At 41.5% G+C, this 72,089-nt stretch overlaps 1 protein-coding gene across 1 annotated transcript; it reads left to right on the top strand.

Moving 5' to 3' along the window:
• The first annotated feature begins 27,538 nt into the window (after nucleotides 1-27,538).
• On the top strand, nucleotides 27,539-58,565 carry TIMD4 (T cell immunoglobulin and mucin domain containing 4). Its single transcript, XM_060146500.1, has 9 exons — nucleotides 27,539-27,623; nucleotides 29,692-30,030; nucleotides 32,213-32,515; nucleotides 34,064-34,147; nucleotides 35,450-35,530; nucleotides 53,467-53,513; nucleotides 54,980-55,073; nucleotides 56,466-56,505; nucleotides 57,445-58,565. The coding sequence occupies exons 1-9, from the start codon at nucleotides 27,566-27,568 to the stop codon at nucleotides 57,515-57,517; spliced, it is 1,119 nt and encodes a 372-aa protein (XP_060002483.1). The 5' UTR covers nucleotides 27,539-27,565; the 3' UTR covers nucleotides 57,518-58,565.
• The last annotated feature ends 13,524 nt before the right edge of the window (nucleotides 58,566-72,089 follow it).

The following is a 72,089-nucleotide window of genomic DNA, read 5'->3' as shown; positions in this document are numbered from 1 at the left end:
GTTCAGTCTTGGAAGTTTATACCTTTCTAAGTGTTTTTCCATTTCTTCCACATTGTCCATTTTATTGGCATAGAGTTGCTTGTAGTAGACTCTTATGATGCTTTGTATTTCTGCCGTGTCTGTTGTAACTTCTCCTTTTTCATTTCTGATTTTATTGATTTGAGTCCTCTCCCTCTTTTTCTTGATGAGTCTGGCTAAAGGTTTATCAATTTTGCTTATCTTCCCAAAGAGCCAGCTTTTAGTTTTATTGATCTTTTTATTGTTTTCTTTGTTTCTATTTCATTTATTTCTGCTCTGATTTTTATGATTTCTTTCCTTCTACTAACTTTGGGTTTTGTTTGTTCTCCTTTCTCTAGTTCCTTAGGTGTAAGGTTAGATTGTTTATTGGGGATTTTCCTTGTTTCTTGAGGTAGGGTTGTATTGCTATAAATTTCCCTCATAGAACTGTTTTTGCTGCATCCCATAGGTTTTGGATCGTCGTGTTTTCATTGTCATTTGTCTCTAGGTATTTTTTGATTTCTTCTTTGATTTCTTCAGTGATCTCTTGGTTATTTAGTAACGTATTGTTTGGCCTCCATGTGTTTGTGTTTTTACGTTTTTTTCCCCTGCAATTGATTTCTAATCTCATAGTGTTGTTGTCAGAAAAGATGCTTGATATGATTTTAATTTTCTTAAATTTACTGAGGCTTGATTTGTGACCCAAGATGTGATCTATCCTGGAGAATGTTCCGTGTGCACTTGAGAAGAAAGTGTAATCTGCTGTTTCTGGATGAAATGTCCTATACATATCAATTAAATCTATCTGGTCTATTGTGTCATTTAAAGCTTGTGTTTCGTTATTAATTTTCTGTCTGGATGATCTGTCCATTGGTGTAACTTATGTGTTAAAGTTCCCCACTATTACTGTGTTACTGTCGATTTTTTATTTTAGAGCTGTTAGGAGTTGCCTTATGTATTGAGGTGCTCCTATGTTGGATGCATATAGATTTGTAATTGTTATATCTTCTTCTTGGATTGATCCCTTAATCATTATGTAGTGTCCTTCCTTGTCTCTTGAAACATTCTTTATTTTAAATTCTATTTTATCTGATATGAGTATTGCTACTCCAGCCTTCTTTTGATTTCCATTTGCATGGAAGATCTTTTTCCATTCCCTCACTTTCAATTTGTATGTGTCCCTAGGTCTGAAGTGGGTCTCTTGTACACAGCATATATATGGGTCTTGTTTTTGTATCCATTCAGCAAGCCTGTGTCTTTTTGTTGAAGCATTTAATCCATTCATGTTTAAGGTAATTATCGATATGTATGTTCCTATGATGATTTTCTTAATTTTTATGGGTTTGCTTTGTAGATCTTTTTCTTCTCTTGTGTTTCCCACTTAGAGAAGTTCCTTTAGCATTTATTGTAGAGCTGGTTTGGTGATGCTGAATTCTCTTAGCTTTTGCTTGTCTATAAAGCTTTTGTTTTCTCTGGTGAAACTGAATGAGGTCCATGCCAGGTAGAGTAATCTTGGTTGTAGGTTCTTCCCTTTCATCACTTTAAATATGTCATGCTACCCCCTTCTTGCTTGCAGAGTTTATGTTGAGAAATCAGCTGTTAATCTTATGGGAGTTCCCTTGTATGTTATTTGCCATTTTTCCCTTGTGGCTTTCAATAATTTTTCTTTGTCTTTATTTTTGTCAGTTTGATTACTATGTGTCTCAGTATAGTTCTCCTTGGGTTTATCCTGCCTAGAACTCTCTGTGCTTCCTGGACTTGGGTGGCTATTTCCTTTCCCATGTTAGGGATATTTTCAACTATAATCTCTTGAAATATTTTCTCTGGTCCTTTCTCTCTCTCTTCTCCTTCTGGGACCCCTATAATGTGAATATTCTTGCGTTTAATGTTTTCCCAGAGGTCTCTTAGGCTATCTTCATTTCTTTTCATTCTTTTTTCTTTATTCTGTTCCACAGCAGTGAATTCCGCCATTCTGTCTTCCACATCACTTATCCGTTCTTCTGCATCAGTTATTCTGCTATTGATTCATTCTAGTGTAGTTTTCATTTCAGTTATTGTATTGTTCATCTCTGTTTGTTCTTTAATCCTTCTAGGTCTTTGTTAAACATCTCTTGCATCTTCGTGATCTTTGCCTCCACTCGTTTTCCCAGGTCCTGGATCATCTTCACTATCATTATTCTGAATTCTTTTTCTGGAAGGTTGCTTATCTCCACTTCATTTAGTTGTTTTTCTGGGGTTTTATCTTGTTCCTTCATCTGGTACAAAGTCCTCTGCCTTTTTATTTTGTCCATCTGTCTGTGAATGTGTTTTTCCTTCCACAGGCTACAAAATTGTGTAAGCCTCCCATTTTATATTTGTTTTCCAATTCTTTGTTTTTCTTTTTTTATTTTAATAAATTTATTTATTTTATTTATTTTATTTTTGGCTGTGTTGGGTCTCGGTTGCTGGCTGTGGGCTTTCTCTAGTTGCGGCCAGCGTGGGATACTCTCCGTTGCGGTGCACGGGTTTCTCATTGCAGTGGCTTCTCTTGTTGTGGAGCACAGGGTCTAGGCATGCAGGCTTCAGTAGTTGTGACTCGTGGGCTCTAGAACACAGGCTCAGTAGATGTGGCGCACAGGCTTAGTTGTTCCACGGCATGTGGGATCTTCCCGGACCAGGGCTCGAACTTGTTTCCCCTGCATTGGCAGGTGGACTCTTAACCACTGTGCCACCAGGAGAGCCCTCTTTCTATTTTCTTTTTCTTGCCTTCTGTGGCTTACTTGAACATTTTTTAGAATTGATTTATCTATAGTGTTTTTTTCTTTCTTTCTCTTTTTAACATCTTTATTGGAGTATAATTGCTTTACAATGTTGTGTTAGTTTCTACAGTATAACAAAGTGAATCAGCTATATGTGACTATATATCCCCATATGCCCTCCCTCTTGTGTCTCCCTCCTACCCTCCCTATGCCACCCCTCTAGGTGGTCACAAAGCACTGACCTGATTTCCCTGTGCTATGTGGCTGCTTCCCATTAGCTATCTATTTTACATTTGGTAGTGTATATATGTCCATGCCACTCTCATTTCATCTCAGCTTGCCATGTCCTCACATCCATTCTCCCTCCCCATGTCCTCACATCCATTCTCTACCTCTACATCTTTAGTGCTGTCCTGCCCTTAGGTTCATGAGAACCACTTTTTTTGTTTTTTAGATTCCATATATATGTGTTAACATATGGTATTTGTTTTTCTCTTTCTGACTTACTTCACTCTGTATGACAGACTCTAGGTCCATCCACCTCACTACAAATAACTCAATTTCGTCTCTTTGTATGGTTGAGTAATATTTCATTGTATATATGTGCCACATCTTCTTTATCCATTCATCTGTCGATGAACATTGTGGTACATGACTCTTTCTGAATTATGGTTTTCTCAGGGAATATGCCTAGTAGTGGGATTGCTGAGTCATATGGTAATTCTAGTTTTAGTTTTTTCAGGAACCTCCATAGTGTTCTCCATAGTGACTTTATTAATTTACATTCCCACCAAGAGTGCAAGGGGGTTCCCTTTTCTCCACACCTTCTCCAGCATTTATTGTTTGTAGATTTTTTGATGATGGCCATTCTGACTGCTGTGAGGTGATATCTCATTGTAGTTTTGATTTGCATTTCTCTAATGATTAGTGATGTTGAGCATCCTTTCATGTGTTTGTTGGCAATCTGTATATCTTCTTTGGAGAAATGCCTGCTTATGTCTTTTGCCCATTTTTGGATTGGGTTTCTTGTTTTTTTGATATTGAGCTGCATGAGCTGCTTTTATATTTTGGAGATTAATCCTTTGTGAGTTGCTTCATTTGCAAATATTTTCTCCCATTCTGAGGGCTGTCTTTTTGCCTTGTTTATGGTTTTGTTTGCTGTGCAAAAGCTTTGAAGTTTCATTAGGTCCCATTTGCTTATTTTTGTTTTTATTTCCATTTCTATAGTAGGTGGGTCAAAAAGTATCTTGTTGGGATTTATGTCATAGAATGTTGTGCCTCTGTTTTCCTCTAAGAGTTTTATAGTGTCTGGCCTTACATTTAGGTCTGTAATCCATTTTGAGTTTATTTTTGTGTATGGTGTTAGGAAGTTTCTAATTTTAATGTTTTACTTGAACCTGTCCAGTTTTCCCAGCACCACTTATTGAAGAGGCTATCTTTTCTCCGTTGTATATTCTTGCCCCCTTTATCAAAGATAAGGTGACCATATGTGCATTGGTGTCTCTCTGGGCTTTCTATTCTGTTCCATTGACCTATATTTTTGTTTTTGTGCCAGTACCATACTGTCTTGATTACTGTAGCTTTGTAGCTTTGTAGTATAGTCTGAAGTCCAGGAGACTGATTCCTCCAACTTCGTTTTTCTTTCTCAAGATTGCTTTGGCTATTCGGCGTCATTTGTGTTTCCATACAAACAAATTTTTTTTCTAGTTTCGTACAAAATACCATTTATAATTTGATAGGGATTGCATTGAATCTGTAGATTGCTTTGGGTAGTATAGTCATTTTCACACTATTGATTCTTCCAATCCAAGAAAATGGTATATCTCTCCATCTGTTGGTATCATCTTTAATTTCTTTCATCAGTGTCTTATAGTTTTCTGCATACAGGTCTTTTGTCTCCCTCGGTAAGTTTATTCCTAGGTATTTTATTCTTTTTGTTGAAGTGGTAAATGGGAATGTTTCCTTAATTTCTCTTTCAGATTTTTCATCATTAGTGTATAGGAATGCCAGAGATTTCTGTGCATTAATTTTGTATCCTGCTACTTTACCAAATTCATTGATTAGCTCTAGTGGTTTTCTGGTAGCATCTTTAGGATTCTCTATCTATAGTATCATGTCATCTGCAAAGAGTGGCAGTTTTACTTCTTCTTTTCTGATTTGGATTCCTTTTATTTCTTTTCTTCTCTGATTGCTGTGGCTACAACTTCCAAAACTATGTTGATTAATAGTGTTGAAAGTGAACAACCTTGTTGCCTTATTGCCCACTTGTTGAAAGTGAACAACCTTGTCTTTTTCCTGATCTTAGAGAAAATGCTTTCAGTTTTTCACAGTTGAGTATGTTGTTTGCTGTAGGTGTGTCATATATGGTCTTTATTATGTTGAGGTAAATTCCCTCTATGCCTACTTTCTGGAGAGTTTTTATTGTAAATGGGTGTTGAATTTTTCAAAAGCTTTCTCTGCATCTATTGAGATGATCATATGATTTTCATCCTTCAGTTTTTTTATATGGTGTATCACATTGATTGATTTGCATATATTGAAGAATCATTGCATTCCTGGGATAAACCCCAGTTGATCATGGTGTATGATCCTTTTAATGTGCTGTTGAATTCTGTTTGCTAGTATTTTGTTGAGGATTTTTGTATCTGTGTTCATCAGTGATATTGGCCTGTAGTTTTTTTCTTTTGTGACATCATTTTGTGGTTTTAGTATCAGGGTAATGGTGGCCTTGTAGAATGAGTTTGGGAGTGTTCCTACCTCTGCTGTGTTTTGGTAGATTTTGAGAAGGATGGGTGTTAGCTCTTCTCTAAATGTTTGATGGAATTCACCTGTGAAGCCATCTGGTCCTGGGCTTTTGTTTTGGAAGATTTTTAATCACAGATTCAATTTCAGTGCTTGTGATTGTTCTGTTTATATTTTCTATTTCTTCCTGGTTCAGTCTTGGAAGGTTGTGCTTTTCTAAGAATGTGTCCAATTCTTCCAGGTTATCCATTTTATTTGCACATAGTTACTTGTAGTAATCTCTCATGATCCTTTGTATTTCTGCAGTGTCAGTTGTTACTTCTTTTTCGTTTCTAATTCTGTTGATTTGAGTCTTCTCCCTTTTTTTCTTGATGAGTCTGGCTAATGGTTTATTAATTTTTTTATCTTCTCAAAGAACCAGCCTTTAGTTTTATTGACCTTTGCTATTGTTTCCCACATTTCTTTTGTCACTTATTTCTGATCTGATCTTTTTGATTTCTTTCCTTCCACTAACTTTGGGGGTTTTTTGGTTCTTCTTTCTCTAATTACCTTTGGTGTAAGGCTAGGTTGTTTGAGACTTTCTTGTTTCTTGAGGTAGGAATGTATTGCTATAAACTTCCTTCTTAGAACTGCTTTTGCTGCATCCCATAGGTTTTTGGTCATCGTGTTTCATTGTCATTTGTTTCTAGATATTTTTTGATTTCCTCTTTGATTTCTTCAGGGATCTCTTGGTTATTTATTAGTGTATTGTTTAGCCTCCATGTTTTTGTATTTTTTACATTTTTTTCCTGTAATTGATATCTAGTCTCATAGTGTTTGTTCTGAAAAGATACTTGATATGATTTTAATTATCTTAAATTTACCAAGGCTCGATTTGTGACCCAAGATATGATCTATCCTAGAGAATGTTCCATGAGCACTTGAGAAGAAAGTGTATTCTGTTGTTTTGGATGGAATATCCTATAAACATCAGTTAAGTCTTTCTTGTCTAGTGTGTCATTTAAAGCTTGTGTTTCCTTATTTATTTTCATTTTGGATGATCCGTCCATTGGTGAAAGTGGAGCATTAAAGTCCCCTACTATTATGGTGGTACTGTTGATTTCCCCTTATATGGCAGTTAGCTTTTGCCTTATGTACTTTGTTGCTTTATGTTGGGTCCATAAATATATACAATTGTTATATCTTCTTCTTGGATTGATCCCTTGATTATTATGTAGTGTCCGTCTTTATCTCTTGTAATTGTGTTTATTTTCAAGTGTATTTTGTCTGATATGAGAATTGCTACTCCAGGTTTCTTTTGATTTCCATTTGCATGGAATATCTTTTTTCAACCCCTCACTTTCAGTCTGTATGTGTCCATAGGTCTGAAGTAGGTCTCTTGTAGACAGCATATATACTGGTCTTGCTTTGGGATCCATTCAGCCAGTCTATGTCTTTTGGTTGGAAATTTTAATCCATTTATATTTAAGGTAATTATTGAAATGTATGTTCCTATTACCACTTTCCTAAATGTTTTTTTGTGTGTGTTACTGTAGGTCTTTTCCTTGTCTTGTGTTTCCTGCCTAGAGAAGTTCCTTTAGCATTTGTTTTAAAGCTGGTTTTGTGGTGCTGAATTCTCTTAGCTTTTGCTTGTGTGTAAAGGTTTTAATTTCTCCATTGAATCTGAATGAGATCCTTGCTGGGTACAGTAATCTTGGTTGTAGGTTTTCCCTTTCATCACTTTAAATATGTCCTGCCACTCCCTTCTGGCTTGCAGAGTTTCTGCTGAAAGATCAACTGTTAACCTTATGGGGAGTCCCTTGCATGTTATTTGTTGTTTTTCCCTTGCTGCTTTTAATATTTTTTCTTTGTATTTAATTTTTGATAGTTTGACTGATATGTCTCTTGTCATGTTGCTCCTTGGGTTTATCCTGCCTGGGACTCTATGTGCTTCCTGGACTTGCCTGACTATTTCTTTCCCATGTTAGGGAAATTTCAACTGTAATCTGTTCAAATATTTCCTCAGACAATTTCTTTTTCTCTTCTTCTTCTGGGACCCATATAATTCAAATGTTGATGTGTTTAATGTTGTCCCAGAAGTCTCTGAGACTGTCCTCAATTCTTTTCATTCTTTTTTCTTTATTCTGCTGTGTGGTAGTTATTTCCACTCTTTTATCTTCCAGGTCACTTATCTGTCCTTCTGCTTCAGTTATTCTGCTATTGATTTCTTCTAGAGAATTTTTAATTTCATTTATTGTGTTGTTCATCATTGTTTGTTTGCTCTTTATTTCTTCTAGGTCCTTGTTAAACCTTTCTTGTATTTCTCCATTCCATTTCCAAGATTTTGGTTCATCTTTACTACTCTACTACTCTGAATTCTTTTTCAGGTAGACTGCCTATTTCCTCTTCATTTGTTTGATCTGGCGGGTTTTTACCTTTCCCCCTTCATCTCTTGCATAATTCTCTGTCTTCTCATTCCATTTAACTTGATGTGTTTGGTGTCTCCTTTAAGCAGGCTGTAAGTTCCTAGTTCCCATTGTTTTTGGTGTCTGCCCCCAGTGGTTGAGGTTGGTTCAGTGGCTTCTGTAGGCTTCCTGGGCAAGGGGACTGGTGCCTGTGTTCTGGTGGGTGGGGCTGAATCTTGTCTTTCTGGTGGGCAGGGCTACATCCGGTGGTGTCTTTTGGGGTGTCTGTGAACTTAGTAAGATTTTAGGCAGCCTCTCTGCTAATGAGTGGTGTTTTGTTCCTGTCTTGCTAGTTGTTTAGCATGGAGCATCCAGCACTGGAGCTTGCTGGCCGTTGGGTGGAGCTGGGTCTTAGCGTTTAGATGGAGATCTCTGGGAGAGCTCTCACTGATTGATATTACATGGCGCCAGAAGGTGTCTGGTGAACCAATGTTCTGAACTCAGCTCTCCCACCTCGGAGGCTCAGGCTGGAGCACCAAGACCCTGTCAGCCACACAGCTCAGAAGGAAAGGGAGAAAAAAGAAGGAAAAAAATGAGTTAGAAAAAAACCTTTTTTGTTTATTAAAAAAAAGTAAGAAAGAGAGCAACCAAACCAATAAACAAATCCAGCAATGGTAACACACGCTAAAAACCAAACTATGAGAAACACGAAAATCAGAAAGAAATCACTCACAGAGAGCAAATCCCAAGTCTACTGTTGCTCCCAAAGTCCACTGCATCGATATTGGGATGATTTGTTGTCTATTCAGGTATTCCTCTGATGCAGGGTACATCAAGTTGATTGTGGAGATTTAATCCACTGCTTCTGAGGCTGCTAGGAGAGATTTCCCTTTCTCATCTTTGTTCACATGGCTCCTGAGGTTCAGCTTTGGTTTTGGCCCGCCTCTGCATGTAGGTCTCCCACAGACGTGTGTTCCCCACCTAGACAAGAAGGGGTTAAAGCAGCGGCTGATTCAGGCACTCTTGCTCACTCAGGCCATGGGGAGGGAGGGGTACAGTAGTGATAATTCTCTACAGTGTTTCTGAGTGTGTCTCTTTGTATAGCGTTTTAGTGGTTTCTCTATGTATTGCATTATGCGTGCATAACTTATCTCAGTCTACTTGTGTCATTATTTTACCAGTTTGAAGTGTACAAACTTGAACTTCCTTAACCTTCTTCTATTTCTAATATGATTGTCTGAAATATTTCCTCTATGTAAATTAAGAACAACAGCAGATAGTGTTATAAATTTTGTTCAACCTTAAACATGATTTGTAAAACAACAGAAGAAGTGAAGCCTGTTGTATTCACCAATATTTTTGCTTATCATCTTTCCTTTCTCTGATATTCTAAAATTCCTTCATTTATTACTTCCTTTTGTTTAGACAACTTTGTAAGTTATCCTTTTAGGGTAGGTCTCCTAGCAACAGATTCTCTTTCATCTGAGACTGTCTTTATTTTCCCCCTTGGTCCTGGAAGTATTTTTGGCAGACACAGAATTCATGTTTGACAGTTGTTTTCTTTTATCACTTCAAAATATTGTATCACTTTTTTGGGCCTCCATGCTGTCAGATGAGAAATTCTGTCACTAAAATTGGTGTTTCTCCATAAATAAACATCATACCTCTCTAGCTGCTTTCAAGATTTTTTCTTTGTAATTTCAGAAATTTGACTATGATTTTTCTTGGTGTGGAATTATTTTTTAATTTCCCTTGTTTGAGGCTTTCTCAGATTCTTAGAGAATTATTTTTCAATCTATTTTCTCTCTGTTACTCAGATTGGGTAAATTAATCTGTCATCAAGTTCTCTCCTTCTCTCCTCTATTATCTCCACCTAATATTGAGCCCATCCATCTAGTTTTTATTTCAGTTATTTTATTTGTCATATTTTTCAGTCCCCTGATTGCCATTTGGCTCATTTTTGTAATTTCCATTTCTTTGCTCTTAGTTCTAGACATTTTTAGGGACAAGGATACTTTTTAAAATGATGGCCATTTACTTATTAAGTATTTCAGTATACATCTCTAAAATATAAAATAAACTTTGTGTGTAATTACCATTATTGCACCTAAGATATTAGTGGTAACTCTTTAAAATCAGTGCATATTTCTTTAATAATTTCTCTCAAGTATCTGTTTATAATTGAGTGATTCAAATCAATATTCAAATAAGACCCTTAGGTTACATTTTGTTGTTTTGTCTTTTAAGTTTCTTGTCATCTAGAACAGTGACTTCTCCCTTTTTTCATGCCTCTGACCTGTTGAAAACCTAGATGGCTTGTTCTGTGAGATGTCCCACATTGTGAGCTTTTCAGATTGTTTCATTCCCTATAAACTGGAAGTTAGAGCCAAATGCTTGATTAGATCCAATTTCAATATTTTTGTTAAAAAATGGGAAGGCAAATTGTGTTATTTTGAGGGGCATTTGAAGAAAATGGTAACTTTAACATTACCGTGGAAGACTATGTATGTAAATAGTACAAATAATTATTCTGTTTATTAAAGTAAAAAATATACTTTATAAGTTGTGTTCTTAAAGTGCTATTTCTCATAGCTAAAAATTTGGAGGGGTTACCTAACTATCCAGTAAAGGAGGCTTATTTAAATGAATTATGACATATCCTTACAGTGTACAGCCAATCCTGAAGACATTAAAAAATATGCATAAAAGAGGGCTTAAATTAAAATTTGAGACTATGGAACATGTTCATGGTGCAGTAAATGATAAAAGCTGGTCACCAGGGCATATATATGCTCTGTGTGATTATGACTGGCAGGATCTACAGCACAACACTATCAGTTAGTGGTGGGATCATAAGCTACTTGTCCTGTTCTCCTTTGCAGGAAATAAAGGAAAGAGAGATACCTAATGATCACGCATTGCTTTGTAATAATGCTAATATTAAATTAATGCAAATTATCTTTAAAAAGCATCCCAGAAATAGAATGGTGTAAAGAGGGTGTAAAACCCTGTGGCTTCCTGCAGGTTCCTCAGCTCCTTCATACCACCTTCTTCAAAGATGGAACGCCTCGATGGGTTCAGTGTGTTTTTATATTAGAAGCCCAGAAACCTGGGAAAGGAGGCAAAAGGCAAATTAGATACAACATGTAAAACAGCGTGTATCTGCTTCTTTTCAACCCAGAGATTCAGGGAGCCCTCAGCACATGAATGCCCACCCCGTGACTGAGACACACTGGACGGTCACCCTAGGCACACTCCAGACTGTGTCATGCGGGTACCCCTCCCCCATGCCATGGTAAGGGGCATCAGAGGCCAGCCAGGCCACAGCTGTGAAAGAGGATGTGACTTCCAGCACCTTGTTATTTCCCCTTTGGGCTTCTTGTCCTTATGTAGCCACCCCACCTTTCCCACTTCTTATTTCCAAAGGACTTCCTTCTCCCAGACCTCTCACCATTCCCGCATTGGCTCTTACTGTATTTTTATTGGGAGCGTTTGTTTGAGGTGAGGTGGTGACCCGGTGTCCAGGCTCTAACCTGCCAGTAAAGTCTAGCTCTATCACCTGTTGGCATGTGTCTTTAGGCAAGGAATGAACAATTCTCAGACTTAGTTTCTCCAAAGTATCATTAGAAACGCAAAGTGTGGACTTGAAGGTTTTTCAAATATTTAATATAGCTGTTTTGCTAGGTTTCCAATGGCAGGATTTGGGGCTGAAGCTGAGGAAGTTTTTTCCTACTCTCCTTTCTTCCCTCTATTTTCCAACTATGTATTTAGCAGAGAACAGTATTAAAGTAATTTATAGGATATATGTTTTCCCTTGAACTGTTATGTAAAGTTTAACCCAGCTAAAAGAAATCAAAGGAACAGATAGCAATTCTTTTTTCTCTTTGCTTATACACACTCCGCCGTTTATCAAAGGGAAATTGTCATTAGCTGAATGCATTCCAACATTGTTTCTTTGTACTTTGTTTAGTTTTAATAGAAGTGCCGTTAAGAAAAATTCCTTTATTTCTATAGAGGTTTACATTTCATAATATATTTTCACATACTTTATTGGATAGTGTTTTTTCTTGAGTTCTGCTGTGTGCTTTATTGAGGTGTAATTTACATACAATAAGATTCACTCATCTTAGGCATATATCATATTGGCAGCTGCATACAATTACGTAAACACAACCACATTCAAGACGCAGACACTTCCATCACACCAGTGAGTTCCCCTGTACCTCTGTGCAGGCAATACCTGTCCCCTCCCCATACTTCCAGCCTCAACTGATCAATTACTGATCTACTGATCTGCTGTTTCTGCTGTCTGTCACATGGTTTTTCTTTTTTTTCAGTCTAGATTTTTCACCGGGCATAATATTTTTGAGATTCATGTTGCACGTATTGGTAGTTTATTCTTTTTTATTTTATTGCTGATTAGCACTTTAGAATTTTAGAATATATGAATATTTCAGTTTTTGGCTACTGAGAATAATGCTGTGGGCATTTATGTATAAGTCTTTGTGTGGACGTGTTTTCATTTCTCTTGGGTAAATACCTAAGAGTGGAATTGCTGAGCCACACAGCAAACGTATGTTTAACTTATTACTAACTGTTTGTGGGAGGATGTTTTGATATCACAAAAACTCTGTGCCAGAGGAAGACAGCTCTTCCTACTTTACAGGTAAGGAAACTGAGGCATGAACAAAGTTTGGTGATTTACTCTGACTTTTCTATTAGGCTTGTGACATGCTGAGACTGGGCCATGTGTCTCCAGTACTCACTTGTCTTTGGTTTGTTTTCTGTTTTCTTTCATTTTGAATCTTTTGCTTTAATACAAGAATATAAGCTAATTGTTACACAAAATTTTAAAATATAGATTATGAAGGGAAAAGGAACGAAAAATCGCCTGTTCCCTCTGCTCAGAGGAGGACATTGTTAACATCTTTTATATCACTTCAGGCTTGTGTCTGTGTATGTGTGTGTTTCTTCTTAGAAAATGGGTTAAGACTGTGCATAATCATTTGTATCTCGATTGTCACACTCAATCATGAGTCATTTTCCTCACTTCTGTCATGGAGATCATTTTACATCAATAAGGATACACCTGTAACAGTCCTGTAAATGGTTGCTGAATCTTTATATGGATGATTCAGTCTAACTCTTCATTTCAATGGCATGTTCCACTCAGGTTATTTTCAGTTTTGTGTTATTACTAGCAATAGTCTTGCATTTGTTTTCAATAATTTATTTGTATCTCCACCTATTTCTAAACCGTATTTTTGCATTTTGAGATGGTCATTTGATTTAAGATTTACTGTTCTTCAAAAGCATAACTTTGGTGTTTTTCCAAGTTACACTGGAGATGTTGGTAAGGGGATTGGACCTGCTGTATCGGTGGAGGCATGGAGCTCATCTAAGTGAAAAAATATACCTGTTATTCAAGATACTCCAGTGATGGGTTTTGTACTTTGTCACAAATATTTTTTTATTTGAATATGAAGAAAAAAAAAGTCTTACCTCACAAAAGAGGAACTTTGAGTAAAATTTTGGCAGGAAAGGGTCTGAAAGAACAAGCTTTCTTCAACAATGCAACTCCAGAGGTTTCACTTCTCCATCTTCCTCTTCTCTTCTCAAGCTAGAAAACTCTTAAAATACATAGACCCTGTTGAAAAGCGCTTCAGTATTAGAGTGGGGGTAGAGCTGATGAAAGGGAAGGAGCCAGTTCAGTAACCAGCCTCAATGACAGCAATAAAAATAATCCAGTTCTCTCCCCAAGCATCCATTCTCAAATTGTCTCTGTGCAGTCACATGTACTAAACTCATTCCTCTTGAGTTTCCCATAAAGAATAACTCTTCTCAAAGGGAACCCTCTGGCTCTGTTGGTGGGAATGTAAATTGATACAGCCACTATGGAGAACAGTATGGAGGTTCCTTAAAAAACTAAAAATAGAATTACCATATGATCCAGCAATCCCACTACTGGGCATATACCCAGAGAAAACCATAATTCAAAAAGACACATGTTGGGACTTCCCTGGTGGCCCAGGGGTTAAGGATCCACCTACCAATGCAGGGGACATGGTTTCAAGCCCTAGTCTGGGAAGATCCCACATGCCGCGGAGCAACTAAGCCTGTGTGCCACAACTACTGAGCCTGCGTGCCACAACTACTGAAGCCCATGCACCTAGAGCCCGTGCTCCGCAACAAGAGAAACCACTGCAACGAGAAGCCCATGCACCACAACGAAGACCCAACACAGCCAAAAATAAAAAAAGACACATGCACCCCAATGTTCATTGCAGCACTACAATAGCCAGGTCGTGGAAGCAACCTAAATGCCCATCGACAGATGAATGGATAAAGAAGATGTGGTACATATATACAATGGAATATTACTCAGCCATAAAAAGGAACGAAATTGGGTCATTTGTTGAGACATGGATGGATCTAGAGACTGTCATACAGAGTGAAGTAAGTCAGAAACAGAAAAGCAGATATCATATATTAACACATATATGTGGAACCTAGAAAAATGGTACAGAGAAACCAGTTTGCAGGGCAGAAATTGAGACACAGATGTAGAGAACAAACATATGGACACCAAAGGGGGAAAGTGGTGGGGGGGTGGGGGTGGGGGGGGTGATGAATTGGGTGATTGGGATTGACATGTATACACTGATGTGTATAAAATTGATGACTAGTGAGAACTGCTGTATAAAAAAATAAATAAAATTCAAAAATTAAAAAAAAGAAAGAATAACTCTTCTCAAAGTCTCTTTGCCAGAAAAAACAATAGAATAGGAAAGTCAATTGAGGAGATTAATTTGCACTTAAAATTATTTTTTCACTCCCAAGTTTCATTTTCTGAAAGGAATATTTTCAGAGTTTTCTTTTTTGCTCTACAGTTTCAGTTGTTCAGTTCTTGTATTATGCAACTCTTCTTGAAAAGCGTTGTTGCCCCAGTAACTCCTTGATACACAATGACTGACCTGGGTTTTTCTAACAGAAAGGTATTTTCTTTCTTCAAGGGATGAAGTTCGAACCCATCAGGATTATTTCTATTTGAGGAATGAACTAATCAACTTCCCTCAATTAATCCACTACATTTCCCTATTTCTTTGACCTTTCTTGTGTCACTCTTCCTGATATAGAAGAAGAAATAGCCTTATTCCTACAAAGGCATACTTTTCATGTGTGTTCTTTTTCCCCTTTGTGTTTCATAAATTAAAAAAAAAGTAATCCATGTTAATTGCATGCAAAATAGAAAGTAGCTAAGATGCCAACAGCAATTCCTATCTCAGCAATAATTGTCTAGAAAATATAAGATATAAATCACATTAGCTATATAAAGTATAATGTAGTCATTAACCTAATCAAGGATGCACAAAACCTGTATGAAGAAAAATTTTAAACTCTGTCGTGGAACACAAGAAAACCTGATGTACTACGTTCATGGACTGAATGACTTAATATTTATTAAGATATCATTTCTTCCTTAATCAGGTCATTCAAGCTTATCAATAAAACTCTAACAGGATCTTTTTTTCCTCCAATTTTATTGGGATATAATTAACAGATACTATTGTATTCATTTTAAATGTACAACATGATGATTAGATATTTGTATATATCGTGAAATGATTACCACAATAAGTTAAGTTAATATGCATCACCTTACATTGTTAGAATTTATTTCTTGTGATGAGAACTCTTAAGATTTACTCTTTTAGCAACTTTCAGCTATACAATATTGTTAAATTTTGTCACCATGTTGTACATGACATCCTCAGAACTGATTTATCTTATACCTGGAAGTTTGGACTTCTGACCACTTTTACCCATTTTGCCCACCACCCATCTTAACAGGATCATTTTAAGTACTCAACCATTGAATCTAGAATTTTCATGGAAGTATAAAATATAAAATAGTTTTAAAAAATTTTTTTAATAAGACCAAAGGAAGTGGGAGAGTTTAGAGTCACCCTTTTTAATATTAAGTCCTGATACAAAGCTGATATAAAAAAGAATGTACAATACCACCAACAAGAACAAGAAACCCCAGTGCATCAGAGTAAACAGCATAGAACACAAACACATTCACACATATTTACCTACTTGTCTAATATTCTACATAGCTTATGATAGAGATGGCATCACCAATCATTGAACAAAGAATGGACATTTAGCAGAAGTAGTGAGAAAACTAGCTTACTATATAGAAAAAATAATGTTGAATCCCTACCTCATACCATATATATGGTGAACTCCAGAGGAATTAAAGACCAATTTCAAACGTAAAACTATACACTTAATAGAAAAAACATATAGGCAAATATTATAGTAATTTTAGAGTGGAAAAAGAACTCTTAAATAAGACCTTCTCAAGGTAGAAGCCATGAGGATAAAGCTTGATGGGTTTTAATATATCATTATTAAGGTTTTCAGTTCAATGACATATTCAATCGACAAAGTTGGCAGAGGGATGATGGAGCAGAAGGAATCACTTGTAATGTTCAAAGATGACAATGCACACACACACACACACACACACACAGAGAGAGAGAGAAAGGAAACAATTAGAAAAATGGGCAAAGATAAGAGAAGTCAGCACACTGAAGGGGAAACACAGTTACAGTAAGTGAAGAGATGATTAAACTCACTAGTAATCAAAGAAATCCAAAGGGAACAAAGTAGCACATTACATCTATCAGCATGGAAAAATTATAGAAGGATTGTATTGTTAGCACACATGTGGGGAAGCAAAATTCACATGCACATCCGGTAGGAGTAAAACTGCAGCTGTGCTGGAGAGAGATTTGGCAGTATGTGTTGAAATTAAGTGTGTGACTAGCCTATAATTTAACAATCCCTTGTCTGGATACCTACCCCTAAAAAACTCCTTCTCAGGTCCATGTCAGGACATGTATGAGGTTGTTCATTGAAATGTTTTTAGTGTTAGCCGGGAGTTGGAGGTAAACTAGGTGTTCATCATTAAGAGAACGGATGACTATAATAGGGGATATGCCTACAATGGTATATTATGCAGCAGTTAGAAACTATAAGATAAATGCACATATGGTAACACAGAGCTCAAGAATACAGGGTTGAGTAAACAAGGAAGCAGAATGAGATCTATAACAAAACATTCTGTGAGTTTGAAACAAAGTATACAAAGCAATACTATGCATCTTTCAAGGATACTTATATATCCGATGACACACAATACATTAAAGAAAAATTGGGGTAAATGTGGAGATATAAGGGAAAATATGAGAAGGCTTAACAGACCTGAGATGATATTGTGTCTTAAACTGTACAATGAACTCAACTCTGCACCTGTGAAAAAATATACATATTCACTCACACAGAGAAGTACCTATTGAGCACCTGCTGGAAGAGAAAAAGTATCACCCAAACCTCACCACATAGAAATAACCATTTTTGCCATTTTGTAGACCTGTGCTCTTTTCTCCTCCTCCTTCTCCTATTTCTGAATCCTTGACTAACAAAAATTAAACTTTTCTGTTGAAACACACTTTTCTTTTTAAAAGATATCATTCCCAATGCTACAAAATTGGCTTTTTTCCCTTCCTAAAAATGACCCATTCTCTTGACCACCATCATCTGCCTTTCTATTTCTCTTGACAAGACAACATCATCAAATAACTTTTTAACATTCACTTCTCAATTTAGAACGGTTGTCATTTCTTCCAAGTTCTATTAAAGCTGTTTTCTCAGAGGTTGCCATTGGTTTCTTAGTTTTAATCAAGTGGTATTTTCTCTGTTTAAATAAATAAGCATTTATTGCATATATACCTTGATATATAGCATGATGCCAGGATCTAGGTGTTGGGGCTACAGGAAGATTTTAGTGCAGTCCCTGTGTTCTGGGAGGTCACACTCTGTTTGGAAAGTAGATGTGGAAATGGATAATCTTATGTGATGTTCTAATTACAGAGATCACATGTGCCCAGGTTGCTACTGGAGCTCAAGTGGGAACTTTGGATTCAGGAAGACTTTTTGGAGAAGATTCAGTCTGAGTGTTAAAGGGTGAACCAGTTAAATAACATTAAGGAATTCTAGACAAGTAGCTCTCTAACCTAGCTGTGCATTTGGCTCAAAAAAATACCAGTGCCTAGCCTCCCCACCCCCCCCCGCCAAGACCAATGAAATCACAATGTCTGGTGTAGAACCTGGATATGTATTTGAAATTCCTCCTGTGATTTGAAGGTGCAGCCAGATCTGAGAACCACAGATCTAGGCTGATAGACGAACGTGAGCAAGGCTAAGGGGGTGTAGAGAGTTAGGCCATGGGACTAGTAAGTGTCAGTGCCTCCAATCCTGGACTGGCTCACTTCAAAGGATGTTTTTAACCCCTCCTTGTTGCTGTTTCCATACCACTGCGGTGGCCTTAGGGTACATGACATTATGCTGCAGTGAAACAGTTTAGTGGTTTAGAACAATACCGTCTTGTTTCTGCTTGCTTCCGTGGAGGGTCATCGGGGGAGGGGTTCCTGCTTGATGTGATTCTCACCCTGGGACTCAGGCTTGTGGAGCTTTCACTGTTTGGAGCCAGTTGCCCTTTCAGGCGAGGGAAAGTAGTGAATTGTACACCAATTCTTATAGGCTTCCACCTGCAGGTGACCCATGACACTTCTGCCCACACACACTGGCCAAATCAAGTCTGGTGGTGGAATCTGACACCATGAGGTGGGGCATGCTCCTTCACCATGTGCCTGAAGTTAGCTGAAATATTTGTAAAAACAACTACCTCTAAGCTCTATGGAATCAAATGCAGCTCGGTTGCCACAGGCAGCCAGCTATATGCATCTGTGGTTCCACAATACAGTGTAACCTGGAAGTAGTGATTTCACTATATTTGGACCAACTAGGAAATCCCCGGGGGAGCTGGATGCTGTACTTTTTCCTTCTTACATCTAATGTGCCCACTTTCAATTTCTCAACCCAAGTTCTGGACTTGCCAGAAAATAAGCGTTGGGTTTCCAACATACAAGCACTTCCCATATTATTCAGATGGAAACCATCTTTCATCTTCAGAGGGTAAAATCAACGTAACAATGACTTTTTGAACTAATCAGAATGAGTATCCACCCAGGCTCCATTTCTCCTTTTCTATTTGTGGAGGTCTCCCTTGTAAGAATGATCTCTAAGGCCTGTTGACTCGGGCCAGTTGCCTCCTATCTTTGTTTCCATTGCTTGTAAGTTGAAACAATATTTCCTAATTCTTTATGATTTCAAACAACTTACCCATAAGTAGTCTCATTTCATCCCCAAATCAACTTTATGGTGAATGGATTATTCAATCTTATTTTACAGATGAAGAAGTTGAGGTTCAGAGAGGTGAGACAAGGTCTCACAGAGATTTTTGAAATATTTGTATTTCATTTGTATTTCATGGTCTTCTTTCTACTTTGTATGAGTTTCTCTCTTTCATGAGTCAAAATATTCATTCATTCGTTCATTTATTCATTGACTCAACAAGAACATGTTATCTGCTGGAAGCAATGGGCCAGCTGCAGGGGCTGCATATACAGGTCTCTTGTCATGGAGGAGTGTTCTGTTAGAGAAGTTGCTGTTCGTTGCTCAACTAACAGCCTTTCCTTTTCCTAATAGAACTCTACTACTTTTTCAGGAAATGAGCATACTGTGTCCCTTGATCTCAGAGACCCTAAGTCCCTACCCCAGGCTCAGGGGATGTCCCTGATTTGTCTAAACCAGTCATACGCTTCTCATAGGTTGGATTTGAGAACTGGTTGGTAGCCTTGTTCTGGATAATAAGTTATAAAAGGAAGACTGCTTAGAAGGTCTTTCCTTCCTCAATGAAAGTCATGGAACAATGATGTGAGAACCCTCTGACTCTCCTTTCCCCTTCCCAAAAATGAACCTGATGTTCAACAGTACGTCAACTCTACTGTGACCATGTTGTGACAGATGAATAAGAGAGAACTGAAAGAAAAGAGCCTGGGTCCTTGATAATTTTGAATCTGTGGGTTGCCTACACCCAGATGTCTTGTTATGAGAGGAAAAAACAAACCCTTTAAGTTTAGGCTTCTGTGAATTGGATTCTCTGTTGCCCACATTTGAATGAATTCCTAAGTGATTCAGCTGACTATTTTGGTGACAAACATACGAATTCTTATTTGTGTTAGAGTTCTTAGTCATTGCTGCTTCACCCCAGCCAGTTCTGAGGGACTGTACCCCATTCATAGCCCTCATTGCTCAAATTGCAAATGGAATGATTGTATTCTGCACAGTGGGATCTTTCTTCTCATGATCCTAGGGTGCCAACCACAGACCTGCCAGTGAACTACAACCTAAGGCCTGCCATGGGAAATAAGAAATGGAGGAACTGGAGTTCTCTTTCAGGGCTATGGAATTTATAGTGGAGAGAATGAGTCAACCAACTCAGAGAGCCGAACTGAGGGTCGCAGAGAGGGCTTGGGTCTGGGGTGTGTGATGTGGACCAGGAACAAGCTGAAGTCATGAGGAATCTGGTCATGGGGAGAGGTTCAGAGTTGAGCAGAAAGAGACACCTGAGAGAAGAGCAGAGCAGGTGATGTCTTGGAGGTTCTTGATAGGGTAGGCATTCCAGACCATGAGTGCCCTTGTCAGGAGTCCCCTCTTCTCTGGGGTAATATGAATAACCCTCTGTCCTTGTCCTCAAAGAAACTCTAGCTAATATACTAGAAAACAAAAGCTATATTGTGAGTTAATTTTTTTAACGTTTCCTATCTCTCTTTCCTTGCATAAGTAGTGTGAAAGATAATACTTCTTTACAGGTTTGTGGTTGGGAATATATGTGAACAACGCAGTACTTAGCACATAGCTGCAATTTAATGAATGTTAATTCCTTTCCATTTTCCTAATAACTAGGGCTGTATGGAGGTAGAATGGACTACTTGGAAGAAAGTAGGCAAGCAGATGCTTGACCACATGTATCAGGCTTTGAAAGGATGGTAAATTAGTGATCTTTCGCTTGCCTTTCTTTTCCAAGATTCATGATTCTCCACATCTCTGATTGAATTAGCTTCTCAAGGTAAACTTGTCTATTTTCTTTGCCTTGTACTAGTCCCTACAAAGGAGTGGGTTAAAATGATTGGCTATACCCACCCACTCAGATGCTGGACTGGATCCACACAAATTGAGGAATGGTTGGTTCCGCAAAGGAAGGGATGATTCTACAAAGGAAGGGATGTTGAGCAGGCAATGACAAGATATCCACTGCAACAGGTCATTCTGCCTTCTGTGCTCCTTCAACACTACCTGAATAGCAGCTACTTGTATAATTAACATTTGTTGGGTGTTCATTATTTGCCTGGTACGCTGCTAAATGCTTTCCATGGACCATCTCATTTAGTACTCAACAGCAATCCAACATGTAGGTACTATTAACTCCATTTTATAGAGGGGTAATTGTGCACAGAGAGGTTAAGTAAATTGCTCATAGCCACACAGCTGGTATGTGGTCAAGATGGAATCCAGGCAGTCTGATTTCCCATCCCACAGGAAATCATAGATAGTAAGGAAGCTGATGCAAGGGTCACTGGGTGAGAGGAAGCTTACTGAGTGGATCCTCATGGTTGACAATAAGCAGGAGAGGCTACCCTTCTCCTACTAAGAGAACCCATAAAATAGTCCCCTTCTCAGGCTAAAGCCATTTCCTGATCTCAAGAATCATAAGCTGTACAAGCTGGAGGAGATTTAAAGATCTTACAACGAGTCAGTTCTTGAAAATGCTCCCAATTGTGAAATTCTTTTTTTTTAATAAGTTTTACTTTCAGGTTCAATTATCATACACAAAAGATAGCAATCAACTATACTTCAATTTAAAAGAAAAAAAAAAGAGAAAAAGATGGGTTCCTTTTTGCCCTCAGGATGGTGCCCATACTCCTTCATGTGGCTTTTCAGGCCCTTGATGATCTGACCCCAGCCTGTGTTCCAGCCTCCTCACTTGGCACTTCCATTTCTTCCTCCTGATTTCAAGTCCAGCCATATTGAAATCCACACACACACACACACACACACACACACACACACACACACACATGCACCAATCAAAATCCTTGGATCCCTACATGGTCTCATTGTTAGTCTACACATAGACCTGTTTTATTTTTTTAACTTTTTTTTTTGGAGAGAACATTTAAGTTCTGCTTTTATTTTTAAATACTATAATATACACTTTTAAATAGTTTTAATAATGTAATAAACACCTGAAAAGCTGAAATTCTTCAGTTAGTCTGAAATGCCTTGCGGCTATCACCACTGAATTTTATAGGCTCCTCCCTCTGCCTGAAATTCTTTCTACCCCACCCCAATCCTCTCCAATGTCCTTTAGGTCTAGACTTAGAAAGTGTCCTTGACTCTTTTCTTCCACCTTTAAGACTGGGCTAGGAATCTTTTCCTAACACTCCCATAGCGTTCCATCCTTTCCCTGTCACATCTTATCAAAATGTGCTTTATTGCCTGTTAACTTGCTTGTCTCTCACTAGGAAACACTAGCCCATGAGCTTATTGAGGACAAGAATGGCTGGTGTAACATTGCAGCCTGGCACATTGCAAGAACTCAATATATAGTTCAGAGGCTGACAATATTTTATTGTTAAGACCCGATAGTAAACATTTTTGGCTGTGTGGACCATACAGTATCTGTTGCATTTACTCAGTTCTGCCACTGCAGTGTGAAAGCAGCCACAGACAAGGAGTAAACAAATGGGCATGGCTGTGTTGCCATGAGACTTTACTTATAAGGATGGATAATGGGCCAGAGTTTGCTGACCCCTGCTCTAATGATGAAGAAATGAAGAAATAAAAATGAATGAGTGGGATTATAGTTAACCAGAGAGGAATTACTGGCTACCCAAAAGACCCCTTTATCAGGAAACATGTATTCTATTTTCTTTCTATTACTTAAAAGACTTTTATCCTCTGTGGCCTTATCTGTAGAATGGGACCTGCTAATAGCGCCTCTGCCTAAAGATGAACCTATCAGGTCCTTAAGGGTAAAATCTATGAACCTATCAGGTCCTTAAGGGTAAAATCTATGAACCTATCAGGTCCTTAAGGGTAAAATCTATGAACCTATCAGGTCCTTAAGGGTAAGACAAATCTTATTTGTCTTTACTCCCAGAGCCCAGAGCCGAGCAGAATTCCCACATGCCTAGGGTATAATAGGTGGCAGACGCTAGCTGGGGTGAAGTGTTTGGTGAGGCACGTAGTTGGATCAGATAATAGTGTAAACTCTTAAGACTGGGAAAACTTTAGTCATCCAGCCAAATTACCACTATGTAGAGGTCCTTCTAGGTTTAGACTTGGGGTCTTTTGATTCCAAATGACAAAAGACTCAACACAAATTGCTGAAGCCCTGAAGGGAATTTACTGGCACATTGATGTGCCTTGATTCAGGGACTCAAATCATGGTTTCTCTATGTCTCCACTTGCCTTCTGCCTGATTGGTTCTCTTAACAGGCAGCCTTCACCCATTGGCTGTACGATGAGTAACATTGGTTTCAGGCTCACGTCCTCACAGTTCAAAGACCAGCGGAAAACAGGGAGAGTCCCTGTTTCTCAAAAGCTCTAGTAAATGTGACAAGACTGTGTATCCTTGGCTTTGTTTGGGTCACCTGTCCATCCTTGAGCCAATCACCACAAATAAAATCAATGCCAACTGCACTTTGTTGACTGAGAAAGAGGGAGAGCAGGTTCTCCAGAGGCAAACTCCATACATAGAAAAAAAAGGTGGCAAACACATGGAGAATCTAGGAATGCTATTGCCCCTCCCTGAAGAATACTATGCTTTAATACAATGATACAAATTAACCATCCAATATTAGGATGTTTGTGAATTCCCTGAAGCCTGTCCACTGATCCCATCTTAGGAAGAGAAGACAGCGAAGCTTAGTTTCTTTTTTCCAGTGTGTGACCCCTTCCAGATACCAAATTACTAGTAGCATTTTCATTTCTAAAATAAACATATGTACTTCTTTAATAATAAACTTTATGTATTTTAGAACAGCCTTAGATTTATAGAAAAATTGTTTTGCTAATACAGAGAGTTCCCATATAACCAATACCTAGTTTTCCCTATTGTTAACATCTTCCATTAGTGTGGTGTATTTGTTACAATTAGTGAATGAACATTGATAATTATTATTAACCAAAGTCCAAAAGTTTCCTTAGTTTTTACCTAATGGCCTTTTTGTCTTCCAGGATCCCATTCAGGATACCACATTGCATTTAGTTACCATGTCTCCATAGGCTCCTCTTAGCTGTAAGTTTTTTAGACCTTTCTTATTTTTGATGACCTTGAAGTTTTGAGAAAACACTTGCCAGATACTTTGTAGAACGCCCCTCAGTTGGGCTGTGTCTGATGTTTTTCTCATAACTAGACTTAGGTTGTGGGTTCTTGGGAAGAGACTGCAGAGGTAAAGCGCCGTTTATCTCACATCTTGCATCCTATCAACATGACTTATCTCTGTTGACGATGATCTTGATTGCCTGCCTGAGGCAGTGTTTGCCAGGGTTCTCCACTGTTAAGTTAGTCTTTTTTTCTCCCTCTCCATACTGTATTTTTTTGGGAGAAAATCACTGTGTCCAGCCCACACTTGAGGAAGGGAGTTTTGCTTCACCTCCTTGAGGAGGGTGTATCTACATACATTACTTGGAATTCTTCTGTGAAGAAGATTTGTCTCTTCTCCCCCACATATGTATTGATTCAATTATGTATTATATCAGTATGGAGTCATAGATATCTTATCTACTTTGGGTTATAATCCAGTACTAGTTTATTTATGTTGTTGTTAAGATTGTTCTAGCTCTGGTCATTAGGAACTCTTTCAGTTGTCTCCTTTGTCCCTTTAACAGCTTTAAATTGTAGATCGCCCCCCACCCCCCCCACCCCCCACCCTCCACCCTCCCCACCCCTCCACCCCTACCCCCAACCCCCCGCCCCCCGTCCCCAGCACTTCCCTACTTCCTAGCGCTGCAAGATGCTCCAGACAAATCTTAAATATTTCCTGCCTCAGTCCTAGAATCAGTCATTTTCCCAAGGAGCTGTAGTTCCTTTTGTTGGAGAGTAGTGTTGGAAGCTAAGATCTGAGTGCTAGGTGTGCTCAATATGTGCATTTTAAAGAATAAATGTATTGTAAATAACAAATAAATTCTTCTAAGTTATTTAAAATAATCTAGTTATTTTAAAAAGCTTCTTACTAAAAATATAGTGAATTCCTTTCCTACTTCTTTCCATAAAATTCGAACCCCATGGGGTTTTCTTCAGCTTTTTACATCCATATTACTAATAATGGGCTTCTGCTGGTATTGTTTGATCAGTTTGGACATTCACTGTTGACCTCCTGTAATGGCAAATAGGGTTTGCCTCTAGTGCCACCACCCTACTTTCTGTCTGCCCATCTTCCCAAGGAAGTCATATTTCAATTTTGTGTTAAACCAGTAGCCAGAGTTCCTCTTATGATGATAGGACCATCATTTTCCCCTGTGAGTTTTGAAAGCATTCCTGCATTATTTTCTAGCTTGGCTATTTAGAAGACCAGTGCAATTCTGATCCTAAATCCTTTCAAGGCAATATGTTTTTGCTTGTTTTCCCTCTGGAGGTTTTTAATATCTTCTCCTTATGCCTAATATTCTTATATTTCATGATAATATACTATTTCTGTGGGGATCTTTTTATTCATGAAGTTTAGCCTTTGATTGGCCCTCCCAATCTGGAGACTCATGTTTTTGAGTTATGAGAATTTAGAAAAATATTTCTTTAATGATTTCCTCCTCTCAATTTTCTGTTTTAATATTCTGAAACACCCCTAGCTATTAGACTTCATAGATAGGTTATATTTTCTAGAAAATTTCCTTAACTTTATTTTTCAAATCTTCCATAAAATTTGGGGGTAAGTATAATCTTTTAAATTTCTAGGAGCTCTTTCTTTTTTCTCTGATTTTTCTTTTTTATAGTTTCTCTGTTTCCTTTTTTCTTGGAAGATACTAGTTTTGGGTTTTTTTGTTTGTTTGTTTGCTTGTTTTATTCTGCTCTTTCTGTTGTCTTTACATCTTTGTCGTACAGAGAACTTTCCTGAAATGTCGAGATTCTTGGTTGTTTTTTCATATCTTAAAGTGACACCCTAAAAACTGATTAGCAGTGCTGCACACATGACTGAGACTCATGTACTGGTGACTTTATTGAAGGGGGATTGGGTGATATTGTTGGGGGGCACCCAAATATCAGTATCTTTGAGTGTTTTATTTGGGCCGTCAGTTTATTGAGAGATTAAATCACCCAGTTTCCAGGGAATAGGGTGGGAAAAGGATTCACAGTTTAGTGAACATACAGTGGAAAGACTTTCTTTGAATGTCTCTATTTTCATCCCTTCCCCCCTGTTTTCTGGGTTCTCTGATTCCAGAGCCTCACCCAAGATTTGTATTTTCACTAATCCTTCAGTGTGAGAAATTTGAAGGTTTAAGGTTCATTTGGCTGGTGACAATCAAATGAAATTTTCTAAAACAATCTAGAACATCTGTGCATCCTTAAATTCCCTCTCTGGAGCTAGGTAGGAGTTGGCCACTGATATGCTTGGTCTCATGGTGCAATGCCATAAGCGTCACAGGTCAAAGGAGGGTGTAGTGATTAAGATCACGGACTTTGGGATCAATCAGAAAGTCTTAGCTTAAGTTCTGTTTCTACAATATTTTTGCTGTGAATGTCATTTACTTAGCTCCCTTAAGCTTCAGTTTCCTCATCTGTTAAAATAGAAAAAAAATTTCTATTTCTTAGGGTGTGAGAATTCAATAATACAGCTCTATCATGTAGCAGAGTGCCTGGCATATAATTAAGCATTCAATAACTAATGATGATGATTTAGAAAACACATCTGGTTGGTGAGCATTGATTTGATTCCTCCTCTAAATGATTCTGTGGTTCTGGATATATTGTTGAATCCATAGCGTGCAGAAGGGCCATAAATATCATCTAGTTCAAGCCCTGAAATCTAGTTCATGAATTGTCTTGCGTGCTCCTCTCCTTCAAGTGGTTTCACTAACAAGTGGTAGAATTGGGCCCAGACCTTGAGCCTGTTTGTTACCTGAGCCTGTCTGGTAACTATCACCATATGCTTCCTCTAGTGAACGTCTTTCCTTGCCCAGTAAACTCTAATGGTGTTTTTGGCTTATGTGATAGTTGATGGCAGCCCTGCTTTTATTTCTGTATTATCAGGGCGAGGGGTACAGGGGCTGGGTGAGGGAGAACCCAGAATGGGAGCAGAGCCAAATTCCCATCTAACTTGCCTTTGGCTCAGCATGAGGAGTCTGTGTGTAAACCACTGCCAGAGGGGAGAGTTAACTGCATTTTATTGTAAGCTGCATGGTAGCCAGGAGGACAAGTGCACATACACACAAGCATAGATGCTCATGTATGTGTAGGAAATCCCCCTATATGAGTGGACAACGGAGTACATGCATGCCCACACCATCACTCCACATGTTTGCACACACACTAATGGGCAGGAGAAACGTGCTCAGCACATTTTATTATACATCCCAGATTGAGGAAGGCCATTCAGGAGGGGGAAAGGGAAGATTATGAGGCAAAACGAGAAATGAAACCTGAAGGTCCTGCCCTGTCAGCATTAACGGGAGTATAAGAAATGGAATTTGGACAGACGGACAGACTCCTGGGGCCTGCCAACAACCAAAATGTCCAAAGGGCCTCTGATTCTCTGGCTGGTGATTGAGCTCCAGCGGCTGTATCTGAGTAAGTGTTCTCAGACCTTCCATCCAGGAGTCCCTGGAGGCTTGGCACCTCCCGGATTTCCATGGCTGATCTATAAAGGTGAAGTCCATTTCATTCCTGCGTCCACTCAGCTTCTCTTGTTTGGAAGGTCTCTCCCTTTCTTTGTGACACAGGGGTTATCTTGAGACTGGTTTGGGAGTTTTAGGGCGGGGGGATTTATGTTTATACCAGGAATGGTAATTTAAGAAGAGACACAGAGATAAGGGGTCAGATAACATGGGGAAAAGAAATGTCCTTTGCAGGTTTTACTAGCACAATCAGAGCCAGGGGAATTTGTTCTGCTAAGACGCCTTATTATAATCCTTATTTTTCTCTTTATTTTTCGGAGTTTTTGTTTGCTTCTTGGTTTGTTTTATTTTGCTGGGGGTCAGGCGTCCAGGTGAGGTTTACCTTTTCTGCATATTGTTTCCAGGTTTCGGATGATGCAAATGTACACACACTAGGTGTGGACCAGTATAGACCTTCACATCCTGCTGCTATACAGGTGGAATGCTCTGGGCTGAGCTGAAGTTGCATCTTGATCATTAACTTTTGACACTGGTGACTATGGCCCTTCCATGGAAGAAATGAGGGACTTGGAAAAGACCAGTTTTAACAATCCATGATTCTAGAACTAGACAATATCTAATGTCCCTTGCAGTTTTAACACTTCATAGTTTCTGCACATGAATCTTTCAAATGTGCTGTGTGAGAAAACACCATTCCACGAAAAACAAGCCTTTGTCATACTGTTCTTTGTGCCTTTCTTTCCTCTAGAACTCCATACACCCTCAGGTCTCCACCTAAGTCAAGCTTTTCCTGACTACCCATAGCCTCCAAACTGCTTTAAGTGTTTCTGCTGTGAGTTCCTGTCCTCCCTGGAGTCCCGCCATTAGAGAACTTGTCGCCCTGTAGTAGTTGCTCATTTAACTGTCTCTCTCCCCAGATACCCTGTGGGAGTTAGTGGAATGAAAGCAGTTCCTTTCCCTTTCTTTATCATTGTTTTTGCTTGGTCTTTACCTTGTCCTGGGACCTGGAGGTGTGGAGGGTTTGGTGATGCTGAAAGTTGCTCTGGCCACCTTTCCGGCTACTGGCTGGACACTGACTGAGTGGGCTTCTCCAACCCTACTTGAAGAAGGCAGCACCTGGTGGATGATCTGTTTGTTTTTCATTTGTGCCTTTTCTAAAATGACCACTTTAGAAGGCAGTGACTGCTCAGACTCATTGGTGATCAGAAATGAATGTGCTCTTAAAAGATGCCAGATCAAACCCTTCACTCTGTAGATGATGAAATTGAGACCCAGACTGGGGAAAGGCCTTGTTCAAGGTCACCAGCTAGAGGAGGAACCAAGCTGGCACCAGAACCTAGGTTGTACCCACCATCCTGGGTAATTCCCCAAAAGAGAAATTGATTTAGTACCAATCAATAATTTTGCAGATAATTCAGATAATTTTGCAGCTGGAAAGAAAGTTTCTTATCATATATCTAAGATCAGAAATGCTTGGTTATTTGTACTAATAATTTATTAATTTCATGTGGCATTTAATACTCTATCTCTTGTGAACTTGAGAACTATTTCTTTTTTTTTTTTTTTCTTCGGTACGCGGGCCTCTCACTGTTGTGGCCTCTCCCGTTGCGGAGCACAGGCTCCGGGCGCGCAGGCTCAGCGGCCATGGCTCACGGGCCCAGCCGCTCCGTGGCACATGGGATCCTCCCGGACCGGGGCACGAACCCGTGTCCCCCGCATCGGCAGGCGGACTCTCAACCACTGCGCCACCAGAGAAGCGCCGGTCAGGGTTTTTTTAATCAGCAAATCTGCTGTGGAGATGTGAGCAGACTCAGGCGGTCAGCTGTTTCCACTTGAGGGATGGAGGGGTGTGGAGTTAGGAGCTCAGCAGCAGCTAAGGGCAGGCCAGAATTTGGGCCAAAGAAACATATACACTACGACCCTCTTCATCTTCCTGGAAGCATCTATCTGCACAATCCCTGTAGAGCATATTTGAGAGATTTCAGTACCTTACAGCCTAGTTTTCTCATCTTTCCTCGCAGCTCCAGCTGTATCAGAGAGTGTCGTGAGAGCGTTTTGGGGTCAGTCGGTGACTTTGCCCTGTACGTACTCATCCTGGTCTCCTAAGAGCAACAGCATGTGCTGGGGCAAAGGCCAGTGTCCCAACTCCAAATGCAATGATGAGCTTCTCTACACCGATGGGAGAAGGGTGGTCTCGAGGAAGTTGCCAAAATACCAACTTCTGGGGAATATCCGGAGAGGGGATGTCTCCTTGACCATCTTCAACACCAACGAAGGTGACAGTGGTGTGTACTGCTGCCGCATAGAGGTGCCTGGCTGGTTCAACGATGTGAAGAGGAACATCCGCCTGGAGCTGAGAGGTGAGCACACAGGGGCTGTGTCTGGGGATGGAGAGGTTCAAGAGTCATGGGTCATAGAGTCAGTGCATGGTGGTGGAGAGGCCGGAGCTGCTTAAGCAATGGGTGGGCAGATTACATCTGAGACATGTTGATGACCAGAGGAGCCACAGCCTGGAGCAGATGCCTGTGGGAGCCAAAAATCCCACAGAAATGAGGGAGGGGTAGAGGGTGGGGGGTAGGGAACCAGTGAAATTCAGGGTCACTCTGAAGAGGGCAGCTGCTGCTTCTCTAGGGAATTGCAGAAATTTGGGCCCAGTGCTTTCAGATCTCCCACTTATCATGTGAAGTATATTGATTTTTGCCTGTTGGCAAAGATTTCACAATTTTAAAAGATATTGGATGAATGAGATAAAATGTGTGGTTCGTGGATCAGCTTCAGTCCATAAGCCCAACTTCCAGCAGAGGGGAAAGGGCAGGGGATTTGGAGATAGTCACAGCAGTTTTCAGGTGATCGTTCCTTCTGTTACCATCAGTTGCTTTTGATGACATTTGAAATATGGTGGAACTCGTAACGATTTGAGCTGCATGGAGTGCAGCCTGTGGTTGAATTATGTGAACAATAGCCACTGTTCCTGCTGGTCTGGAATGGAGCCTCTCGAATTCAGCCCTGTGTTCAGCCTGCACCGAGGACGGAGGATTCTTGGGCTCTGTTCCTAACTGGACTGGCGTCTATGAAGGCAGGTTCTGGCTAGCCGTGCAAGTCATAAGCTTCTCCGATGACTCTCATGTGCTCTGAAATTGAGAACAACTGACGGGGATGCTTCTAATTAGAGAACTTTCACAAGCATATATGAAAGTATACTTTTTATATACTGAATATATATATTTAGTATATTTTTCTCAACTCTGTGAGATAGAGGTATCATTAGGATTTGTTGAAGTTAAAGGATGCCAATCCAAGTCTTTGCTTTTCAAGCCTGATATAACCAGCTCTTACTCCATAAAATATTGGTTGACATCAACACTCTATGAGGACATTTCTAAGTTCACTTGAAACTAATAATGTCTTTCTGGTCCATTAGAGTTAGTGGAAATTTGGCATATTTAAGAGAGGGTGGTATCTGTAGAATAACTGTTGCTAATGAACTCAGATTCAGATGTTTAGGGGGTGAGTGGTTTGGGCATGAACCAATCTTTAATATCTGAAAGAGATTACATTTTCACCCTATGTTACACTCTTTGGACTCACTCTTTTTAGATTTTAATTTTTATTGTAGAAAGAACACCTAGCATGAGTTCTACCCTCTTCATGAATTTTCAAGTGTACAATATACTATTGTTAACTGTGGGTACAATGTGTGCAGCAAATTTCTAGAGCTTATTCATCTTGCTTGACTGAAATGTTATGTTTGGGCTCACTTTTGGTGGGATCATTCATTTACTCATTCATGCATGTTTTTGGAACACCTACTATGTACCAGACACTGTGGTAGGTATTAGATTTGTAGCAGAGAACAAAATAAATACCAGCCATTCCCTCGTGGAGCTTACAGTGTACTAGGAGAAACAGACATTCCATAACAATCAACAAATAAATGTGTAGTTAGGAAATGCAACAAATGCTATGAAGGTCAAGTATGAGTGTGCAAAAAACCTTGTTATTGTCGAATGCGGATGACCTCCTTGCAGAAGCTTTTAGCTGAGACATGAGGGTTAAGGAGGAGTCCATCTAAGGAAGAGAGAATCTAGGAAGCAGTAGGTACAAAGTCCCTCAGATGGAAGGTCACTAATACTGTGGAAGAACTGAAGAAAGGCCAGTGGGCTGGGGAAAAGTGAGGAGAATAGAGTGGAGGCCCGAGATGGGAAAGAAAGAGCAGATCAGGTGGGGCCCTGAGGGTGAGGTTGGGGGTTGGGTCTTCATCTTAAGGGCAAGGAGAATCCAGTAAAGAAGTGTAGGTAGGGGACTGACATAATTAGATTTGTCATTTCAAAGATTACTCTGGCCAGTGTATGAAGAACAGGTTGGAAAGGCCAGGACTAGAGTTAAGACACCCAGTTTTCATGGGCATTTTAGTGGTCCAGGCTTGTGGGCCATGTGAGGCAGCAGAAAGGCAGAGAAATGGACGGATGCCGGCTACATCTGTAGTGTTTCTGTCTTCCTCCATCTCCACTTGGCACCAGACGTATCTTCTATTGGGTACAGGTCCCACGACCATGCGCTCAACAACCACCCATCGCTCAACAACCACCCATCGCTCAACAACCACCCATCGCCCAACCACCGCCGCCACCACCGCCGTGATGACAACCACAGCTGTGCTTCCAACAACCACAGTCGTGCCTACACCTGACCTGCCAGCCACACCACAGCTTCAGATGAGAACTGCTGCTGCACTCACCACCACGGCAGCCACATGCCCTCTGACAACACAGGAGTCCCTTCGTGAGGAAGACACGATACTTCTGACCCTTGAGCCTTCCACAGAAGGGCCCATCCTCACTGCAGGTGCCTGGTTCAATGGGCCATTCTTTCCCTTCTTCTGGTCAGATGTACCTTGGATCCCTTGGAAGAGGGTTCTCCTGCTGAATGGGGCAGCCCAGGAACTTGCTCTTAGGTCTATGTGTGTGTGTGTCTGTGTATGAATTTGCCAGGGCTGTCATAACAAATTCCACAGACTGGGTTGCTTAAACAACAAAAGTTTACTTTCTCACAATTCCGGAGGCTAGAAGTCTGAGATCAAGGTATCAGCAGGGTTGGTTTCTTCCGAGGCCTTTCTCCTTGACTTCTAGATGGCCGTCCTCTCCCTGTGTCCTCACATGGTCTTCCTCCTTTGTGTGTTTGTGTTCTAATGTCCTCTTTTTGTAAGAACACCAGTGATATTCTATCAGGGCCCATCCATGTAACGTCATTTTTACCTTAATTACCACTTTAAAGGCACTATCTCCAAATACAGTCACATTCCAAGCTACTTGGGCTTAGGGCTTCAATGTATGAATTTTCGGGTAGGGCTGGGACAGGGGTGGGAGGGGACCACACAATTCATCCCAAAACTGTGTGTGTGTATAGTTTCATTAAATTGTTTCTTTTCATTGTTTTATGATTTCCTTTTTTGTTGCTTTTTTTTTCCTTTGTGCTTTTGAAAAGTCAGCATTTTTGGTTCTCCAGTTGACCTCCCAGGAGTCTTGGGGACACTGTAAAGAACCAGGAAATGTGAACCTGGGTCAGACACCAGTTCCATCCTGCCGGGGCTTAAGTCCCTACTCAGGCATTAGAGATTGGCTGAGGAAAGGCCTCCAGATGCCTTAAAATATCCCGTGATGAACTGGTTCTACCTTTTCTTTCTTCCTTTCTTTCTTTTCTTTTCTTTTCTTTTCTTTTCTTTTCTTTCTTTCTTTCTTTCTTTCTTTCTTTCTTTCTTTCTTTCGTTCTTTCTCTCTCTCTCTCTCTCTCTCTCTCTCTCTCTCCCTCTCCCTCCCTCCCTCCCTCCCTTCCTTCCTTCCTTCCTTTCTCTCTCTTTCTCTCTCTCTCTAGCTCCCTCCCTCCTTTCCTTCCTTCCTTCATCCTGAATCCTTCTTGATCCTATCTTGGAACTCTCACTGAATTACTAGCTCCATTAATTATGGGGGCTTATCAAAGCTCCCACCACGTTTCAACCTCTGATTCTGAGGTAAGAATATTAGAAAAGAATCATGAGATAGCTTGAAAGCTTAGACGTTTCAGCTGCTTCAATAAGGCCTGGATTAATTTAAATAACTTTACAGTATCGAATTGGCTAATTCCAGTATACTCTGTGTAGTCGCCTAAGGTCCGTGAACCCTAAGCCAATTTTAATATGTAATTTTTTATTCCTTTGGTCTTTAAAATAATCATCTTAGAATTACTACGTTTACAGTTTTTCCCCTAGATTCTAAAAGTTACTTACAATCCTTGGAAGAAAAACTGAAAGAAACATAGAAAAATACAAAGACAACTATAAAAATAGCCCCAAATCCCACCACTCAGCACAAACACCTATTTTTAGCTGCCTTTTACCAAACGTTTTTTCTCTTCCAGACTCAGAAACTGTCCTTCTCCCTAGGACCTCTCAGAGAAGCACTGAGGCGACTTCTGCAGACACTGCCTTACTCACATCCAAAGGTATGTGGCCAGGGTTCTCTCTTTTTCTTTCCTCACCGCTTAGACTGAGGGAAACACTGAATAGCGTGTCACCAAGTCAGATGACTAGAGATGACTGTTGGGTCCTGTGTGCCATGAAGTCCACCTGGGACAAATTGGTATCAATACCGCATTTGTGGCTCATTCCTCCCTATGGATTTGAGAGAGTGAGAGAGACCCATTGACCTTGATTTGTTTGTGCAGTTCTCTACGGTAGCACATCTCTAGAATATCTGCCTTTCCACTCTAGGTTGGGTGGCGCTCGGCTATCTCATCCCCCAATTCCAAGCATACTGGTCTTCTGTGTTGAAACCCCGGAGGGTGTACTCACTTGACTCCTTGGCTGTTTATAGTGGAGGGAGAGTTCCTTCATTCATTTGTCCTTTCATCCATCCAGCCAGACTTCTTTAGGTATTTACTAGTGCCCAGGGGCAGAGAACACCCTGAAAATAATTCACAGCCTTGCAGGTGCTAGAGGGGCCTACCCGGGCTTGGTTATCAGTTGTACTACTTTCCCCTGGGGGCCTCTGCCCTCCATTGTGTAGCTTCATGCATATAAAATTTGGACGAGGGCCTGGCCTGTTAGTAAGCGTGCAAAAGGTAGCTGTTACCTCAGTGGAGCTTATAGTCAAGCAGAGGAAAGCAGACATCTATGCGGTAAATAAATCAATGCTTGTGATACTAGAGTATGGGGGGCCGCAACATAGAGTGGTTCATGAGTGCGTTCTGCTGTCACACTGCCTGGGTACAAATCGTGCCTCCTCTCTGCTGTGTGACTTTGGGAAAGTTCCTTAATCTCTCTGGGCCTTGGCTTCCTAACGGGTCAAATGGGAATAATGAAGCACTTACCCTGTGTCTCTTTCTGAGGATTAAGTGGGAGAATACAGGTAGATGACTTAGAACAGCGTCTGGAATGTACTAAATGCTCAGTAAACGTTAGCCCTTTTTTTTTTTTTTTTTTTTGCGGTACGCGGGCCTCTCACTGCTGTGGCCTCTCCCGCTGCGGAGCACAGGCTCCAGACTTGCAGGCTCAGCAGCCATGGCTCACGGGCCCAGCCGCTCCGCGGCATGTGGGATCTTCCCAGACAGGGCCACAAACCCATGTCCCCTGCATCAGCAGGCGGACTCTCAACCACTGCGCCACCAGGGAAGCCCAGCCCTTTTTTTTAATGACAGAAGTCAGTTTAGGGGAAGAGTGCCCCCCCACCCCACCACCTCCCCACAAAATAGGAAGACAGGCATCTACCTAAATTTGTTTTCTCCTTTCCTTTGTATATTTTCCAGGGTCTAAAAGTTGGGTTCTCCAGTCAACACGCCAGGCATTGATGCGGGAAGCGAGTGACTCGGTGGTTTCTCAGCCAAGAGGTAGGGGGGTTGTGCTCCTGTGAGTGGTTTGCCTTTGGACTTGGGAACAATCTGTCATCTGCCTGCTTGTCTTGGAAGTCTGCTCTTTTGATTGCACTGTGGTCACGTCCTACATCCTCCCGCCAGCTGGGATGAAAGTGAAACTTGCTAAAAGCATCAGTGTTGGCTCCATCCCTTCTCTGCCTCATTTCTGAAAACCCTCTGTTGGGATCTGAAGCTAGGAATGCTAGTAGGAAAAGCAACCATTCATCTTTCAAAACATTACTAATTTATTTTAAATTATGCAAATTGTACACCAGTGTAGTTTTGTTAGGGATACATTTTTTTAAAGCTATTTATTTATTTATTATTTGGTTGCTCTGGGTCTTAGGTGCAGCGGGTATACTCCTTAGTTGCAGCTCACCGGCTCCTTAGTTGCGGCATGCATGTAGGATCTAGTTCCCTGACCAGGGATGGAACCGGGCTCTCTGCATTGGGACCGTGGAGTCTTAACCACTGTGCCACCAGGGAAGTCCCTAGGGATACATTGTTTTGTAATATCACTGATATTAGTTGAAGATGATCATTCTTCAGATCTTTTTCTATTCCCTTATGAGTGGGTATAGATATAGAAATATACAGTTGTGTTTTGTGTGTGGATTTTAAAAAAAATGTTATCATATTGTGTGCAGCCTTCTGCATTTTTATTCACCTAACATTTTACATTGGACCACTTTCTTTTTTGGTCCATGTTGATCTCCATCACTGTGTTAAATTGCTGTATAGTATTTTCTACTATGGGTACTTATAGTATCCATTCCGCATTGAGGGGCACTAAGGTTGTTCCAAAGCTTCACATCATAAATATTCTGCAGTGAGGATCCTTATAGGTGTCTCCTTAGTGTTCATGCAAGCGTTTCTTTAGCTAGGGTGGTGACCAAGAAGGAGAAATGCTAGGTTCAAAGAAGTGTGTGCTTTTATTTTTTTATAAATTTATTTATATTTTATTTTTGGCTACGTTGGGTCTTCATTGCTGCACACAAGCTTTCTGTAGTTGCAGTGAGCAGGGGCTACTCTTTGTAGCGGTGTGCAGGCTTCTCATTGCGGTGGCTTCTCTGGTTGCAGAGCACAGGCTCTAGGCACGCAGGCTTCAGTAGTTGTGGCACGTGGGCTCAGTAGCTGTGGCTCGCGGGCTCTAGAGTGCAGGCTCAGTAGTTGTGGCATATGGGCTTATTTGCTCTGCGGCATGTGGGATCTTCCCAGACCAGGGCTCGAACCTGTATCCCGTGCATTGGCAGGCGGTTTCTTAACCACTGCGCCACCAGGGAAGTCTGAAATGTGTGCTTCTAAATTTTATAGCTATTACAAAATTGTCCTCTGGAAAGGCTGTGCTAATTTATCTTCCCACCCACAGAGTATCTGCTTTCCCATATCCTCCCCACACTCGATATAACCATTTGTTTAAATTTTTTCAATCTCCCGAGAAGAAAATGTCATCTCATTCTTCTGTTGTTCTGATTAACAGAGAGTTGGAGTGTCTTTCTCTATGTTTATTAGCCAGAAAACAGCCATCCTTTAACTCTGTGAAGGAGGCAATGTAGCATCACTGACAAAGGCTCGGAAGATGGAATTGGAGGGTCCAGACAAGAGTGAGTGGAAGGGAGATAGGTTTTGAAGGAAGACTGTAAATCAAGATGAAATGCAAGGGTGATCTCATGTTGAAAAGCTTCGGCATGCACTAACTCACACAGTGGGAGGACGGGAAACCTGGACTGGATGTTGATAACAAGGTGCCAGTGATCCAGACCTTCTTTGTCCATGGGATGCGGTAGGGTGGGGGCCTATTTTCTGGCAGAAGAGAAGGTAGCAACTAGAAAAGTGACAAAGGATGGTCAACGAGTTTGCAAAATGTTTCATTTATTCCACTTAAATCTTGGACTATTTTACACTGAATTGCAGGGGAACAGAAGGTCATCTGATGTTTTACCGTCTTTTATAATATCCCTGATAATTTCATGTCACTCCTGCTTGATAAATCCTGGGAGAGAGAACACTTGTGCCCATACCCATAGGCGGCACTGCTGAAGAGGAGCTGGTTATAGGAAGGTCTGTCAGTCTCTGTGTAACATCTGTTCGTTGTGGAAGAAGCCAGGGTTTATTGAGCACATATCATGTGCCGGCATGGGGTCAACTATTCTCCTGGGCCACTTAGTTCAATCCCTCTTACCAGATGCTCCAATCTCTATTTGTCATAGCTTTTTCAAGCCCACACAGCTGTTGGGTGCCAGAGCCAGGAAGTCTAGCTCTGATTCCATACTCTTAGGTATTAGTTTATTTTGCCTTACCTTCCAGTCTGAAATAAAATATCATGTTCTTGTCATTTACCATCCTTTTTTTCCATCGGTTTTTGTAATGAAACATTTATAATACATACTGAGGATTTAGCTAGGTGTTAGGTGCTGTATAAGGGTTTTAACTTGTATTGTTTTATTTAAATCTAACAATGACTTTCTAGCCAGGTATAGGTATTATCCCCATTTTACAGATAAAGAAATGGAGGGTCAGGGAGTTTATTATAGAAGCTAACACCTACTGAGGTCTGTCTTTGTTTCAACGCTCTGCATTTTACATGCATTACCTCATTTGATTTTTCACAAAATCCTATGAGACAGATACCATTATCACCTCCATTTTAGAGTCCATGAATGTTACATATCTTGTCTGGTAGATGATGGACCTGGACTTAACCCTTCTCTGCTCAACTCTGATGCCATTCTGACCCCATGGTAGGCTGCCCCCGCCCCATCTACGCTCTGGAAGCACTTAGAGAATAAAACTACTTCTTCATTTGCATAAAAATGCTTTCAACCCATTTCAGAGAACCTACATGCTTCTGTGGGCTTTTTCTTACCTTGGCTAAACATTCCCAATTCCTTCCTCATGTCTTCATGTAATTTTTGGATGTCCAGGCTGCCATGGTTGAGGGCTGCTTTAAATTGTTCAAGTGGATCTTGCTACAATTATTATTCCCTAAAATTAGCATTACCTGGAATGGCAATTCTTTACTTCCTCTCTTTGGCTGCCTGGAACAGAGTTCAGAGATGTGGAGTGATTTGCCCAAGATCACACAACACAGCAGTGCAGAGAGAGAGGTGGGATCACACCCAGTTTCCAGGGGTATTATTAAAATGTGTACATGGACTCCTAAATGGAGTTGTCTGTGGATGAACTTGGCAGGGGGACAAGAACCCCCCTGAAATTTTATATATATATATATATATATATATATATTTATATATATATATATATATATATATATATATATATAGTTGTGTTTGTATATGTACACACACATTTTCCTGGGGAAAAAAGTATAGAACTTTTATTAGATTCTCTAAGAATTCTGCAAAGCTCCAAATGATTAGGAACCATAATTCAAACAAACAACAATAACAATAAAAATTCTCATAGGTTTCTTCCCCCCAGCTAAAGGCAGCCTGTTAGGGGAATACGAACTCTTACGCCTCTAGGTAGCTGGGAACTCAAATCAGTCCCTCTAGCCTGAGGATTAATTTCATTTCTTGCTTGGCCACAGGAATGTGTGAAATGGTCCCAAATTGCTCCATAGTGACCCAACATCTCTATTGGGTAAGGACTCTGAAGCTAAGGTGAGGAGACCCACATCACCATGTCATTTCCTAAATAAAATCGGGTGGCTTGGGATTAAATCCTCTGCAGATTATGCCTCAGCCTCACTTTTAGTGCCTCAGTAACATCCCAAATCCTTTTTTTCTAGTCCTTTCTCCTCACATTCTTCTCGGTAGCCTGAGGTGGGGGTTAAAACACCTCATTTGGGGAATGTGAAGGCTCAGGGTTATATACCAGCTCTAATGTTTTATGCTTTATTTTTTTCTTTTAGAATATCAGGTTCTTGTTCTAGGCTTTTTGAAATCTCAGTTTCCTCAAAATGTACAATGGAGATAATGGTACATGGTTCATAGGGCTGTTAAGTGAGGAAATGCATGAGAAAAATGTCTGGTCCATAATTACTGGCTAGTAAATGACAGTCCTCGTGACGGATTCTGATCCCCTCTGCTCACTGGATCTCTGCTGATCTTCCTACTCACACATCTTCATTCTCTGGCCAGGCCGGCTGGGGAGCAAGAGGCCACATCTACCAGCTCCCAGCTGACTCACTTCCTTCCAAATACAGAGACACTTTTTTTTTTTCCTGATTTCAAAACATATTAAAGAGCTACAGTAATCAAAACAGTATGGCGCTGGCACAAAGACAGATATACAGACCAATGAATACAGTAGAGAATAAACCCTCACATACACGGCAGAGACACTTTTTGGTTTTATGATTTTTTAACTGCTAATTGCACCAGGAAAACAGCTGATGAGTGACAAAATTGCAAACTTGGGGAAGTGACGAAAGCTTTTTAAAAAATCTCATGGCAGTCATTCTCGACTCACTATTAAAATAAATCTGATTCTGAAAGCTTTTCACTGGCTGCTTATTACATGGCTCTATGGAACTCCCAGTTATGGGTTTTGTTCCTCTGGTGGACATCTTTAATCTTCTGATGCCTCTCAGTTGTTTTGTCCTTCTCACATCACTCAATCTAGGGAGGCTTCACTCTATAAGTTAGGCTCAGAAATCAAGTTTTGCTTGAAAAAGAGCTGTGGTCGAGTTTGCCATGCAAGGGCTTCCTGATTTGTATTATTTATTTGATTAGACACCTCCAAGTATGTATCTCCTGCTCCGGTGCCCTCCTCTGCTTTGAAGGTGTTTGGTCTGCAGACATCATCTGAAGAAGCCCTAGTCAGGGTGTCAAATCCTCACCTCCACTCTGTGGCTGCCTAGAAATAGAGTTCAGAGATGTGGAATGACTTTCCTGAGATCACACAGTGAGGCAGAGGGAGAGCTGAGACTCTTACCCAGGTTTCAGAGGTTTGAAATTTGGGCCCACGATCTCCTCGGGAGGTGTTGTCAGTGGAAAACAGATGGGAAATTGAGGCCCAGCAAAGGCCAGTGAGTTGAGAGAGGGCTTGCAGTGATAGGGAGGCTGCTGAGACCAGAGGCCAGTTCTCCTGATCCCATGTACAGTTAACCTTTGTCCCAAGACTGGCAGCCACTATCTCTCAACAGAGCTTCCCTGAGGGCAGATTTTCCTATTTGCTCCTCAAGTATTAGGATTCACTTTTTCTCAGCCCCCAGGTAGATCATTATACTCATCAACAGTATGAAGTCCAAGCTGTGAAATAATTTCAAATTTAATGCCCCCAAATATGCATGAGGGCTTGGCTGTTAACCCAGGAAAACTGGGAAAAAATGAACATTCCTCTGGCAATAGTCCTAATTTCCTTTTCTGAGATTCTTACAGTAGTGTTTTCTCCATCCCAGGGTTGGATGGTGGGGGAGTGGGGATGGGGTGCTTTTAGGAGTTCTTGTTCTCTTACTGTATCTTTCTGTTTTACAAAACCAGCCCAAGCTTCATGGTCCAGAGCAAGCTGGCCTGGCCATGGAATCAAAGGATTCTCAGAGGGAAGAGTGGTTAGAGATGAGATTTTATATCTTTACCTTGGCATTTGGTTTGGATATATGGAAATAGGTCACATGATATTTGGTAAAGGCCTTTCAAATCTGTCGTTCATTAAACATGGTTTCCCTGGGTGCTTCCCTGTGCAAGACCCAGAACATATAAAAATGAGGAAGTCTTGACCTCTGTTCTTAAAGGGCTGGGACAGACAGGCTTGTGTAGAGCAAACAATTATCCAGTGAGCTTGGTTTTGGGATAGAAGTATGAAAAGGTGCCCTGGGGACCCAAAGAAGGGAGAGAAGGATTCTAACTTGGAAAGAAAGGCCGGGATGATTTCACTTAATGATCCTTGAATTGGTTCTTCATGGATGAGAACATCTCATTGAGCAGAGAAGAGTGAACAGGCAGGGAGAACAGCATGAGCAGAAATAGGGGGACTTATAATAGCACGAAATCTTTGGCGATTGTTTAAGAGTCTAGTTTAATCTAATGAAGACAGGAAGCTAGGAGTGGCCTAGGTTCTTAAAGGACTTGATTGATGGGCTGAAGAATTTAGATTTCGTTCCGGGGTCACACAGGTCCAGTCATGTTTTTGGAGTCGGGAATGGCATTTTCAGCTCTGTTTTAGGAAAAATTGCTCTGGCAAGAGTGTGGAAGATGTATTCGAGGGGAGTAAGCCTGGAGGCAGAGAGCCTCCTGCAATAACTCAGGCAAGAGGTGAGTGTCTCCACCAGGATGATGGCAGCAGTGACAGCAGCGAAGGGACAGAGTCAGAGCCATTTAGGACTTTGAACTGAGAGGACTTGGTGACTGGAGTAAGAAGGAAGGATGACTGATTCTCCGCACTTGGGAGATCAGCTCGATGTGATGGATTCACTGGTAGAGGAACCCCAGGAGGAAGAGTGAAATTTATTTGGGCGATCTTGACTTTGAAGTGCCCCTGGAAAATGTCTAACAGGCCGTTGGAAATGTGGGGCTGGGCGGACTTACGGATGCCTCGGTGGGGATTGGGTGTCTGATGATTGGCACCTCCTGTGATCCAAGAATCATTACTGTGCTGAATAAGGAGTTGCCCCTATACCAAAACTTTCATACGTACTATCTCATGAGGGAGAGTTCAGGCCTATCGATATAATATGACAGTTACTGAGTGCTTATTATAGGACAGGGCTGGGCTCCATGCTTTCAGTGCATTATCTCACCATGAGGCATCGGCCAGATCTGTGAGGAAGATTCTATTATTGCATTCGTTGTAAAGGAGAAGAAACAGGTTTGCAGAGGTTAAGACATTTGCCAGAGTTGGAACCCCAGATCTCTTTACTCTTGAAAATTAGCTCTTAAACACTTGATTCTATTGTCTCATTAGCAGAGGGCATCATTGAAGCTCCTGTGGTATCGTCTGAAGATATTGTGGGAGAGGAAGGGTGGGATGAAGGCAGACACCCCACCTCCTTACAGGAACGACTCCATTGGGAGAGGGTGTAGTAGAGGCAGAAAAGCTGGCCCAGGCGGCCAGTTAGAGAGACAGCAGAGGTAGGAAGTGGTCCAGGAGACAAAGATTATGGGATGTGTACTTAAATATGAGGGAATTCTAAATACCGGTCAGATGTGGCATCTAGATAGGTGGCTGTGAACTGTGGCAGGAGGACCGCTAAGCGAACAGGGTGAGCGTTGTGGATGGACACCCTGAAGTCCAATGCTGAACCATTGTGAGAGAATAAATGCTAGGCGTTCTTTCAAGGAGTTGGAGGGTGAATATTTAGAGGGGAGGCAGGGTAGAGGGAGGAGACTTGTACTGTTATAGGAGGAGGGGAGGCCATCAAAAATGGGAGAGGAAGGGTTTGGTCTAGAAATGGAGATAGGAGACAGGGGAGTTAGGTTGGCATCAATGAAGGTGGGAGAGCAATCAGATCTCATGCAGACCTCCCAGGGAGGTAGGAGATGACTGGGGAACCAAGACCTTGAACTCTGAGATCATCCAGTCTGTCTATGCCAGACCTGGCCATGGTCTGGAACCACAGAGAGCTTAGTCAAAGCGTAGATGGTCCTACTCTATCCAAGACTTGCAGAATGAGGACCTCTGGGGTGGGTCCAAGAAACTGAAGCCCAGCCCTAGCCCCAAGAAGGCATTTAGGAATTGCTGGTGTAGTCGACTCTCCTTATTCTACACGGAAGGAAACTGAAGCACAGAAGCACAAAAAAATTTCAAAGAGACGAGGAAGTAAGTCCTACGTAGGACTCTCTTCTGGGTCCCAAATCAGAGCTCTTTCCCCTGCGCTGCACTATTTCATTGAAGTCAAAGTTGAGTCCTGTCAGAACTTGACACTTCCTGGGTCCTCAGTTGATCAAGGGCATAAAGAACTTGTAGGAGAAGTTGCCCTTCTCAGTGCAAGTTCAGCAGAAGGAGCAGAGGAAGGCAGGGGAATGAAGCAAAGCTCATTTTCACTCACAAATGCCGTTGTTAGGAGGAAAGAAATTGGATGCAGTCGATTTCAAAGTCAACATCTTTCGCGAGGCAGTAGCCTGTTTGTTTTATCTTTCATGCCCAGTGCTGTTCGCAGGCTGGAATTAGTTGGTAGGCTGGCAGTCTGGGGATGAAGGAAAAGGACAAAAAGTGGATTCTTATGATGCTTCTCACAATAATCTTACATCCATCAACCGTACAAATGTTTTTTTTTTTTCCATTAAAGTTGGGATTGAATCTGTGTAATTCTAGCATCTAACAGCTCACCTTCAGAAAGGTCAACCAAATAAGACGAAAGAAAGTTGCCAGGCTTTAGGAGAGGCATGTCCATGGTAAGGTGGACAGCAAGTGAAAGTGAAGTAAGGTACCATCCACTGAAAATAGAACTCGGAGCTGGCCCTAAGATGGGTCCTCACTAACAGTTACCCAGGTGAGCTGGGTGACCGCTCTGCAGACCAAAATGTCCCTCGGACACCAAGTCAGGTGCTGGAGACATCTCCAGTTTCACAGGAGGGTAGGATCAATAGATAAACCTCAGTGAGCTCCGTGATGAGGTGAGGTAGCTGTTCTCCCCACTACGAACAAGTCAATGAATAAAGGTACCAATGCCCTTTGGCAAGAACCTACCCACACTTGTGGACTCTTGACTCCTGTGATGCCCAGAAGCAGAAGAGGGAAGCAGAAGTGAAATTTGGAATCAGACATCATTGCTCTACCATTTACTAGCAATCAGCACCAGCTTTGCAGCCTTGGGCAAGACACGAGACCTCTCTGGGCTTCAGTTTCCTCCCCTCTCAATAATTCCGCCCAAGTTTATTTACCTCATAGATTCATTTTGAAGTTCAAATGTGATAATAAATGTGAAAGTACTCTGTGCATTTTTAGCTGCTTCCATTATGCTTAACATTGTCATCAGTAATAATAATTTTTAGAATGTCTTTTCAGAAACTGCACCCACCTAGGCAGTGGAGGGCTAGGATTCCATTCCAACGGGACCACTTCCCACTGTGCCATGAAATAGCATGGTCATGCACCCTCCAGCACTGATCTTTTCAGAGCAAGTGTATGTGAGCTCTTGCTACACTTCCCAAAGGCCATAGAGCCCAGAGGATAAGAGCTTGGGCTCTACAGATAGGTAATCCTGCCTCTGAGGTTTGCTCTCTCCCTTGCTAGCTATGTCACTTGAGCCAGTTGCCTGACATCTCTAGGCCACAGGACTCCTGCTGTGAGATGAGGACAGCAATGGTACCTAGTGCAGAATGCTCTGAGATCAAACATGGAAAACACTTTGCACTGTGCTGGGCATCGAGTAAGTGCTTGGTACATGGTGTCCATTTATTATTGTTGTTGTTGATAATCCAGAGGTTCTTTGTGAAATGTGCACCTTGCCCCCTCCCTCAATTAAAACGTAGGGATTGGCTGGTGTGTGCAAAGCAGTGCTAGGCATTGCCCCTCAGAGAGGAGTCCAGTGGGGAAGGATTAGGGATGAGGTCGTGTCTGTGCTTCACCGAGACGCGCAGAGATTGGCACGCGGGAGAAGTAGCCTGAGGTGGTGACTCTGAGCTCTCACAATGATGAGGACATTTGTGCTGCTGGGCATCCTTGGAGGCAGTGGAAGGCTGAGACACTGTTTAGAACTGGGTGACTCTCAAACAATGGTGTTCTGAGTCTCTGGTTTCGTTCTGTTACCTCACCTGTGTAAGACGTGCAGTCATCGCATCATTCCTCCCCCTTTATGAACCACTTTGGGTGCCAACACAATTTGCTCTCTGGTTCCTTTCAAAATTAAATGGACCCTACCCAATTTTGCTCTTGGGGCTAAGGAACACCTGATTCATGTATGTAATGCTCTCTTGATTGATTGATTGAAGTGCATCGTACTCTTTTTTTTAAAAAAAAAAAACCTTTTTTTTAATATATGATCCAATTATTTTTATTTAATTTTATTTGTTTATTTATTTTTGGCTGTGTTGGGTCTTCGTTTCTGTGCGTGGGCTTTCTCTAGTTGCGGCGAGCGGGGGCCACTCTTCATCACGGTGCGCGGGCCTCTCACTGTCACAGCCTCTCTCATTGCAGAGCACAGGCTCCAGATGCGCAGGCTCAGTAGTTGTGGCTCACGGGCCCAGTTGCTCTGCGGCATGTGGGATCTTCCCAGACCAGGGCTCGAACCCGTGTCCCCTGCATTGGCAGGCAGATTCTTAACCACTGCGCCACCAGGGAAGCCCCATCGTACTCTTTTTGATCGTTCCACATATCAAAAACATGCAGGGGTCTCCAAAATTTAAAGGAAGTATGTGAATTCAGTAAATGCCTGTTTCTATTTTCAAAAGGTATTTTGAAATTCCAGAACTGCGTTAGTGCTGCTAGGTGAGGTCAGGAAGTATGGGTCCTGGTCACTTCCTTTGTTACTTATTACTGTGAAACCTTGAGCAAATGAAACTGTCTCTCTAGATTTTAATTTTTCTCTTGATTAAAAAAAGGGCATCAGAGGAGATAATTTTGAATTCCTTTCAAATCTAAAACATTCAGACTTTTGGATCCTTTTGCTGTTCTTTGGATTTTTAAGACCATACCACAAGTAAGCCACAAGGGGACAGCATAAGCCGACTGCTACCTAGGAAAGGAAAGAAACTTCTCTGAAGGCTTGAAGTTCTGACTTTTAAAATTCTAGGTTGTGTTAAGATTGTATCATTGAATTGACTTATTTCAAAACTAAATTTGTTTTAGAAGTAGAGACCGATGAGTCCCAGTGTCTATGAATTCAGTGATGAGTCAACATATGTAATATGAGTTTTTAAATGTACCCACTGAGAAGATAGTGCTCTTATTTCCAGGTGATTTCTGGCATGAAACCCATTGGTTGGAGAGTTCACGTTTTCAAATAGGATTTTAATATGCTCTTTTTCTTTTCTCTCAGAGAGGTTACCATCATGATTTTTTGAGTCATTCCGAGTTGAGCTGAGTTCAAATTTCCTTTTATTGTCTGTGTTGCCCTGGATGAGTGATTTAAACTTTCAGCCTCAGTTTATACATCCGTAAAATGGGTTTTGTAAGCATTAAAGTGAAATAATTTACACGAAGTGCTCATCACTATGCCAGGCATGTGATAGATAGATAGAATCAGTAAACTGATTCTGAGAGGGAGGTTCTAGGAGTTTTGAAGCACATTTCTGTTAATGGGCTGGAAACGGGCAATATTCAAAACAGATTCTTAAAAGATTTTCTACCCTAAAAATTCAGTGCCATTCCAGAATTGCACAAAGCACATGGTTTTATCTGAGTAAGAGAATGAGGTCCAGTCCACTCCCTCATCACCCTAGGGTGTGAAGGTCTGAAGGTTTTCAAAATTGTACTCAGATAGAACACATTTAATTCCCTGACTCCATGGGCATTGTTTCTGCATGTAGACTCACTTACCAGTAGTCAGCAAACGTTTTCTGTGAAGGGCCAGATAATACATCTTCAGGCCTTACAAGCCGTGCTGTCTCTGTCATAGCTACTCAACCCTGCCCTAACACTGCAGGAGCAGCCAGAGATAACACACATGCAAATGGTGTCTCTAGGCTTCAATAACACTGTACTGATGGACAATGAAATATAACGTACCTGCAGTTTTTATGTGTTATGAGTTCTTCTGCTTCTTTTGATTTTTTCCCAACCATTTAAAAATCTAAAAAGGATTCTTGGCTCTGAGGCTGTGCAAAAACAGGCCAAGGCTGGATTTGGCCCCTAGGCTGTCATTTGCAGCCCTTGATCTATACCATCCAGATACTGGATGCGTTCCTTAGAAAGGGCAGATGTGAATTTATTTGGATAGGGTTGTTTTCCTGAGTGTACACTGAACATTGCCCCCTACCCTACTAGATGAGAAGTCCTCTGAAGGGAAAGATGGTGTTTTCATGCCGTACTGTTAACATTTAAACTTTAGTTTTCATGTTATGAAAGAAATAGATGCTCTTGTAAAATAAAAAGTTAAAACACTATAAAGTTGAAGTTCCTTGTATTCCAAACATTCCACCCAGCCCCCGCCCCAAATGATTGAGATGAAGAGATAATACTGTAACAGTTTGGGCTATATCCTCTCAGGTCATTTTTTGTTGTTAATAGCATAGTCACATCTATTATTATTTTTCATAAAAATGGTCAAATTGTTTACAAAATCATTCTCTCTATAGTCTTTTAAAACTTGCTTTAAAGTTCATTCAACATTTTTGTTCAACAAGTCTTTACTGCAAAGCTACTACGTGTCATGCATAGATTAGATTGAACTATATGAAATGGCTGATATTTAAACTAATTTTTAAAAACTTTCTATTTTGAAATAATTGTAGACTTCCACAAACTTGCAAAAATAGTACAGAGAGAGCTACACATTCCTCCAGCTTCCCTCGGTGGCAACATCTTACACTATTACCATACATTATCAAAATGAAGAAATTTACATCAGTACAATACAATTAACTAGACTACAAATTCTACTTGGATTTCACCAGTTTTTATACGCACTCATTATATTAAAAAAAAACCGTTTTTGACCTTTAAAAATGACTAATATATATATCCTGTTACATCATCATACCTCAGTACTCTTAGATCATGGGAGGTGCCTTTTTCTAATAGCACCACAAAACCCTTCTTTGGCTGTGGGTGAATGAGTTTCTAACAGCTATCTTCAAAGTTTCACTTAGAATGTCACTGTGGCCTTGCTTCAGAGAAATGACACACCCTTAACAGTTTGCCCTTGACTAAGTCATCCTGCAGAGTTTTCAGTAATTAACACATGATACACGGAATATTTTACAGTTAAAGTTTTCACATTTGAGAAAATTAGAAATCATACAAAAGTATTAATAAAAAAAATTGAATTGCCTACAATATTTCCACTCAAAGTCAGGTGTATTTACCCTGGATTTCTTTTTAGTTTCCTTTGGGGAACAAGAGGTATGCATGTGTTTGTATATATATTTTGAAGTATTTACATATTCATTCCCTACACTAAGTATAGCTTTATATCCTTAAAAAAATTACTATGTAATGATAATTTTCTCAGGTCATTCAAATACTTTGTAAAAAGTTATCCAGAGACATAAAGGTTAAAAAAGACATAGGCGATCAGTTGGTGAAATAGCAGCATTTTCAGATGAATAAACTGTGGCTCAGAGAGAGGAAATGTCTTGCCCAAGGTCACAGAGCCAGGAAGTCTGGGGGAAATACTTAGTGGTGGTAATGCATGAGGGAGGCCAACTGGCAGCCTCACTGTGCTCTGAGGTCTGGGGTTAATTTTTTACAGAAATTCCATTTTTCAGAGTACCAATGTATACCCAGAACTCAAGAGCCTAAAAGTAAACCAGCAAGCCAATTTACTAATTTACAGTGTGAACTCTAACTGCTAAGGGGTCCCTATTTTTTTTTTTTTTAATGTAAATACATTCTCACCTTGTAGGAAAATCTGATATTCATCAGAAGCATTGGTGAGTACGTGGACCTGGGAAAAGCATGGTTAATCTTAAGATTCTTTTGTTGTTGTTCTTGCAATTTAACTAATTTTTTTAAGATAGATACTACACCTGCATGACAAAACTACAAAGCGTACAAAAAACTTTTAAATAGAAAGTCAATCGGCCTTTCATCCCATGTGCCCATCCCCAGAGCCACTGTTGTCTTGGAGGCTAGTGTCTCTGTGTTAGTTTTCTGTTGCTGTTATTACAAATTACCTGAATGGTAGTGTCTTAAAATAGCACAGATTAATCTTATAGTTCTGGAGGTCAGAAGTCCTAAAATCAAGGGGTTGGTGGGGCTGTGTTCCTTCTGAATTGTCTGGGGGGGAATCAATTTCCTTGCCTTTTCCAGCGTTTGCGTGTCACTTGCTTTCTTTGGTTTTCAGCCCATTACCTCCATCTTTAAGTCAGCAACATAGGATCTTCAAATCTCTCTTTCTCTCTGGCCTCTTCTTCCATCCTCACCTATCCCAGCTTTGACATTTTGGCCTCCCTCTTATAAGGATCCTTGTGATTGCATTGGGCCACTGGGTAATGCAGGATAATCTTCCCATCTCAAGAGCCTTCACTTGTTCACATCGCAAAGTCCCTTTTGCCATACATATACATATCACAAATTCTGAAGATTAGACACAGACACCTTTGGGTTTCATTAATTTGTCTACCATAGTCTCCAAGTGACTCATTCTTCCTCTCCTGACCAGGCTAAAAATGTATTATTAGTGGTAAAACACTTATTGGTAATTTGTTCAAATACACCTCCATACTAACATGTACATGTTGGAATATATCCCTCCCGAATAAATGTTGCAAAGATTCAATTTAATTAAATGTAAACAGAAGCTCTCGTTTTCCCCACTCCCAGTGGATGGCCTTGCACAGTCAAGGTGGGCGCTGAGCCCTCTCTGGAGACCACGGCTCTGGACCATCACTTTTCTAGATTCAAAATGCAAATCATTATACCCATTTAGTCATCTTATATGTGCTCAGCACCCATTTCCTTTTTCTTTCTTAGGCTGGTTTCCTCCATGGAAGGCCACTCTCGTTCTTCATATGTCAATTTCCTTTAATACCTATATCTGTTTCCCAGGGCTGCGGTAACAATTATCACAAACAAGGTGGCTTAAAACGACAGAAAGTTATTCTCTCACAGTTCTGGAGGCTAGCAGTCTGAAATCCAGGTATCAGCACAGCCTTACTCTCTCTGAAGGCTCTAGAGGAGAATATTTCCTTGCCTCTTCCAGCTTCTGGTGCCGCAAGGATTCCTTAATTTATGGCAGCATCACTCTCATCTCTGCCTGCGTGTTCACATGACCTTCTCTGTGTGTGGCTCTGTGTGTCCTCTTCTCTTCCTGTAAAGGTACCGGCCATTGGATTTAGGGCCTATCCTAAATCTAGGATGATTTCATCTTAAGATCCTTAACTAATTACATCTGTAAAGACCCTATTTCTAAATAAGGTTGCAATCTGAGGTTCTACTTGGACATGATTTGCGGGGGGTGGGCGTGGGGACAATATTCAACCCACTACAATTCCTCTCTCACAGAATTGCTTTTCTTGCAAGTTCTGGGAGGCTCTGCCTCTGCCTGAACGTGCTCGTGGCAGCATTCAGGGCCTTGAGAATGTAATGGCCAACAGAACACAGAGGGCACGAAAACCAATAGCCTGGACTTGTCTAACTCCTATCCCCCAGCCGCAGGCATTGCTACTTTTCACAAGGAAGAAAAGCCAACCACCAATGTGTACTTCTTGTTGCTCTTTGGTGTATAACACTGCAGCCCTATGAGTACTTCCATTTGGGCTTCTGGCATTTTCAGAAGGGAGAAGGAGAAGAAGGAGAAGAAAAAGTCCTGTCTGGTATCACTCAGCAGTGTTTGTGTTTGCAAAATGTGTCTCCCTGTAGACACCTCCAATTTAAAATACAGATTAGCTCTGACAAAAATGACCCAGGCTGGCTTTTCTCTTTGATGGTTTCAATTTCAGGCTTACCCATCACAAATGATTTCAGCAGGATTTTGACAGAACAGGGTAGGAATTTTGAATACTTACATGCAGTTTCCAGCTCTAGGTGATAACAGCTGAGAGAAAAACAACATTAACTAAGTTGTAGGATATGAAAACATGCTGAATATCCCCCTCTGAGTTTTATGCTCCTAGGCATTCAACAAGTCACTTTCCCTGTAGAACAAATAAGCTGTCTCGTACCAAATTATGAACCTTACAAAACCTGTCACGTTTCTCCTTTTGCCTTGAGTGCAGAGAAGCTTGGGGGAAACAGCGATCAATTTCAATAATTATTACCCTATTTGTTACATTCGGGCCTCCTCTGTGTGTGGCTTTGTGTTCTGCTTCTACGGGAAGGTTTTATTGCACATACGACTTTGCATCCCTCCTGGACATTCTCCCCTGCCCTGGCCCCGGGACACTGCTCTCACTCGCTGCCCCCTGCCCTGTTTCTTCTTCCTTCTCCTCCACCTCCTCTCCCTACCTTTTTTTTTTTTTTTTTTGCGGTACGCGGGCCTCTCACTGTTGTGGCCCCTCCCGTTGCGGAGCACAGGCTCCGGATGCGCAGGCTCAGCGGCCATGGCTCATGGGACCAGGCGCTCCGCGGCATGTGGGATCTTCCCGGACCGGGGTCCAAACCCGTGTCCCCTGCATCGGCAGGCGAACTCTCAACAACTACACCACCAGCGAAGCCCCTCCTCTGCCTACCTTTTAAGTGCTAGGATTTCTCAGGGTTCCTGCTCCCCTGTTTCTCTGGACATGTAGCCCTTGGGTTTCTTATACACTCTGAGGTTTTTACCTGCTGCCTGGATCCTGATGTCTCCTAAATCAGTATCTCCAGCTCCAACCTTTTCCCGACTTTGATTCAGATTCAAATCAGTCAACTGCTTATTATGCAAATAGTGTTTGCAGTGTCCCTCTGGTAGGTTACACTCGGCGACTCTAAATCTGAGCTCCTTGCCTTTCACCCACTGCCTTGCTGCTGCTTCTCTTCCCAATCCTAGGGGACAGTTCAGGCAATGGCCCGCTTTCTCAAGGAGGAAACTTCGACTCAGCTCTTTCTCACCCCCCATTCAATGTCTGTATCCTCTTGATCTCCCTCCTAAGCATTTCTGGAATCTGTCTCTCTCCCTTCACGTCTAGCTCTGAATTTCAGACCTGGAATCAGGTAGATAGTAATCTCTTGGCTGTTCTCTTATCCTCCTAACTGGATCATAACCTGCTTGAAACGTTTCTGTGGTTTCCCACTGCTTACAGAACTAAAGGGAGACTTAGCAGCATGAAACAAAAGGCCTTCCGTGACTGGTTCCTGCCCATCTCCATGCCATCCCCTGCCACCCCCGACTTCTCATTTTACACCTGCACAGACGCTTGCCAGTTGCACGGGAACCATCCTGCTTCATGTTTCCGTAGCTTTGCTGATGTTCTACCTAAAATGCCTTTACCATCTTGCTTTGTTAATTGTTACACAACCTTAACTCAATTCAGGTGTTAACTCATTCAACAAACATTTATTGAGCACCAAGTGTGTGTCAGGCAGTGTTGGAGTCCCACTGTTGAGCGGGCACAGAGGGACAGTGTCTTCACGGAGCTTAATTCTGATAGCACTCACTGAACTACCATGGGGCTAAGTACCTCTCCCTCTGCCCACGCTCCCCAGCGGCCTGTCCATCCTGCATCCTTACCTTTGGCCCGTTAGGCTGAAATAAGCTTCTGGTCTCCCTCCTCTAGTGTACTGTAAATTTCATGAGGGTGGGACCATGCCATATTCATCTCTGCATTCTTGGTGCCCAGAACCGTGCTTAGTACTTGGTAGATTCTCATTTTGTTTCCCTTGTTGAACTCAGCTATCAGTTATAAATCCATGACTCCGTGTCTCAGCTTAAATTTCACATTTTCAAGGATGTGACCCTCTAGAACCGGTCAGCCATCCTTATGATGTACCTCTGACACCTTATACTATTTCTTCCCAGAATTTTGCACAATTGCTTTTTTACAACTATTTACATTACTTGTTTAAATTGGGTTTTCTGTACTAAGTTGTAAACTCCATCGAGAAGGTCGATGGTACAGCTAGAATAGTGCATGGCCTATAATAAATGCTTAATAAATATTTGTTGACTGATAGACTGACAGGTTTTCTTGCTGGAGAAAAGTCCTGAATGCATTACTGGGGCTTAAAGAAAATTTAGATTCAATTGCCTCCTGGCCTAATGCCTCACTCTACCCATCTATAAAATGGAGATGTTCCTGTGGGATAATACTGGACAGCAGATGAGCTTTAGATAAAAACATACCAGAACAAACGTGCATAAATAAATTACGCAAAAGAAGGAAAGTTGGGATTGAAAGATTAAACACATCAACTGAAGGCTCTATTTCAGGGTGTTGCATTTTATTCTCCCACAGGAAATATAAACATTATCTTCTCTTTCTCCTTCCCAGCATCTGAGACACCATTTCTTGTGCAAAATGGATTTGAATCAGAACAGGTAAAAATTTTTGTGAAGTATTTTGAAGTATATAACCTACAGTTTTAAAATCCACAATAACGTTTTGTGGAAATGGACTGGGAGAGCAGATCTATCTAAGGGCAAAATACATTGCAACTGTTAGGAAACAGTGAAGGAATTTGTAGACTTGTACTCTTGGCAGAAATAATGTTGATATCGTTACTTCTATATGTACAGACGCTTTGAAAAGAAAAAAGAAGTATAAACAAAAAACATTGAAATTATTTTGTGGTCCCTCTGCTGCCCCAGAATTAGTGACATTCTACAGAATCAACACCTGTCACCAGCGTTCCTCTTATTTTCTGAGCTTATCCTTCATTCATTTGTATTATTGTGAAAGTGATTCAAGCTGCTTCATGTAAAACCTTCAGGTAGTATAGACAACCTATAAGGGAAACGTGAAGGTCTCATTCATTCTTCCTTCTTCCCCTTCTCTCTCCTCAGAGAGAGATTATTGCCCTGCCTCTGCTGCCTTGTAAGAGAAGGGACAGGAAGCTGAGGGGATGGAGCCTGGCCTGGCCAATGGGAGATGGTGTAGCCCCCAGGGAACTAGATGCTGCCCGTAGAGCAGTGATTCTCAGACTGGTGTCAGGACCCCTTTATAGTCATAAAAATTAAAACTGAGAAGTTAAAAACAATATGAATTCATTTTAAAAAGTATAACAAACCCATTACATGTTAACATAAATAATACTTTATGAAAAATAACTACATTTTCCTGAATGAAAAAATATTAGGGAGAAAAGTGGCATTGGTTTACATTTTTGCGAGTCTCATTAATGTCTGGCTTAATAGGAGATAGAGGTTCTCGTATCTTGCATATTATGTTATCAGAGCACTGACACCTTCACATCACATGTCACATAACTGTAACCTCTGGCAAACTTCACTGTACGTCTCATGAAAGAATGACAGTAAAAATGGCAAATAATGTGTCCTGAAAATCATTTTGATCTCATGCGGGGGTCCCCTGGCTACACTTTGAGAACCACGACTGCAGAAAATTTGAAATTGAGTTCCACCTTCTCTTTCATCTTATTGCCTCTAGAAGTCTAAGTTAGCCAGGAAAAGAACTAACACACAGGTGTAGGTAGAGCTGAAAGGATTTAGGCGATGGCCGGTAAAGAGATCTGACAGTGGAGGGCACAGCTTACAGGACAGTTATTTTTTTAATCTTCACACCCCACAACCCAACTGCCTGGTGTTTAAGACTTAGGAAAATTTGAGGGAAGGGTCTCGGTAAAATGTTTCAGATTTTCCACTTTTTTTTTTTTTAAGTCTAATTCATAAGGCTGGCTTTGTTTTGATCTTGAGACACATTGGGCAAAAGGTGGTGAGCTGCAGTGAAGCTGCCGGTCACTGGATGGTGTGCTAGTGATGGGAAACTCACAGGAGGATGCTGTTCGGAAATGAGTGACCCAATCGCCTTCCCTGTGTCTCACCAGATAAAAATGACCAACAACTACAACCTGCTCATGATCATTGCTCCCTCCCTGGGATTTGTGCTGTTGGCATTGCTTCTGGCATATTTCCTTCGAGGTAAGGAGGGCAGGACCAGGTGGGATGAAGCCCTTCAGAGCTTTGGAAACTCCAGGGGGATCTGGGAGTGGATGGATTCTGCTTCCTGCCTGTTTTCCCCATTCCTTAGAGTCCCACTGCTATGATTGCCCTCATCATCCCCGTCAAGGAGGTTAGAGGTAAACTCATTCTCCCCAAGATGCTAAAGGCTTTGAGCATCATGCCCCTGATAGAGTTTACATTTTGGGAAAGAAAAGCACCTTTATTTATTGGACACTTATTCTGTGCCAGTCCTGATGCCATATTCTTGACATATCTAACTCATTTCATGCTCCTGACTGCCTTAAGTGGGAAGTACTATTCTTATCACTGTCTTGGGGTGGAGGAAACCCTGACCCAGCCTCTTCCTCTGGCTAGGAATGCCCCAGGAAGAGAGCCGTGAATCACCCCGGTCTTCTTATTTGTTCCCTTAAAGTAAAACTTCTTAACCTAGGGTCCACAGATGGACCTCGGGGGACCAGTGAATCCCTTAAAATCGTGTGGAAAAGCACTTGTACATTCATATCTGCATTTTTCAGAGGACAGGGTCCGTAGCTGTCATTAGATTCTTGAGCTGGTCCATGACCTTGTGGCTGCCCTCCCCTGCTTTCAAAAAAAAAAAAAGTTTTAAAACATTGCAAAAAGAAATCATGAACCGGGGTTTATAGTTTTCATGCCAAGTATAGGCACGTAGCACCTGGTCCTGTAAAAATGGGGAAACAATTGTTCTGTAGTCATTAACAGAAACTGGTAGTAAGTGAGGAGCTCTGACTAGTAGTAACCATCTCAGCCTGTTTGAGCAACAACAGGGAAACTCGTGTGTTTCCACATCTATCCCTAGTGAGCACTACAAAAGGAAATGTGGAGCTTAGTGGAAGTTTGTCATTAACCTTCATACAAAGGCATGTTACAGTTTGGGAAATTATGGGTACATGTCCTAAGGAAGTGTTTTAAAACCCAAGTGAGTACTTGAATTCAAATAACTCAAGAATAAAGCAGCTTAGGGAATTCCCTTGCCCTCCAGTCGCCCTCCTTTTCACTGCCGGGGCCTGGGTTCAATCCCTGGTCGGGGAACTAAGATTCCTCAAGCCTCATAGCCTGGCCAAAAACAAAACAACAACAAAAAAATAAGAATAAAGCAGCTTAACGCCATTGCCCACAATGTTGGAACAACCCTGTGATTGATGAGCAGTAACTAGGGGCCTAAAGAAGCAATCATCTGATCTGGGGAAAGGAGTGGCTTTCTCTACCAAATCCAGTTCCTAAGTTCCCACCTTTGGGCCACCTCTGCTCTTCACAATGTTGCTCTGTCCTTCCCCCAGCATTTCACATAAGCACAGCTACTCTGCTTCTAACCTGGCCTTGTCTTTTCAGGGAAAGTCATGAAAACCAATTGTGTCCAGAAACACACCAGGTAATTCATCTTGCATGACTGACTGTTGTAATGATTGTATAAGCTGTTACAAATGATTAGATACTACTCAGTGGTTTAATGACTTGTGTTTGTATTCAGATTAAATACACGGTTGGAGAAATGTGGCATTAGAGGTGGAAAAGATGTGGGGGATTCAGCTCACGTTAACCTCTGTCTTGGTTAACACTGTGATATTTGTCCAAAATGCAAATACAGTGGCAGGTTGCATTAACAGAAGTATGACATGCAAAAGAAAGAAGGTGATATGTCATTCTACCCATTAGTTGTTCCACTCTGGGTGACTCACTTTAAAAGGTCATTGTTAAACTGGAGTTCACTGAGAGGAGAGTTGGCAGTATGGAAAATGAAAAAACATGTATAGTATCATTCCTGGGATTTAATTCCTCTGGTAAGTTAGACCATGGGAGCAGTTTTTGTTTCGTTTTTTAAATAATTTGAAGAGTCTTTGGAAAGGGATTTTGGATATCTGTCCTGTTAAATAGCTTTTTGGTAAAGAAATGAAAAGATTTGGTGTAAACTGTGATGAAGACCTTGCTTTCACTTAATAATTGCATCAATACCACAATATCTATATTAACAAGTAAATATTAACAAGTAGGGAAACTAAAGGTTAGCAAGGTAACTTTTCAAAGTCATACTTGGAGATCCTCTTGGTAAATTTAGATCATGATTTTATACTTTGCTAATACAGAAACTTTAAATCCCCTTATTATAATAGATTGGCAAAAGCCCTTTATCCCCTGTGGCCTCAGTTTTCCCATCTGTGAAATGTGAGGCTTGGACTGGACTCTGGACTGGACTGGACTCTGAGCCCTTTTAACTCTAACAGCCCTTGATTAGGTGTTTTATAATCTACCAGCATCCATTCATTCCTGGTCTTGGTGTTTCTCATCATCAGCCTCTCTTCTCTCTTTACAGGCTAGACAGTGCTGGAGAAGGTAAAAATGTACTCGACGAAAGAGAAAATGAAGATGGTCTTTTCACACTCTAAAGTGCCCCTTTCTCTTAGGATTGAGGATGAGGATACGATGTGTGAATTATCAAAATAAGTCTTAGAATTTTTTTTTTTAAAAACCATCTGTTGCCTTGGTGTCACTGATCCAGTCTTGCCTTAGTTTCACAAGTGAAAGTTACCTTAGAGACCACACCTTCTCATGGTTTAATCTCTGTAGCATCACTGCTAAGTGATCTTCCACAGTATAATTGAACACCTTCAGTGATGGTGAACTCACTGTCACACCCAAGGAAGTCCATTCAATCTCAGGGCACTTCTGAGACTTAGAAATATTTAGAACAAAGTCTGTGTCCAGATAGCATCTGCCTGCTGGTCCTAGTTGAACTCGTGCTTACACAGAACAGGTCTAAACTCTCTTCTACCTGGTAGCAGTGCTCCAGATACTGAAAGGAGAACCTCATGTTTCTCTAAATTGCCTTGTTTCTGGAACATGATCTCTGGTCCCTTCCCTACCCTAGTTGCCTTTGCCTTGCATGCATTTGTATCTCTCCTTTTATGCCCAGCTTGAAGAATTCAGTGCCCCACTCTGGGTATGGTATGAGCATCCCTGTGTTATTGAATGTCGTCAATAACATATTGATGATATATTATGTATTGACTGTCATCAATAATGCAGGAAACGACATGGAATCACACCATCATTTTGACTCCCCTCTAAAATGTCTAGGTTTTCTATTATTTTCTGTTCACACCTGAGTATCTTTAGAGGTGACCATAGTGTCACATCTTAATTCTTGCTTGGGGAATTCAATGTTGGAAACAGCCAAGAGTTCATCAGAGTAAATTGTGGCGAATGACATGGATGTTCAAACAGGGCCGGCACATGGATGTGACAGTGAGTCGGTCCGGATCAGTTTCTCTAAATAAAGTTCATGGGAATTGACTCCTCAATAAGAATAGGTTTATTTAAACCTTCTTTGAGAGCTAGTAGCATGAGGAACCATGGGAGAGAAGTTAAAACAAGCAGTTGATGACTGAATGGAAAGAATGTGCACCTGAGTGAGAGGCCTCTGGTTGGGCAGAAATGTGGAGCGTCAGCCAGAGCTGAAAGAAATTTGTCTGAAATACTTCCTGGTATGTTTGGGGCAGTAACCGCCTTAATGAAATAAGTGCACAGTCTTTCCAGGTAACCATACTTTATATTTCGACTCCCTTGACTTTTAATTACTTTTAAGACAGGGGGAAAAAAGCAGTCTTATGACTTGACTGCTACAGCCTCTAGATTCCTCGAACAGTTAGTTCACACGGATCCAGCAGTTAATAAAAACATCCCCCTCTTACCTGAGCACTTGGAGAACTACCTGCCCAGGGCAGCATGCCTTCTGCCTCACTCTTTCGGTGCCGAGGTGAGTGGCAGGTTTGGACTAAGTGAAGGAAGGAAATAATTAGCAGAACGCTGGTTGCTTCTTTATTTAGCTTGACTTTCTCCTCTGTGCTAACTGAAAATACTGGAAATGACTTGACCAGCCTGTTACATTCAAATTTAGAAACTGGGGGTGGGTGGGTGTGGGGCAGTAGAGACAGGTGCAGGGCTCCAGTGTCCCCATCTGGAAAATGGAGTGGGACTAGGTGACCTTGTACAAACAGGTTTTAATATTTCATGGGTCACTGAGACACCCCATCCTAACTTAGCTCATGCTGCCTACCCACCTTCCCAAACGACCACCACCAGTGCCATGACCAACTCGGGTCCACCTAGAAAAGCCGACAGCAAATACCATACACCCTAAACAGAACATCTCAGCTCAATGAGTATCTTTGTGTTTTGCAAGGGGCCATCTTCAGTCTTTTCCCAACTATATTTCTGCAGCTCCTTGGTCAGATTCAGAAACACTTAAATGAGTAGTTGTAGTATTTTACAACTGGTAATGGCCTCCAGGACCCTCTAGCCTAGTAGCTCTCAACCTTAGCTGAACACTGCAGTTATCTGGGGAATTTTTTAAAATGTCAATTCCTGAGTCCTACCCTTTAGAAGATTCTTTTGTAATTGGTCTAGGGTGTGGCCTGGGCATCTGAATTTTTTTTTTTTTTAATGCTCCAAGTGGCTCTAATGTGCAGCCAGGGCTGAGAACCACTGCTGTTGCTGCGTGGTTCTCAAACGGGGCACTTCAGACCAGCAGCCTGAGTATCACCTGGACCTTGTTAGTCATACACATTCTCATCCCCGCACCACACCTACTGACTCAGAAACTCCCAAGTGGAGCCCCGTGATCTGTAGTTGAACAAGTCTTCCAGGTGATTATGATGCACCTTAGAGTTTGAGAACTATTGGAAGCATAATAACCCCTAATAGGAGGATGGAGATTGTAAGAAAATACTCTCCTGTGACCAGGGCTCTGTGCTGGTGGGTGTGGCCATCGGGGGGGCGCGGGGCAGTGGGAGTTTCCAGCAGCCAGTGCCCAAGGTCTGGGTGGGCTCCCTGTCAGCCCTCGGTTAAGCTAGCATTACTTCCTGCCTGGACTCGTAGGGTAGCTTCTAACCACCCTCACCAACTTCACTCCTTTCTGTCTCCAATTTGTTCTCCATGCTGTGACAGAGGAATCTTCCCAATGCAGATGTGAGATTCCTATCTCCTGATTTCCACCCAAGGGGGCATAGAAGAAGCACCCTTAGGCTCTGCCCAAGGCTGGGGTGGCAAACTCAGAGGATGGGCAGCTGATGCGGAGGAGTGAAGCAGGGGGAAGTGATGTGGCCTCTACTGAAATGGAAGTTTGTGTGTCCACTTACAGGCACTAACACTCACACTTAGTATTAAAATAATGTCCTAGGGCTTCCCTGGTGGCGCAGTGGTTGAGAGTCCGCCTGCCGATGCGGGGGACACGGGTTCGTGCCCCGGTCCTCCCCCACATGCCACGGAGTGGCTGGGCCCGTGAGCCATGGCCACTGAGCCTGCGTGTCCGGAGCCTGTGCTCCACAATGGGAGAGGCCACAACAGTGAGAGGCCCGCATACCGCAAAAAAAATAAAAATAAAAAGAATGTCCTAGGCAAGCAGAACATGGCCAGGAACTAGAACAAGGCAGCTAGTTTGAGACTCAAAGGTTTAGGGGGTGGGGAGTGGAAGTCACAGAATGATGAATTAATAAATATATAATTCTTATACTGAGACTCTTTTTTACATCTTTATTGGAGTATAATTGCTTTACAATGGTGTGTTAGTTTCTGCTTTATAACAAAGTGAATCAGTTATACATATACATATGTTCTCATATCTCTTCCCTCTTGCGTCTCCCTCCCTCCTACCCTCCCTATCCCACCCCTCCAGGCGGTCACAAAGCATCGAACTGACCTCCCTGTGCTATGCGGCTGCTTCCCACTAGCTATCTACCTTACGTTTGGTAGTGTATATATGTCCATGCCCCTCTCTCACTTTGTCACAGCTTACCCTTCCCACTCCCCATATCCTCAAGTCCATTCTCTAGTAGGTCTGTGTCTTTATTCCTGTCTTACCCCTAAGTTCTTCCAGACTTTTTTTTTTCTTAAATTCCATATATATGTGTTAGCATATGGTATTTGTCTTTCTCTTTCTGACTTACTTCACTCTGTATGACAGACTCTAGGTCTATCCACCTCATTACAAATAGCTCAGTTTCGTTTCTTTTTATGGCTGAGTAATATTCCATTGTATATATGTGCCACATCTTCTTTATCCATTCATCCGATGATGGACACTTAGGTTGTTTCCATCTCCAGGCTATTGTAAATAGAGCTACAATGAACATTTTGGTACATGACTCTTTTTGAATTATGGTTTTCTATACTGAGACTCCTTGATCCGAGGAGTTTGCTGGGGCACTTGTTCCTCTTTCCCTCTCTGTGCAATCAGGATGAATTGGTAGCAGTCTACAAACAACTCCCTAGTATCTATTGCGTAGGGGGCCCAGAAGAGAGAATCACTTCCCTTAAGGAGCCTAAAAATCTAACTGAGACAAAACGCACTGGGGAAATGCAGTAGAAGGGAATCAGAGTCGTGTTTTTATTCCCACAGGGAAGGACTTTGATGGCGACAGGGCTCTTACAGTTGATGTTTACATGGTGGGACCACAGTCAAACCTTGAGGATTTAAAGCAACCTAATTCTGAAACCTCCACCTTGGCCTTTCTAGACTAAAAGAAATGGATAACATCCCATCCTTAAAGAGTGTTTGCTATGTTCTGGGTGCTCCTCTACCAAGTGCGTCAAGGCAGTTTCTCATTGAATCCTCACAGCTGCCCCATGAAACAGTATATTACTCCCGAGAAGCAGAGAGAGGTGAAGAAATTTGCTCAAGGTCACATAGTCCTACCCGCTGTGACAGAGCCGTGTCTGGAAACCAGGCCTGAAGGACTCCAGGCTCTTCACCACTACCCCATACTTCACAGGGATGGCCCTCGTTTAACACTTCAAGCATTTGAAACTGAGACACTGACCCGTGTTGGTTCGAAATGGGTTTTAGTTTACTCAGGTCCATGGCAACCTGAGTGTTGGGATGCTTCTCCAATGCCAACCCCTTTAGAGCTCAATCTTCCCTTGCCCCCCGTATTAGTTACGCAGGATCTTATTTGCATTTGCGGAGGAAGCTGCTAGTAGAGAAGCTGGCAGGAACCTTAATGAAGCCAGGTGGACCCACTGAAATGGGAATGTGTTGAACTAAGTCATGAAGAGCTGAAGTCAGGTGTCAGCGGGCTTAATGAAAGGTTAACAGGAATCCGGCAGTGGGTGGCTGGCGAGGCTCTTTGTCTCTCTAAAGAAAAACGAAAAGTTAAGTGGGCTCCCTGCGTGGAGGGAGGAAACCACTTGTAACCAAAAGGCTGGATCTGAAATAGAGTTTCATTTAGATTTGTCCGCATGTTACGGTCTTAAGGAGAAAAAAAAAAAAAAACAAGCACCGTGAGTTCTCGGCTCTCTGAGCACTAAAGGACAGCAAAGGGAAGTGTTCCCGAATACGATGAACGCTCATGCTGCTGTGGAGGAGCCTGGAGAGACCTGGGGATGGCTGCTCGCAAAACAGAAGGTGGGTTCACTTTCTAACTGCGCTGAAAAGGTGTACTTCTGCTGTAGCTTTATCCGTGTTGCATAAGCAGTCGGGGGACGGGGAAACAGGAAAGACGCTACACACCCTTCGATTCAACTCTCATTTCTTAGCTGATGACACTGAGGCCCAGAGCGGGGGAATGAGTTACCCCAGGCTACACAGGAAACCAGTGCTAGAGCAGAGACCTAAACCATGTAACCCTAGATTGACCTCTACGGCCCTGGTATAACCTTGTTCTTGGAATTTTCTAATTTCACCTGCCTGATTAGTTACCCTTTGAAGTCACATTCTTTAAGTTCTTGTTGGGCATGCAACTCCGCATTTCTTTTCCATAAGCTATCTTTCCCGGCACACACGTGACCCTGAGGTGGACTCCTTTTCTCAGAAAGAGGAATCGGAACGCTGAAGTGCAAAGCTCGGCTGTTGCTCTCTTAGGGATGCCGCCATTAACTAGGGTGGCCAGCTTGTCCCAGTTTTTTGTTTTGCGGTACGCAGACCTCTCACTGTTGTGGCCTCTCCCGTTGTGGAGCACAAGCTCCGGACGCACAGGCTCAGCGGTCATGGCTCACGGGCCCAGCCGCTCCGTGGCATGTGGTATCTTCCCAGACCGGGGCACAAACCCGTGTCCCCTGCATTGGCAGGCGGACTCTCAACCACTGCACCACCAGGGAAGCCCTGTCCCAGTTTTAACGCTCAAAATCCTTGCATGCAAGAACCTCCCCTCGGTCCCCGACAAACTGGGATGGTTTGTCCACCGAAGCCCATAACTAAATTAGAGATCAAAGACAACAACCCTCTGAGTTCTTTCATTCACTGCCCCAGCTCTTGACTTTATTGCAGGGATTATTTTTTTTCTGTGACTTTGCAATTGGACCCAAGGGGAATTTAATTTCAGATCCAGCATTAGAATAGACTGCAAAATCTAGTTTCTAGCCTCTTGCCATGCAAACTGTGGGCCTCAGACAAATATTGTCATCACCTGGGAGCTAGTTAGTAATGCAGAATATCAGTCCCACCCCAGACCCTCAAAATCTGCATTTAAATAAGGCCTCTGTGTGATTCACATGCACATTAAAGATTGGGAAGTCCTTGTCTAAACCACTGATTTTCAAACTTGGCTGTACACTGGAATCTTGTTGGGAGCTTAAAAAAGTCCTGAAGCTGGACTCCCCTCTGCACTCTTGGTTTAATTGGCATGGGGGAGACCTGGGCTTCAGGAGTTTTTAAAGCACCTCGGGTACTTCTAATATACGGCCATGTTTGCAAACCACTATTTTAAAGGGAGGACAGCTTTGCACCAGAAAGTAATGATGCTAATTAATCAGGTTAACCCTTGGCCTAAATTATAGGTTTATGTGAGTCTAGTCCAAGAAATGATCAATAAAATTGTTCAAGAAGATCTGAAGAGACAGGATAATGACCTCAATGTCCCAATTACTGTGGACATGAGGCCCATTAAAGTAATTAAAAACCAAGATGTACTATTTGGTTTGTGGAAAGCGATAATGAGGAAACAGAAAAGATAAACAGAGAAGGAATGTCTGGGTGGGGGACAGGGCAGTGCTGTGAATCTCTTCAGAGGTATCAGAGGCATAATGAGGAGAGGGCACCGAGGTGATAAGAGTAACATGGAGGATGGGTTAAGTGGAAACCTTTGTTGCAGAACAAGGAACTTGGTCAAAAGGCAACTCTCTGCCCTCCGGTACCTAAATATAACGGGAGACCCCGTATATATGTGAATTTGGTGAAGGGAGTATGTTCATCCAAGGGAGTACATTCACTTCTCTGTAGAAGGTTGCTGCTAGTCACAAGGAACAGATAGTTAATGGTTTTAGTGCTTTTCTAAGTATGTGAAGATGCAAGAATCCAGGTTCATATAAGTTTTCTTCTGAAAATATCTATCTGAAGGCCTGTTCTGCCTTTTCCCCCAGAGCACAGAGTTTCTCATTCCTGATCTCCGCCCTGAACTTCTTTCAGGGTGTGTTGAAGGTCGGCAGCTAAGGTGGCTCATCACTCAATCCTTGTAGAGCCAGGTGGTTAGTGACATCCTTTAGTTGGCAATGAGATATTAGAGTCCCAAGCAGGAAGGAAGAGGTAGATGGGAAATGGGACTTTTTCCCTAATATGACACTTATCTTTTGTCGAAAAGGGAAATGTTTCATAGAGTTTACCAGAAGACCTCCGCATACATTTCACTGGGTCACAGGCCCACCCTTAGGCAAGAGGAACTGAGGCTGTGCACATTGCCATTCAGCCAAAACTTAGGATCAGTCAGCATGGGAGAACCTGGGAACGGCTGTTGGGCAAACAGTCTTGATTTCTACCACATTCACTCATCTAACAAAAGCGTATTGGGTGTCTCCTATGTGCCAAAGGGCCGTGTTGGGTGCTGGGGTATAACGATGAACTAGACAGACCTGCCTGGTCCCTGTTCCCAGACAGCTTACAGTCTACAAAGCCATTTCCGTCTTTATTATGCTAAATGCATAGTACAGAAATTTGAATCATTTCTAATGTACCTGAGAGGCAAAAAGAACGAAGAGAGAAAAAAGAATGAATGTTTGGAATTCTGCATGCACACTTCCTGGAAGCTGTGGAACTGTGCCTTTGATGCAAGTGTCCGGCGTCAATGCAGGATGGGGGTAGAAACATTCTGCCCTAGGAGGTGATGGCCAATTAGAGCGAAAACTCTTAGCTACCGTGAAACTTTGTAAGCTCAGTAGAGAGTGGTCAGCTTGGTAAAAGTGCAGTGTTAGAGTAATGGAAATGACCACTTCTGTATTTCTATGCTGTTTCATACTTTTCTAAGCATTTTCAAACACATAGCAGTCTGTGTCAGAGGAAGGGTGCATCTCCATTTTATAAAGGAGAAAAAGGGAAGCACAGAGAGGTCCACTGACCTTCCAGGTTCCCTCTATCGTGAATGAGAGCTAGAATCAAGCGCCCTCAGTCCAGGAGTCAATATCATCTTCATGGGGTGCCTGCCATGTGCACCTAGCTTTGCACTTGGACCTACTCACAGGGCCAGCAGTCAGCACCAACATGATTTCAGCACTTCTGTGTGCCAGGCACTACCCTAAGCACTTTATTTATTTATTTATTTATTTTTTACATCTTTATTGGAGTATAATTGCTTTACAGTGGTGTGTTGGTTTCTGCTTTATAACAAAGTGAATCAGTTATACATATACATATGTCCCCATATCTCTTCCCTCTTGAGTCTCCCTCCCTCCCACCCTCCCTATCCCACCCCTCTAGGTGGTCACAAAACACCGAGCTGACCTCCCTGTGCTATGCGGCTGCTTCCCACTAGCTATCTACCTTACGTTTGGTAGTGTATATATGTCCATGCCTCTCTCTCGCTTTGTCACAGCTTACCCTTCCCCCTCCCCATATCCTCAAGTCCATTCTCTAGTAGGTCTGTGTCTTTATTCCTGTCTTACCCCTAGGTTCTTCATGACATTTTTTTTCTTAAATTCCATATATATGTGTTAACATACGGTATTTGTCTTTCTCTTTCTGACTTACTTCACTCTGTATGACAGACTCTAGATCTATCCACCTCATTACAAATAGCTCAATTTCGTTTCTTTTTATGGCTGAGTAATATTCCATTGTATATATGTGCCACATCTTCTTTATCCATTCATCTGATGATGGACACTTATGTTGCTTCCATCTCCTGGACCCTAAGCACTTTAAATGCACTATTTTATTTAATCATAGCAACGTCTCTATGAGGGAGCTGCCAGTTTTATCCATTTGATAGATGAGGAAATGGAAGCTCAGATACAAAAAGTAACTTGTCTGCAGTCGAGCTGGATTCAAATTCTGGAGCAGCTCCAAAGCCCAGGGCCTTAGCCCCTGTGCCCTGGCCCCTCCAGATACATAAAGTACCATGGTGATCTCTCAATGATTATACTAGTGTGTGAGGTGGAAAGGGCTATTCAGCTGGAAGTTGGAGGTTTCCCCCTAGTAACCTCAGGAAAATCAGGTGTTCTCCCTGCCTACGTCTGTCTGAATACAACAGACCTGGAAATGGGAGTGGGGGGAATGTGAAGGACATGAAGCCAGAAGGTCTTTGGGCCTGGGCCTCACATTCTTGAAGAGACTAGAGTTTAGATTTACCACCAAATGAGGCTATGTTTTCAGGCATAGAGATTGAATGATCAGGATTGAACATTTAACATATGCTCCAAAATGGCCTCCTCCCTCCCTTTGAAGATATAACCTGAGAGACAGAAACAAAACAGAAAGAGAAAGGAAGTGGCCTGGAGAGCCTGCCGTCCTCCTCCCTGGCCTTGCCCGTAGGCTGCCTTTTATCTCTGTTCTCCACCCGGTTCTCTCTCTTCCCTGGGCTCTGCTCTCTTTCATTCCCCCTGCTCTTCCCTCTGAGATGCCTTCAGCATCTTATCTTCCTTCAGCAGCTCCATCAACAAAGTCCTATCATTTTTTTCCTCCTGATTCAGGATGCCTCTGCATCATTTTATTCTGTTCCTCTGAGCTTTGGTTTTCAATCTCTTCCTAAACTTAATCTCAGATCGTTCTTCACTGGGATGAAAAAAAACAAAACAAAAAACGAACGAGATTACACAACCTGACAATACCTTCTGACTGGGGGATCAAGATAATTAGAAAAGACAGCAGAGTCTTGCTTCCCCGTAACGCCCTGAACATGCCATGGTAAAATAAGTTTTTAATTAACCAAAGACTCACCAACAACTAGTGCTACAATCTCCTCTTCATCCACCACCTTTTTAAAACAATGGTTGAAAAATTCTGTGACACGTTGGTATATGGAAAGAGCACAGGTCTTGGTGTCAACCTGGCCCAGAACCTGAAGCTGCTCTTGCCCGGCTAGGTGGCCCAGGACAAGTCGTTTGGTTTCTCTTAGTCCGAGTTTCATCACCTGTAAATTGGGAATAATAATGGGACCCTCCTCATAAGTAAACATTAAATGTAGCAATGCTAGGAAAGCCCTGGCACAGGGTGGGTGCTCCATAAATAGTTGGTGCCGTTGTCGTAGTTCCCTCTCCAGCCCCAGCCAGTTCAGAGTCTATGTTTACTAAAACTTGCTGGCAGGACCTGCATAGCCCCCAGTGAGGATAGATCCTGGGCATCATGTTGAACCTGGGGGCTTCCAGTCTATCTCAGAAGCTGTGTGAATGATTTGTGGTTCTCATACTTTAGAGAGCCTAAGACGCATCTGGGAACATGTTAGAATACGTATACCTGGGTCCAACCCCCAGGAGATGCTGATTCAGTGAGTCTGGAATTGGGTCCTACTACTTGCGTTTTTATAACCTCGCTTGGTGGAGTTCTGAAGCAGGGGGCACAGACGCTTTGAAGGTGGCTCAGAAGCTCACGATCAAACAGCGCTCCTGTTAGCCATCCCGATTCCTGACCCCTCTGCCTTGCCATCCTTTTCTGAACTCTGACCCTGCTTTATCTTTTTTTGTCTCTGGGCCCTTGTGCTCAGCTCTGATTTTGCTCTTTTGTGGTCAACTGTGGTTGACCCCAGGGCATTGCCCACTCCAGCTGTGGTTCTTACTCTCAGCTGTTGCTCCTGGTTCACAGCTAATTTTCATGAACACCTCTAAGTTTTGGCTTTTGGTTTAATCCTGTTTCCCATCCTAAATTCCCCTAAGGTGATGCTGACACTCTTGTGGCTCCCGCACATCTGTTGACAGGTGTCATTTGCTGTCCTCTCCTGCCTCTCATTTGTGTCTTTGGTACCAGCCACCCCTTTGGATTTCCAGTATGATGGAGAATCTTGGACCATGGCAAGGGCATCAATTCAAACTTGAGTCATGATTTAAAAACACCAGGAATGTGGAATGTAGACAACGCATTGAATGTTTATGTTAAAGTAGGCTGGGTAATTTTCTATTTGAATTTTAAATCCATCTTATCTATCTTGGCTCATTGTGGGGCTTTTCTACCCCCAGCAAATGATGAAGACTATAAGAAAATGCTCTGGTTTCTGCCTGGATTCTTTTTTAAAAAAAAAAATTGTGGTAATACATATATACCGTAAAAGTTGCCATTTTATCCATTTTTAATGTACAATTCAGTGGTATTAATTACATTACAACGTTGTACAAAATTATGTACGTTATCTATTTTCAAATCTTCTTCATCACCCGAGGAGAAAGTCAGTAACAGTTAAGCAATAACTCCCATTACCCCTTCCCTCAGCCCCTGGCAACCACCGTTCTACTTTCTGTCTGAATTTGCCTATTCTAGATATTTCATATAAGCGGAATAATATTTGTCCTTCCTTGTATGGCTTTTTCATATAGTGTAATGTTTTTAAGTTTCACCTATGTTGTACCATGTATCAGAACTTCATTCCTTTTTATGGATGAATAACTTTCCATTGTATGTATACACCACGTTTTGTTTATCTGTTCATCTGTTGATAGACACTTGGGGGTGTTTCCACTGTTTGGCTCTAATAGTGCAATGATCATTGGTGTACAAGTATCTGTTAAAGTCTCTGCTTAAGATTTTTGGGGTATATAACTAAGATGAAATTGCTGGGTCATATGGTAATTCTGTGTTTAGCTTTCTGAGGAACTACCATGCCGTTTGGCTCAGTGGGTTCACCATTTTCCCACCCCCAATGTACAAGCGTTCCAATTGTTCTACAACCTCACCAACAATTTTTACTTTCCTTAAAAATGAAAAAAAAGAAACCAAAAAAAACCACTTAGCCATTCTAGTAGGTGTGAGGTGGTATCTGCTGGCTAATGATGTTGAACCTATTTTCATATGCTTGTTGGTCATTTGTGTATCTTCTTTGGAGAAATATCTATTTATGTCCTTTTCCTATTTTACAATTGGGTTTGTCTTTTTGTTGTTGAGTTGTAGGAATTCTTTACGTTCAATATATTCTGGATATTCGTTTCTTACCAGGTACATGATTTGAAAATATTATCTCCCATTCTGTAGGTTGTCTTTTCACTTTCTTGATAATGTCCTTTGCACAAAAGTTTTTAATTTTGATAAAGTTCATTTCGTCAGTTTTTCCTTCTGTTGCTTGTTATCTTCGTGTCATATTTAAGAATCCATTTCCAAATCCAAGGTAATGAAAATATACCCCAATGTTTTCTTCTGAGAGTGTTTTGGCTTAGTCTTTTGCTGTTGTTGTTGAAGTATAGTTGATTTACAACGTTGTGTCAGTTTCAGGTGTACAGCAAAGTGATTTAGTTACATATATATATTCCACTGCTTGAGGTCTTTTCCGCTTTGTTTCTGTTGTCCCTTGTCTCCATAGGTTCTTACTCATGTTGTCTTAATTTCTTGTATGCCTGGCTATCTTGATTGTATGGAGGTTATTGCATTTGGAAATTATTGGTATAAATAATTTGAGTCCCAGTATAATGTGATCTTCTCCAGAAAGAACCTTTTGAATTTGCTTCTGCCAGGCATTTTGTGTGTCACCAGTCTAAGACTACCATAATTCAAGTTCAATGCTTGAAGGTTTATGGATTACTTAGATCACTTGTTGTGAGGTTGCAAGCCCATAGGACAACAGGTTCATCCTTATCCTGAGGGTACAGCCCTTTTTGTCCTAGCTTATACTGGATAGTGGTTTATCGAAGTCCCTAACTTTGGTGAATTCTAGACCTTGACACTTTTCCTCTAACTTCATCAGGCAGCCCAAACCACAGTTTTGCAGATGTCCCTTCCAGATTGGAAAATGCCTTTATGGCAAAAGAAACTTTGAGTTCTAGACTTACTTCTCTGGTTTAGCATATTCTTTACTTTTAGGCCTAGTGATTTTTCATTGTTTTGTTAGCCCTTTGGTAGTTGAAAGAATATTCTAAAATATTTTGTTCAGGTTTTTTGTGTCTTCAATTGGATGGTTGGCCTAAATTATCTAATCAATATTACCTAATCAACTGATTGTCCTTGAAAATGTTTATTTCACCAATAGCCTTGCCAGTGCCAATCATTGTCAAATTTATCATTTTCTTTGAAACAAAGATAAACAGAACAAAAAGTTATATTTAGTTCCACAGTAAGATTCTAGTGTCTACTTAATAGCCTACCTTGATTTATTTTCAATCCAAAAAGTCTATTTCCTCGTATGTTGATATATTTAACCTGGAGGAGACTAGACCAAAGGGGATTTGATGTCTGTATACAAACAGTTGAAGGACTGCCATTGGGAAGAGGAAGTAGTCTTGTTCTGTGTGATTCTGGAATGCAAAGTTAGGACTGGGAATGGAAATTCCAAAAATTAGTTTATATCAAATGAAAGGAATGCTTTACTAGAACAACTTAGAATAATGATCAGTGGTGAATATTGTGGAGAGTAGGATTTTGGTCACCAAACATTCATTTGTTCTGCTTTTCCATTTGGACTGATTCCTTCGATATCTCTCTTCTTCCCTTTCATTATAGTTCCACGGCAGCTGACTCATCCCCCCCGCAACCACGGCACGTAAACCGAGCGTGAGGTATCAGAACACTGCGTAGACCTACCCCACCCCTCTCAATCCACTGAGCAGGGCTGGATTGCTGCTGGGTTTTTTTTCCTTTCTTGGGTATTTGCACTGTTTGTGGAGCAGGTTTTTCTATGCGGGAGCCACTTTTTTTTGTACAGGGGTAAGCTGGGGTTTTTCAGGGAGCCCTACTTGGTGTCTCCTTCCTTATTTTCTTTTCTCAATCTATGCAAGCGGCTGTGGCCTCCATCATCTCCTGAGAGGCCAGAGGGCTGCCACCCCAGCTCTTGGGCCCAGGGGTAACGCTTCCTAGAGGGAGGGCACACTAGTTCTCTGGTGTGGCCTGAGGCATGGGTGTGTGTGGGCAGGGGTAGGTGCAGGGGAGAGATGGCGAGGACTATTGTTGTCCTTTGGAGCTTGGTAAGGAAGGTGGGCCTAGGGCTTGGCAAGTGCCACTTCTGGCAGGTTTGGAAATTTCCAAATAAATCTTTGTTTATTGGCGGTTAAAAAAAAAAAGAAAAAAACAGTTCGAAGATGACGATTCCAACGAGAAGTTGTTTGATGACGATGCCAGTGACAAGTTGTTTGAAGATTCTCATGAGACAGGGACTGTGGGTAATTTAGGGAATGTTAAGGAGGAAGGGCCCCTGTCCACAGGCAGCAGCTTTGTCCTCAGTAGTGATGACGACGATGACGACGCTGTTTAATCCCTTAAACTTGCTTTGTAGGGTGATTCCTCCATCTCCATTTTGCCTCTGCTCCAGGGTAATTACCAGTAGTGTTTCGTGAACATGTGCATAGAGGTAGGATGCCCTCAGATTAATGCAGTGAAGTGTTCATGGTTACCTGTCCTTAACGATTTTAAATATATGTGAACAAGTCAACTGGATTCTTATCTTTTGTCAGATTTGTTAAGTGCATGCAGAATAATATTTTTTAAAGTATTCTGATTGAAGTTTGTGATATTCAAATATTTAAAAAGCCACAAGTTAGGCCAATTAGAGCCAAAAAGAAACAATTTTGAGTTTCCTTTGAGTTATCCAGGGGGATGATCTTTACCTGCTGGCCCTGAAGGACGGAGTA

The sequence above is a fragment of the Lagenorhynchus albirostris genome, chromosome 3 (genome assembly GCF_949774975.1).
Source record: "Lagenorhynchus albirostris chromosome 3, mLagAlb1.1, whole genome shotgun sequence".
In the NCBI taxonomy this organism is placed as follows: Eukaryota; Metazoa; Chordata; class Mammalia; order Artiodactyla; family Delphinidae; genus Lagenorhynchus; species Lagenorhynchus albirostris.
Note: the sequence above shows the minus strand (reverse complement) of the source record. Positions and strands in the feature narration are given on the sequence as shown.

Coding starts and splice junctions, on each gene's coding strand:
- TIMD4 (XM_060146500.1), top strand. CDS start 27,566: ATGTCCAAAGGGCCTCTGATTCTCTGGCTGGTGATTGAGCTCCAGCGG. Junction 27,624..29,691: donor GCTCCAGCGGCTGTATCTGA/GTAAGTGTTCTC, acceptor CTTTCCTCGCAG/CTCCAGCTGTATCAGAGAGT. Junction 35,531..53,466: donor GGTGGTTTCTCAGCCAAGAG/GTAGGGGGGTTG, acceptor TCTCCTTCCCAG/CATCTGAGACACCATTTCTT.